At 33.5% G+C, this 72,089-nt stretch overlaps 1 protein-coding gene across 5 annotated transcripts; it reads right to left on the bottom strand.

Annotated features, from left to right (window-relative positions):
- Positions 1-12,398: 12,398 nt before the first annotated feature.
- LOC134852865 (uncharacterized) lies at positions 12,399-56,892 on the bottom strand. Of its 5 annotated transcripts, none has more exons than XM_063868700.1 (7): positions 32,952-33,085; positions 32,015-32,095; positions 27,088-27,559; positions 26,306-26,428; positions 17,857-17,949; positions 14,755-14,820; positions 12,399-12,606 (listed from the first exon to the last, which is right to left on the bottom strand). In XM_063868700.1, the coding sequence occupies exons 3-7, from the start codon at positions 27,461-27,463 to the stop codon at positions 12,524-12,526; spliced, it is 741 nt and encodes a 246-aa protein (XP_063724770.1). In that variant the 5' UTR covers positions 27,464-27,559; positions 32,015-32,095; positions 32,952-33,085; the 3' UTR covers positions 12,399-12,523. The 5 variants fall into 5 exon arrangements, with proteins under 5 accessions (XP_063724770.1, XP_063724772.1, XP_063724773.1 ...); XM_063868702.1 differs by having other exon boundaries at positions 32,015-32,080; XM_063868703.1 differs by having other exon boundaries at positions 32,015-32,065.
- Between the last annotated feature and the right edge of the window lie 15,197 nt (positions 56,893-72,089).

Raw genomic sequence — 72,089 nt, 5'->3', positions numbered from 1 at the left:
CAAAATACGAAAGGACACTCCGGATCAGAAAAAACACATTCAAATTTTACACAAAATTTTTACTTTCCAAACGCTCCAATTGGATAAAAGTATTAAGCAATGATTGTATAATATGTCAACTAAACAAACCTTACCCAAATCAGAAACAAATAGCACATAAACAAGATTTTAAAGGACAAAGTCTATACTTTAATCACAGAATATCATTTGACACAAAAGGACCAATTTCCCCATCCTCAGAAGGAAACTCTTACATTATGGTCATTGTTGACGCATTTACACATTATGTAGCACTCAACCCAGTACCACATTGTAACGCTTATTACGCTTACACAACACTCTACGAACATTGGATAGCAAAATTTGAATTACCAAAAATTTTAGTAACAGACAACGGTACGGAATTCATTAATAATGAAATAATCACACTATGTCACCTGTACAACATAAAACCTAAACCACGTAAATCTCATGCACCTTGGACAAATGGATTAGTCGAAGGTATGAATCGTTCTCTACAAGAATACCTTAGATGTATCATAAATGGAAATGATACAAAATACACAGAATGGTCAACAGATGTAAAATTATTCCCATTAGCATACATATCACAAATAACGACAACCTTAGGAATGTCACCATATGAAATGGTTTTTAACCAAAAACCAAGAAAACCAATAATGTTCACAGCAAATGCACATAAAAATGCACAAGGACATTGCAAACCGACTAAAGATTCAATATGCTATAACCTACCATTACATACACATGATGAAGATCATTTTCATCACCCACAAATTCTCAAATTAGCCTCCGGTACCCACACCGAATGGATTTTAAACAGAGATAAAAAGCATAACGAAATCTACCAAAAAGTAACAAAGAAATTGTTACAACGACAAAATATTAATCACCAAATTAATCAACGATTTACGCCAGCCACCGATTTAAAAATAGGAACATTTGTTTTAATACCAAATTTTCAAAACCAAAAAGGAATCTCTAAAAACTGCAACCACTTAGAAAAGGACCTTACCAAATAATTGATAAACCAACTGAAGTCACATATAAACTTATAGACACAACCAAAAAAGAAATTGTTCAACACAGAAACAATCTATTACCTTATCATCCGAAAGAACACGCTTTACGCGAACTAACTCAACTATATTCTTTCACCGGTTTAAAAGTTATTCAAAATAACACACAAATAGAGCCATTGTTAAACAAAACTAATAAAAATCAACACACACAAATTCAACAACAAGACAGAATTCACAAAGACGTAAACAAATTAGATTCAAATAATGCAGTAAAAGAAAGAAAAAATAGAAAAATGATAGAAAATATCTTGCACAAGAACAGAAAGAAAAATCTACACTTAGAGAATCATCAAGATTTCGAAACCAACCACGTAAAAATTATAAAACATTCATCCCACAATCTAAAATATTAAAGAAAGTTGAATTTCAAAAATGAAATCATTTTTCCTCTTCACACATTTTGACTTTCATTTACATCTCAGAAATTTTAACTTTCATATTTTCCAAATAACATGCTGAAATAAACACAAAGATTCTAGTTCAAAATCAACCAATAAGATTCACTCAAATCCACCAGTTCCCAATCTCTAAATATCAACCTCTTAGCAGATAGACATTAATCTCCAGGCATATCTGTAACTATAACTTTACAACCTCCAGGTCAAAAATAAGCAACTCGATAAATTTTGACAACTAAAATCAATATCACGATAATACTCCAACCTAATAACCCAAAGATCAACAATATTTTCCCAAAATTACCCTCCAAAACCCCCCAACCAAAAATGGCAAATTAGCCTAAAAAAAATGAACCATGATCATTTAGCCTAAAGTACAATTTTCTCAAAAATATCCCAGATTACCCACCAAATAAAAATAAAGTCAATAAGACCTTCCGAGCACCATAAAATAAGCCATCAACAATTTTTCAAGAAACTCAACCCACTTGTCAAAAAACCAATAAATAATCCGACCACACTTGAATATAGCCCCAGCAATTCAAAAAATATTCGACCAAGAAATCATTTTCTCAAATGCTTCTTTTCTCTACAGTTCTCTTCATGAAAAATCTACTCCTAAACCTTTTCTTCAATTTTTGTCTCATTTTTAAATTTTTCATCATACTTTGTATTGACATTTTTGAAGTTTTCATAGTAATCGTAATAATTTTCTTTCACATAGCTTTGATTTTCTACACCCTATACGCCCTATATTCCCATTGTTCCCTACTCATTGACCACATATACAGGTACGATAATTTCAAAACCAATTTAAATGATACGAACAATTTTTAGTAGAACAGATATTTTCCTCCTATTCATAATCTTCCTCACATTTGTAACATCCCTAATTATGACAATATGTAAATGTATAAAAAAGGCAATAGTAACATTCGCATTAGCCACGATTCTTTTGATTCTATTCATCGAAGAATATTATAACAAACATAAATCTTCTCACTAAGTTTTTCAATATTGCAAACACACTTTCAAAATTGCTACTCAAACACCCCCAAATCAGTCTTAACCGACAACTTCCCAAGAAAACCCAACGGTACCAACAACTACCCAAAACCCGCAAACATCCACACGAATTTAATTTCAAGATAACCCATACACTTTTGAACGACACGCTCCCTTATCTGAACCCCTAGAACCAGTTCAAAGACAAGCATCACTAAGCAAACCAACATATAATTTATACCCTACACTTCAACAAGACTTAAATCAAATCCGACACATTAGCCAAAATCAAAACACAATCGAAGTAAATAGACAGATCATTCATCCAAGAAGAAATAGAAACTTTCAAACTCCTAGAATTACCTTTAGCATACCCCAATCTCCAACTCCATCAATTTCAGAAAACTCTAGTATAACGCTCCCAGATACACCAACGCTAACTCCCAACATTCACTCAGAACATTTAAGATCAACACCAATCTCAGCACAAATACGTGAAAACCCTTTTAACCAACCTAACACAAAGGAACGTCTACCCCATTGGGCAACACAATCCTACTCACAAGGAGAACCTAACTTAGTCAACGACCCAATAGATACTTCGTCAGAGACAACATTATCATCTCTACCAGAAACACTATCACTTCCATCAACACCATTCCTAAGTCAAATTTCACCATCAATTTTCCCTTTAAATATCTCACACGATATTGAAACTAGATCTAGTGAACAACCTACAAATAACCCCTCAGATTAGATTGGAATACATTTGTAGCACCACCTCCATTGTTAGGACAACATAACGAAAGCCACCGACTACACAGTTGGGCACTTAACAGATTACAAAACAGACAAGATATCCACGAAGATATCCGAGAACATAACGTACAAATATTAAATCAAAACAGCCTTCAACTAAAGTTTGAAATTACAGTTAAACTCAATAAAATCGTTCAACATCATTATCCACTAAGCCCTTCAAACATTACAGCTCAAACACTACCACCACCCTTTATTACAACAGAAGTAAAATTTAAATACGATAGATATACAAAAACTACAATCGGATATATAACATTTTATAACCCATATTCAGGACTATCATACACATGTATATTTCAAGGATATTAATCTTTCTACAATTCTTTTATCTTATATTTTCCGAACAAAACACAAATCCATCTCCTCGCACAGGACCTCAAAACTTACTAGTAACACACTATGATTGTGAAGAAAACGAACAAAAAACACTACAAAAATACGCAATAAATCAAGTATCACAATGCTAAACAGAACCACAAGCTATAGAAACTGCAAACATAATAGCAACACTATTCTCAAAAGCCCGAGCATCAACAGTCACCGGATATAAATTTACAGCAACATTTTCCGAAAAGAAAGTACATTGCACACAAGTTTCAAACGGAAATAAAAACAGACTTGACGACGAATCATTTACCAAAGTAACATTGAAAGACTTTTACATCTCAATCCCGATGATTGTAAAGTCGAATTACACAGGTTAAATCTCACAATTAACAAGCACTCAGACAGACAAATAGTACACTTCCATGTCTTTAGCGATTCTGTACACCAAGCAGAACTTGAACGCTATCAAGGACATATCAAATTAGACGACAAATACCCATTCAATGGCGCACACGGACGTTCAACTTATTACCCCGACGATAAACATTGGATACCATTCATTGGAATAAACGACCCCTCAAATTGTAAAGCAGATACAAAAAATAGAGGATACCAAAAAATAATGTTTTTTGATTGGAAAATACAACTCGAAAAAATACAACTCACACGAGATTTAGAAGATAACAGAATGATCAATCAAGGAATTCGATTACCTTGCAAAAATGATCAAGGATATTGTGATCCTACAACAAGAACCCAAGCAACAATTGTTTGGTTTCCCGAAGATACATGCACAACATTTCAAGTAGCAAAAATACACGCCAGAAAGATAAAATTTCATGAAAAATACTTCATTGAATCCATCCCATACGAACAAGTAAACACACATCACAAACGATGTAATGATTTCAGAAATCTAAACAATATAGAAAACAAACTAACACGTTTTCAAATCTACCAAGAAACAGAATTTGCATGTAAATACCCAAACCCGCTCTACAAAACACAATACTCCGAAATACTTGTCGAATACGAACAAGGTTTCGACATGACCACTGGAAAAATCATAGTAGATCCACATGCAACAGCAAAATATAAATACGACGGAAAACCCTACAATCCAGTTAATTTCCAAAAATCTACCAGTCAACCAGGTGGAAAATTAACACCAATTGACAGAAAAAGTACACGATTACAAGAACTATCACTAATGAACACAACATACTTTGAAAACATACATTATGACATTCATTTAGATATGAAATTAGACTACACAATTAGTAGAATTTTTCAAGAAATGTCACTTTCTGAATTAGAAACACTACATCAACTATGCGAACTAGAACGAACACAAATATTGCAATCACTCGCATTAGCAGTATTAAAATTACCCTATGCAGGATATTTATTATCAGGAAACAGATCAAATTTTCTTGATTACGAAGGAAACATTTTATGGTTTTATACAAGCACTAAAAAAGTATCACCATTATACGTTTTTGAAGACAAACGTTGCTATAAAAGGATACCCATATTCTATAAAAATAAAGTACATTTTGTCGACACACTCTCAAGAAGAACATATTTTTGGGATACCGCAGTCCCATGTGGATCAGAAAATAGCCACAATGTAGTACAACTAAATCCAGATGAAGATAAATACTACCTATTAACACCATACCCTACATTAATGCAACCACTCAAAAAGTTTTCACCAGAAAGCATTAGAGCCATTGCTCGAAACCCCAATATAGATCTACAATCCATTGGAATTTATTCTAGATCTTATATACAACACCACATTAGATCACAACAATTCCAAGAACTACTCACAAAAATGGACACTATACAAAGACAATCAATTGATCAAAATTTAAGAAAACTTGCAGAAACCGCAGGATTTGCAGACATATACACTCAAGATTACAGTGGATATTTCAAAGATATTGAAGATTATATATATTTAAATGGCGAAAAAGACAGACCACAAGATATTTCACCCATAAGTATTTTCAGTTTTGTAACCCTAAAAAACGAAATACTCGCTTTTCTAGGATGGCCCTACTACATCTTAGAACGATTGACTATCTTATACGCTATGTTTAACTTTATAGGATTTCTTTTCTCACTACTGAAAGGAATCTATAAGACATGCGCTATACACACACAAGTCAACCGCCGAGCAAGTGTAGCACGCATATTATTTGCAGGATTTTTTGGAATATTTTCATCATCCATAAACAAAATACTTCTAGACGCACAAATCAAAGAATATAATACAAAACTAGCCACAAGACCAAATACATATGACGAAAAACACAATAACGTAGATACAACACCTACAGCACCACAAGTTCCAGCCCTACCACAAAATCATCCCTTATCCCTAGTTCCCAGAAATATTCGAAATTTAGCAATCGCAAATAATCCAAATTTTCGACCACATTCAATACACAGCCCTATCCAACATATAACGACAAATCATTTACAAAATGATAGTGCATACGAACAAATTATAGAACAACCCCACACCACCACCTTTCAATCTCAAAATAATCATTTTTTTAGCACACGATGAGCCGACAACTTGGATCCCTCCACCGTTCAAATTCCCACCCAGCAAATCTCCAAAACCCAGTTCCCATTATACCACTTTTCGCTTTTCCCCCACCTGATTTTGTAATTAACATACCATCCAGCACGAGTTCAGACACTAACTCAGACGCTTCAGTTTTTCGCACAATTTCACAATTTAATAATTCAGACCTTGAAACTCCCGACGAATTTGCCAACTCCGAACCCTCTCCTTCCACTTACTCCCAAACCAACCCCTCTACTTTTTCACATTCCCCTTTCCGACCCATCAGCGCCAGTCAACCACTACCATCCCTTTCCACTCCCTCTTATGCATCCCAAGTTACCCCAACGTATAGTTCATCCCTTTCAAACCGTTCAGCTAACAATTCCCCAGATATTCCACAAATTTCCCCAGAACTAGATAATTATATAACACTCCAACAACAAATGATCCATCCACACAACCTTACCATAAATCACCTATCCTCCATGACAACATCATCCGGCCCACCAACACCAACACCACTATCTGAATATACCCAATCTTTAACACAATCACCCACCTCCACAGAATCATCAACTAGCACTAACAGAGCTTATCGCACTTTCAAAGGAAAATTCCCAAATCATCCTTTCACTTCTAAACCAGGCACAGCTAAGGAATATATTGATCACCCAAAACATAAAAATACCAACCAATTTCTACAAACTAACCTACCATCATTCCCTCAGTACACCTTAAATACACCTACCACTAATGACGACATCACGAATTTTGTTGACGAATATGTCTTAATGCCAACACTTCCTTGGACATCATACTATCACTATACTAACCCCCTTTACTTACCACTATATAATACCACAACTAATAACGAACAATGTAAAGATATGCTATACAGTCTAACAACAGCACTAACACTACGACAATTCACATATGTAGGATTCAAAAAGTTATTAAAAGAATACACCGCACCCCGCGCTAACGACTTCACTATTGAATATTACGATCACAACATCATACGACCTAACCAAGACCTATTTTTAGATGATGACCGCTTTGCTAACCCACAACTAACAGAAAAAATCTTCATCTCAACACCATATATATTTACACTTAATATTTTTGATAAAAAACACAATCACATCATTTCAGAAGCCCTCATTAATACACAAGCCTATCAAAGCTTCCAAGATAAATTTGATTTATTCACACTAACCTTTCACTTCCTTAAACCGCAGGAACGAGATCTGCGCTGCTCCCACGATATTATGTTACGCACTAAACAAACACATACTTATACATATTATCGTTTTATTCAAATACAATTCCATCTACACACACCTTCACGACAACCCCACCATCGTTTTCAATTCATTAACTCAAAATACACATCACCGTTTTTCCTTAATTTCACTAATTGTATCAAAAATACTAACCTTCACGGCATCCTCCGTAACTACGACCCCGTCCACCAAATGTATATATTTTGCCCCATCATCAATGCTTTCCAGGACAAAGAATCCCGACCCTTCCTCATCCCGCACGAATTCCTACAACCCATCGAAATCCCAATCCTTGAATTTATACATAACACTAAATATAACCACAAACTTTATAACTTAATTCAAAACACACCTCATGAATTTGCAGTCGGCACCGAAGAACTAAATATCATCAAAGCACTTCAATTGCTTTGGCCACTGCTTGAAACTAAAAATATCATTCGTATATTAGCTAAATTACTTACATCATCAGAACTAATTCAAGACCTCTTTCCCCACGGCTTTTTCCCTGAAGATTAAGATAAGTATATTTAAATTATATTCGCTAATAAATATAAAGTTACCATTCTTGATAATGTTTAATTTCATTTTTCTAGCCCTCTCACCACCATCACCTAAAAAATGAAAAAAGACAAAAAATAGAAAACTTTTAGAAACTAGAATTCATCAAACTTATTTGCTAAAACATTTTTGATAAAATAATTTCCATAATCTAAACTCTTCGCACTATATAATGTCTTAAAATTCATAAAAATGTAATAAATTAATCTATAAATTTTTCCCCACCAAGCAGTAAACTTACATACGATGAAAATTTATAACTTCAAATTCCCCCAAATGTAGTAAAATTCAAAATTCAAGCAGGAAATTTATTAATTGTTAAAGCAGTACTAACCTTTTCTATCATTCGCACAAGAATTCTATCCAAACTCGCACAGCTCGCCCACAAAGAATTGTTTAAAATAATGATTTTATGTTCCAAGCTTTCAATAACAACAACTCTCACTAATGATAACAAGTTTCCAACTTTCCTTTAACCCGGTTGGAATGGAATTATACACTATACTAAACTAACCAACGCAAATGACTAAACACCACAAATCATAAAATAACAGCATGAATAAGAAAAGAACACCAACGGTACCCAAACCGGATTAACCCAGCTTAAAACTGGATAATTTATTCTTTTGAAGACTATTACAAAGTCAACGAAAGAAATAATAAAACACAAAAAAGTCGAAAGACAAACCCATACCAAAAACAATTTGCTTTTTGAAAAAAAGGACACAACCATAAACAACATAAGAAAGCCCAGAAAAACCTCCATATAATGTTAACACAAAACAGAACCCCTCAAAGAAACAGCACGAAATCATACTCCCACTCTTGGCCTAACCCTAACCCTAACCTCATACACCAGAAAGGACGTCCTGAGCATGCTCTATAGCCGGCCTAACCCACCGCGCTACACCACGCTTTGTGACCACACTTTTATTTTTAATAAGAGATACTCAAGGGTGAGTAACTCTTCAAAATAACTGAACTAAAATAAAAAGCTTTTGTGAAAACACTTAACCAAGATCATAACTAAAAAACGATTAACAAAAATTATAAAATGTAAATCATAGTATGCAGTATATAGATCATACACAACAACAAAGACGAACATCCAAAGACTAGACGACCCTATCACAACCTGAATAAGAATGGCTACCAACCACAACCGACATGCCGCACACAATCACAACTCAAAGGATTTAGAGTACGACTTGACTTCGCAGCAAAGGACTTCATTGAATCAGACCAATGACCACCTCGATGTTCAAGTATACGTACAGATCCGAGTAACAAGGCATCCCTTCCAAACACGAACTTCACGCCATTCCCAGACGAGGTTGATCACAAACAACCCCCCCACAAATGCAAGCAGAAATGACATAGCAAAGCATTTTGGATTCTGGAATCTAAAACGATTTCATTCATTGGGGATCAGAGAGATTTGAATTTAACTTAGAAAATAGTTGACTCTCCCGAGTACTGCAGCAGCCGCAACAATACCAGTATACTCTAGATCTATTGAGCCTAGCAGAGACTAGTTAAACACTCTGAGACTAGTAGTAATAAGAGTAAGATTAGGATCGGTATTAGACTAAAAAGTTGCACGAATCTATCCGGCCGAAAATATGATAGCGTGACGAGCAGACGGTGTACCCTATCCGAAATTACTCTATGAGCTAGACATCCATACCTAACTCAAGATGGCAGCCAGAAACAACGGTCCATAATGGGACAAGCCGGGTTCGCTCGTCGGCTAAAGAATACTGAGAAAGTTGCCACAATACAATGGCAATCAAAAACCAAAGTACGGTCACCGGTAGCATAACAACTTTAATTTTTTGCTGGCCGAATCTTATTCTGCAAGAGTCAAAAAACAAAAAAAAACGTTGTATTGGAAAATGATAAAAGTGGATATCGGATGAGACACAAATTCGAAAATTAGCGGTGGTGATGATGCTTTTGGACCAATTTGAAGAAAAAAGAATTTATTTGTGCCGACCGACACAAATGATGCTTGAGTATTGCCTGACAAAAGCTATGAGTTGAACGATCGATTGCAAGTATATTGGAAAATGTCATGCTCAGGGAATTCCCTTATTTAGGGAAAAGACTCGACAAAAAATACGGCTAAAGCGAATTATCGCCCAGCCGACAGGAACTGTGGTAATCTGATCAGTCCGAGTCAGATGAGGCGTAAAAGTAGTTGGGAAAAAGGTACGTTAGAAGGAATAAGGAAAGTCGGAACTTGAAACAAACTTAAATCAATCTAACTTGAACAATCTGATAATTTTAAACGCATAAGGATCTGAAAATAACGCGGAAAATTAGTTGTATACAGAGTTTTCAGTTATATTCAAGCCCTTAATTATTAGCAAAATTTCGAGTAATTTCCAATCATTTTTGAAGCTACAGAAAACTCAAGATAATGTGATAGATGTCTGCATTCAAGTGGTGACCTTAAATATGACGTCATGAGAGTCTAATTTTTATAAGTAGAATAATTAGGACCGTTTTTGAAAAATAGAAAACAGGTACCATAAACCGTGGAAATCATTTCAAACAGCAAAAAGTTATGAAGCGGTTTTTAAAAGCAATTTATATCTAAAATTTTGTCAGCACTAACGGCAAGATTTGAAAAAAAATGCCAAGTGGCATAATTAATCTCGAAGATATTTAAGATAAGAATTGGAAAGTCACAAAAAGTCCTTTTTTCAGTTTTTTTTCTCATAGGTGCTGTAAATGGCAGTATAATATTCAAGTAAAAAGGAAATGATTTACTTTCGTTCAATTTAGCTCTGTCTTTTTGGAGTCTTCAAATTTCATTCTAATTTTAGAGACACAGCCAATAAATAGTTGGAAGTTGGGCATTGAAACAAGAAAAACTGAGTTAATTACTGATTTGTGTTTAGTAAAATTCTGTGAAGATTGAAAATCAATCAATACATTTTCAGAACTATTTTTTGAAGATCAAGTTGGTCAATACTTTGTTGAACTTGAAGAAAATCCTAAAAGTAAGCCGCCTAAGTTAAAGCAAAAGAATGGCTGAAAAAAAGGGAAAAATGCGGTTTAATTATGTGAAAGTTAACCCATTGAAATCTAAAAAAGGTTGCAAGGTTATTAAGATGAAGTACAGAAAAAAAAATTGAATTTTGGAAAACTTTTTGTTGGGTTGTAAATTTTTCCATCTGTTTAACGTTTGAACAAAAAATATTGTTTAAAGTATCGTTTTCTGGATAAAGTAATGATTCTTCGTTCAGCTTATTCGAGTTTGCACTCTGTCAGTCTGGGAAGAAAACATAGCTAACTGACAGTTGGAAAAGAGTAACTAACGCAAGGAAACTGAAAAATACACCGACGCGGCTTTTCAAAATTCTTCAATTTTTCAATTTCGAAGAAAAAATAGATGGCTTTGAAGCTCTTTGAATTTGTACAATAAAGTATATTGGACGCTTTTTTGTTAAAAAACTCGATTTGCGAAGTTTGGATCATTAGGTAAAACTCCTATTTTGCTGGAAAATCTGACAATTAACTTGCATTTTCGAACTTAGAACTCAGCCACGTTTTATGAGACCTTTACAATTATGCTGTTCGATAGTGGATTTTCCTCTTTTTTAAAATAGAAAAGCACTGAATTTAAAAAGAAACCACCAGTCAAATTATTTATTTTGATCATTTTAATTGGTTTTTCAGGCACTTTTTTGAAATTTTTGACCAAACCATACCGTTTTTTTGGCCAGCGCTCACCCCTCAAAATTAGTACATGTTGGCGCCGAAGGCGCCTAAAAAATTGCTAGGGTCCATCAGCCGAAAATGGATATCACAAAGTAGTACAAAGACATCCTTTGCATCGGCAGGGGGTCGAATCCCTGAAAGGGGGAAGAAGCCTACTCCCCCCCCCCCCTAAATCCGCTACTGATTTGAAATTTTTATTAAAATTTCAAACAACTGTGAGCTGAGCAAGAGCAACGTGATTACAGTATTATCAGTTTTTGAATGTTTTTGATTGCTGTTAGAGCATTTTTTGTCGAGAGTTGTTCCTTCTAAGAATCTTATTTTTTGCAATGAAATTTTAGTTGGACTGATTTCCGTCAAGATCTGAGAAAAAATCTTTGGCAACCCAAATACAAAAACATCAATTTATTACAACAAACTTTCAATTATTAAATTAAAAATTTTAAACTTTCGCTATTTCATTGCTGTAAATGATTATTTATCTAAGACAGTTTGTGGTAGGTATTCGTATTATCGAAAAGTTATAGCAGCTCACGCAATTAATCTGATTCAACTGGTTAATTCCTAAATTCTGTTAATTTGGCCTAATTTTTCAAAAATCTGAACTACTACCACATTTCAAGAAAGAAAAATCCCCACTTTCGTTCTATTTTAGTTTTTATTTCAATTCAGAGTTTTTTAAATCATAATTTTTTGTCAGAGTTCAATGAGAAATCACGGCGAGATTTGTTTGCTGATGTGTGGACTCGTTAAACTGCTCGGAGGTTGAGAAATCTTTTTGACCGACAACTTCTTCACTGAAACAGAAACGAGATTTATAGACAGAGGAAATGAAACTGGACCTGATGACACCTGGATGTATTAAAGTGTCCAAAAAAGTGAAATTGTGCAAGTTACAAGAATTTTTTAAGTTTTGTGCTGTCTACGCCTTTAATTACCTCGAACCATCAATTGACTGATTAATTTTTTTTGTCCCTATTTTGCTCAATACTTCTGTCAAAAATCTTTTCTTCTGAACATTATCCCCTCTGCCGCATTATTGCAAAATTGGAGGCCAAGAAGTCTTAAAATATGGAAAATGCATGTAGCTTAACTTCTAATTGATTGTTTTTGTCTCAAAATTTTTAGTATTACGAAGACTACTAAGTAAAATATCCTCGAAGATATTCAAAACAGTACGAGGCCAAATTTTGTACTTTTTGAAATGTAAGCTGATTCCGCAACAAGGACGTTCCCTTTGTTCTTCTTTTTTTCTTTCATTTTCTTTGATCGTTTCGACAAAATTTAAACATTTTAAAAGATTTGTCTCTGAATCCAGGAACACCCAGACACAAAATTGTGCGCCTATCCAGTGCACAGGTTGGCCTCGTAACGAAATCACTGGTATATGTTGTTTTGATTTTTCGCAAAAATGGTTGGCCAATTTTAAGAAGCTTATACGTTTTTGGGCTTCTTCCTAAAGAGAAGTTTGTTAAAGCTTAGAAATTAGGTTTTTGGGAAAGAATTTGTTCTACTTTTAAGAGTTGTTCTAGGAACCATTTGCACGATTTCTCGATCAAACTGGAAGAAGAAGCTTATACGAAATGATGTGACAATAATACTCTGGTTGACCTCCATATACCGAAAATACTTGTCTTACAACTCCATATATCTAAAATGCGTATCATATAATTCCATACATCAAATGTTTGAAAACAGGCTAATCATACAATTGCTAATCCTGGATACACAAAAATTGGAATTTTTGCCGGTTCTCTGGACAACTTTTTTCAAAGAGGCTAAAAACTCCTATTTTTTTGTGTGGCGTGTTTATCTATGCCTTGATCAAAATCTGATCTTTTGAAAATTTCTATTTTTTTTAAAAATAATCATCTTTGAAAGTTTTTGTTAAAATTTAAAAATTTGATGCTTTCAGTATATGATTTGTGAAAAGAGCTCTTATATATTTCAGTTCGTTTTATTGTTATTGTTATGTAAGTGTAAAAAGATCAACCCATTGCTGACACTAGTCTTTTATGTTCGGTTACGAACACATCCCAAAATGTTGAGAAAATTAACAATAAATCACTTTTTGTTTTATGAAAAAAGCTTATAATACAATTTTCCATATATGCAAACATGCTTATCCTAGAGCTTTCTAAACAATTTCTGTATCTATAGAAATGTACGAATTTGTATGACAAGCATTTTTTCATATATGAAATTTGTAGGACAAGCATTTTTGGTCAACTCGGGTAGTTGAAAGGAAGGATAACTTAGTTAATTATTAAATAATTGTTAATTGAATGCAAACTGACTCCTTTAACCTGCCATTGGTTTCGAGTAAAAGTTTTTTGTCAGACTGTTCGATTGCTACTCAAAATGATATTTAGACTGAATAGACTAGGAAAACTTATTTCAACTTCAATTTAAGCATTGTAAAACCCCTTGTTACATCATAAGTCCGAGAAAGATAACAAAGCGGAATAGTCAACTAGTACAGAAAAATTCTTAAACTTTGCATACTGAAAAAAACCAACGCTAAAAACAAATATCTTGAGTTTACTATGATCGCCAGAAAACAGTTGTTTGTGACTGCATAAGAAAAAAAACTTTTTACGTTGAAATTAAATACCAAAGAACTTTTGTATTGTGAACTTCTTGCAAAATTTGCCGGGTCGTCCCCATTTAAGCATCCCACAACTGCCCCCCCCCCCCACACACATTCCAACAGTATTCTCAATACACCGCTCAGTCCAATACGATCAAAATAAAAAAGCACTTTTTTGAATGCACATAAATGAAAAAGAGCATATTTTTAAAATCGATTGAAAGTTAACGAGCAGGGTTGAGGAGTTTCTTTTTAGCTAAATATTAGCTTTCCCAATAAAAATTAGAAGTTTTGCAAGATTTTCATTCCCGTACAAGAGTCTCGAAAAATTTGCATTGCACAAATAATTGTTTACCTGTTTTCACGACAGTCTTTCCTTCGGACCTTTCGTAACCTTGAACATTGTTTCGCACATCATCTGCTGAAAACAAAACATCAACACTTAACTAGTTTTTCCCAAAATGAGGTTTTGTGACAGAATGCGTATGAAATCAGACTTTTTTCAAAAAGAAGTTCATTGAAAGGAATTAGTAGCAATTATAAGAAATTTCTGGCAACAAAAGCGTAACTATAGCAAGACTGACAACATTGAATTTTTCATTTCGGCTAAAAGACTTCTTCGAAAAATGTTGTTGTCTGACCACCAACTTTGAGACAATAGATTGGATATGGCATGTCACTCAATCTCATCTATAATTATAGAGAGTTGCAAAAAGTTCGGACAGACAGTCTTAATTAAAAAGAGCAACTGTCTAGACATCAGCGGAAATAAAAACTGAAATAAACATAAAGTCGAAAGTTCATAAAGCAAAATTTTCGCTCAAAAACTATAACCACGGCGGGCAGTTGCATTCCGAAGCCGAGAAGGCACACTAAGGGCAAGATTTTGCGCATAATCTTCTGGTAAAGTAAACCAAATATCGCGAATTTTTTGGGCAGCATCTTCAGGAGTTGTTGGTGGATCTAAAGCCATTTTTTTCTTTATTCTTTCCCACACATTTTCAATTGGGTTAAGATCAGGGCTATATGGGGGCCATTCGAGCAGGGGAATATTTTTTTCTCGTAAATAGTCTTTCGTCATATTTGCAGTATCTGGTGTGGCATTGTCTCGTGAAAAACAAACGTTCTTCTTGGGGGGTTCAGCATGTCCACACTAGGTAGCAAAAAATTTGGTAAATTTTCTTCTATATAATGCTGGGCGTTCATTGTGGAATAGAAAGTTTCAATAAAGCCGAAACCCAAAAAATGAAAACCAACCCCAGACTGTCACATTTCCACCCCTCTGAATTTGGGTATCGGTTGAATTTCGTGTTTCAAATCGCTCGCTTGACCGTCTTCAAAAATATATCTCCGAGTTTTTTCCTAAGTTTTACAACCATTTCGTCGGAAAACATAACCCGACTCCAATCGAAATTCAAATAACGATTTGCATAAAGTCTTCGTTTTTCTCTTTGTTGTGACGTCAAAAAATTTTGCGATGCTTTTCGGTAACGAAATCCTGCTTTTTGAATACGTCGTCGACTAGTGAACCTTGAGACGGAAAAATTATTGCTCAGGGTGGCTAAATTTTTTCTGCGATCAGTTTCCAAATTTTGAATAATTTCATCATCTTCACCTGCATTTGTTTTATTGGGGCGGCCTAATCTCTTTTTTTGTTGAATAAAACTCCTTGATATTCGACTTTTTAACCAATTTTGCTAACTGTTTTATTGTAAAATCTGGATTTTCATCGCAATATTTAAAAATTAGGCTTGCATAATCATCGGATAATCGCTGACCTCGCATTTTGAATTTGGTCTGACAAAAAGTTCAATGTTGTCCGGCTTCAGATTTTGCATGCAAAAAAGCGTCGAATAGCTTTGATTGCTCATTTTAATTAATTCTGTCTGTCCGAACTTTTTGCTACTAATTATATAATTAGTAGCAAAAAGTTCGGACAGACAGAATTAATTAAAAAGAGCAAATGATCTTTTTCAGACAATTTTTGCATGCAAAAGCTAATTTTTCAGACTGAAAGTTTGTCTCAATGTCACTTAAAAATTCAAATTTGCATGCAAAAATTGCTGCAAATCGGCAGATTGCTCTTTTTAATTATTTCTGTCTGTCCGAACTTTTTGCAACTCTCTATAGTAGCAAAAAGTTCGGACAGACAAAATTAATTAAAAAGAGCAATTTACCTATTTTGGAAAAACGTTGCATGCAAGATCTAATTTTTCAGTCCGATTTTGTGTCTCAAGGTTGTATGAAAAAAACTGCATGCAAAATCTGTCAAAATGGTGACGATTGCTCTTTTTAATTAATTCTGTCGGTCCGAACTTTTTGCAACTCTCTATAACGTTTCTAATTATTGCGAAAAATTCGCTTTAAGCCAAAGATTCTTCCCTTTATTTTCGAGGTGACCAGAACAAAACTTGCATTAATTTCATCAAGGAAAACCACTAAACTTTTTGTCGATTAAGAAACTGCAAACTTTCGAAGAAGTCTTGAAGCGTATGTTAAAAGAACAAAGTTATGTGAATTAAAATAAGACACAATGAAGCAATTCATACCCATTTCCAGAGCTGAAATAATCAAAATAATCTCACAATTTACAACTGCATGCAAGACCCAATTACAAACAATGATGAAATTGAAAATTAATTGTAACTCAATTACAAGAAACTTTCTTCGATGTTCAAAACCGAAACTAAGTTTGACTTCTGGACAAACTTTTGCCACCATCACATCAAATTTTCCCAAAAGTTTACATTGGTCATCATGAAGGCAGCGTTTTAGCTTTTACACGATGATATTCATTTTAGCGACAAGAAGTTAACTTGGTAGGGTGAGCCAGAAAGGGAATCTTTTTCCCCGAGTCCGTTGAGATTGGAAAAAAAAAACAGTTTCTTTGTGAAAAATGAGAACGGTCTAAATTGAAAATGTAAACAGAGGCAAGCAACTCAGCGCGGATAAAAAACTGACAGAAAAAAATTACATACTGGAAAAAATCTATTTATTTCATTCAGTAGCAAATGAACACATATTAGGAGACCATTTTTGGTTCATCATGCAAGGAATCGTCTTAAGTCTTTTTTTTTGTGATAGCTCAGCTATAAAGAAGTAACAAGAAATTCAAATACCACACTTACTAATTTTATTTTTCTATTGATTTGTTGTTCTGGCTTTCGAAGAAATTGACGAATATTTGTGCTCGTGGTGGTTTGCTTGGCTAAGTTTTGACAATTAACTAACGCGTAAGCGGCTATTTAACCAGCTCAAAATTTGTTCCAATTTACATTCAGGCATTATTATGGAGGGGGAGGGGGCATAGGCCCGGAGGTAGTTTAGCTCAGGTTGAACTAGAGCTCACTTAATCATGATGAACCCAATAAGCTATGGATATCTTGTGAGCTCTCACTTCGAAAATTGCAGCGCTTTTCCTAAATTTGTTTTTTTTAGCATTGTGACTTTGACTTACGAGGGGTGAGTGATCTTGATGTTGTTGCCAGTACTACAGTCCTGCTCTCCTTCTCGACAACAAACTCGTCTTTGCCACCCAAGAAAGAATAATCTAAAAACACAAGGAAGTTAAAACTTGCGAGATAACCTAAATTGTGATATAATAACTGGTGATATCTCGAATTGTCACTGTTAGTTTAATATTTAACCCGTTTTTACTAAATATTTCGTTTCAGAACAAACGGTAAGAAATGAATTCAACAGTAACAGTTTAAATTACCGGAATCAAAAACAAACCAGTTAACATACAGATATTAGAACAGTTGTATTATTTTTTAGATAGGCTTAAGGCGTGGAGATGCATAGCTAGCGTTTTCCGTTCAAGCAGGACAACCCGGTTACCTATTTGAATAGCCACTTAGACGTAGCTACAATTTCTACCTACAAAACGATTTAAAAAATTGGCAATTTTTTTAAAACCAGAAATTTATTCAGAACTAAACTGCCAGTCTTGGTATTTTTTCTCTAACTTTTTCATTAACGAATCATGAGATTGAAACAAATAAGCAGTAGAGCTATCATAATTTTGGAATATTGTTTAATATACACAAGTTTGGCTGTTATTTTCTCGTAGAGACGCTTTGTCTGGAAACTAACGAAACATCTGCTATTTAATTTAAATTTAAATTGTAATTTTCAATGGTTGTGATTTGTTTTTAGCTGTTTTAAATGACCTTCGGTATTTAATTAAATACCTTGTTAATTTATTTCAATACGACCACCGGTCGATCGTAGAGTGTTCGTTCAGTTGTTTTCTTAGAACGGTTTAAATTAACACTCTATTTGATTCGTTTTACCTTTTTGAGTAATTGTACAATAGTTGTACATAGCTCGTAGTATTAGAATACTTTATTATGGCGCAGTCTAAGGCTTCGATTGTGCGTGGAATCCCCCCTTATGGCCTAACCACACCTTAGAACCACCGCATGCCTGGACTCAATGGAGCGGCTAACTTCAATTGGCGATTAATGCAAAGAAAAATCTGGACAATGAATGAGAGTCTACATAGACCAGACGCTCCAGAAACGCAAATCTCCAACCTCGAACAAGTCACAGGAAGCGAGTCGGACACGGACAGAGCCATCAGAGAGACGAGGAATAGAAACGCTATGAAACGGTGCGAAGCCGCCGAAGAAAAGCGGATCAACGAGGAGAAAAGGAAGTTTAACGGAATGAGACGGACGGAGGCGGATAAGAAACGGCGCTCAGTTTTGTTCCTACCCCTAGGGAGCGAAGGAAAAAGAGTCTTTACGCAAAAGAACCCGAGGGTCAAGATTTTAGCAATCTCTTTCACAGAGTTCTGGACCCTACTTGATGCAGCATTCAACAAGCCGCCTAACACAACGTTCGAGAGGTATAAATAACTCAACCGCAAACAGAAAGACCGGGAATCATATGAAGAATTCTGGGGAGCGCTAACGGACTTGGCGAGTACGTGTACTATAAAGGAAAACAACGAAGCGTAATGGATAAGGGATGTTTTCATTTGTAACATTAGAAACACAGACACCCAAAGGAAACTGATTTCAGCCACGATAAGTACGACAGAAGCCCTCAACCAAGCCTTGATTGATGAGAAGGCATTTTTTAATCACCGACAATTGACAAATATGGCACCATCATTGACCAATGGGACAATTTTCCCGTTCTAAATCGTTCTAAATCTTTTAAGAATCATAATCAGATTAAGAAGGAACCAAGCCTCAATATAGAAAGTTGCATGAAATTTGGGAATCCTTTTATGAAAGGGCACCTAAACGTATGCTCAGCGAAGGACATAACTTTAAAAAATTGTATTAAAAAAAGGACACTTCGCCAAATTATATAAATCCCGTAACAAACGACCCACTGTAAAAACTGTAAACGATAATTATGTAAATACTGAGAGTTATACATACGTCTCTCCGGAAAGCTCGTGGGGCGAAAACCAAGAACCGTGTGACGTGATAAGCGCCTGGAACGAATACGGGCAGAGCGACTATGACGACTTCTCAGTACTGAGCGTGAGAACAATTTACGATAAAAACAGACTTGAAACTAAGAAACTGCTGAACATAGAAATGGGTTGGGAGATGATTGTAAATATGAACATACCAGTTGACTCAGCAAGCCCTGTAAGTTTTTCAAAACAAAACGTGTTGCTCGAGATCAAACTAATATACCCGAACCTAAAAATTTACCCGGTGGACAAACGAATTAAAGATTTGTATTGTGGCTTTACTGACGATACGATCAGCATAATAGGAAAGATAATCGTGAGGACACAATCTAATGGGTGGATCAGCGAAGAAACACCGTTCTTCATAACAGGTGCTTATGAACGAAACATACTGGGGATTGACATTCCACCCAAGTTAGGCATAGAAGTGACACAGAAGAAAAGCCCCAATCAAACTGCATGGTCAACCAACCACCATTCGAGAGTAAGTGTATAAATCCAATTCTTTTAATGACAAAATCTTTAGCGAGTTCGAAGAATTATTCACCAGAGTGGGGAAAATACCCAATGACCACGAAGTAACCTACTTTCACACACCGCTTAAACTAGTACAAGCAAAAGGGAGAAGAGTTCCCTTCACTTACTCGCTGGGGTAACTGAAGAACTGAAAAGAATGGAGACCGAAGGTCACATAATAAAACAAGAAAAATGCGACGAAGATGTTTATTCAGCCCGATTTGGATTACACGGAAGAGAGACGGTTCAATTAAATTGGCATTAGGTTCTAAATTATTAAATGATCAGATGTTTAAAAATAAGTACCAAATGCCAAATATTCACGAGCTTATAGACAACGTGGCCCTACAAATTTCAGAGAAATCCAATGAAAAAGGTTGGTTCAGCAACTTAGATCTGAAAAACGCTTACAGTCAACTCAAATTGTGCGATCAAACGAGCAAACAGTGTAATTTTAGTATAGTAGTTGGTGAAACAACTGGAACCTATCAATTTTCAACTAGATTTTATGGATTGGGAGACATGCCCAACGAAATCCAACGGGCCATGGAATCACTTTTAAAGAACATACAGTTCACAAACTGTTATATAGACGACTTTCTGGTAGCTTCGAGAGGATCATTGGAAGAACATAAAGCAATAGTCTAAAAAATTTCAGCAATCCTAGTTAAGAACAATATGGCGGTGAAATGGGAAAAGTGTGCGTTTTTGAAATCAAAGAACAATATGGCGGTGAAATGGGGGAAGTGTCCGTTTTCCAAATCAGAAATAGAATGGCTAGGCTTCAAAATCTCCGGCGAGGGAGTACGACCGTTTGTCGGTAAGGCAGACGCCATCAAGAACTTACCAATCCCTAAGAACATTTCGGAACTGCGATCGTTCTTCGGCTCGATAAATCAGTATGTGAAATTCGTCCCGAATTTATTTACCCTAAGCTCTCTATTAAGTCCACTACTGAATAAAAAATCTGTATAAAAATGGGATAATATTCATTCTTCGCCCTTCGAAAAACTGAAATCCGAAACTGTAAATATCACAGAGAACAGCCGCTTCGACATAAAAGATAACGGTAGGTTTAAAATGGACGCTTCGCACAGTGGACGCTTCGCACAGTCAATAGAAATCTGGGATTATTCATACACTCGAACGGAAAATTGTAACTCAAAATGTCTACCTATCGATAATTCGAAATTCAATTTTAAGAGCATCACTTTTCGGACAAGGTCCATTTTACATTTCATTTTTAAAAACAAACAATTTTTAACACTATTTAAAAAGAATTTCGTCTTTAGGAAAACGGAGGAAATTACCGGCCGTTTATTAATAATTCCGGAAGAACATAATTTTGCCCTTAAATTTAAAGACGACCATCCTCCGGACGACCACGCAAATCTACTCAAGGGGTACAAATCAGATTCAAAATTACTAACGTCTCCCATACTTCCCGAAAACCACTGTTCAAAAAAACTTCAACTAATTACTACGGAAGACAAAGTGATATGGGACCTGATCGAGACAATGAAGACGAATCGACCAATGGTCATCCACGGAAGTTACATGAAAAACTTTGCTAAAGATCTCCACGTGAAAGATGACCTACTATTTCTTGACAGCAAACTAGTCGTACCAGCTACCATCAGGGGAATTTCAATACTATGCTACACGAGACCCAGCCAGGCCAGTTAGAGATGAAGTCTCTCTCAGAATATATGTGGTGGCTGCACATCTATCAAGAGATCTACCACCACAGGAACTCCTGTAGCCAATGCTTGAAAGCTGATAAGAGCCTCAAAGTTTTGCTAGGTACCGACAATATTACAAAATTGCCGAGATTGTTCTTTGCTAATGAAGAAATAAATCTGGATTTCGCAGGACCAATGGACGCGTTCTGGGGAAAACAAAAATACATTCTTCTATGCATCGATCGATTCACTAAATTCCCATCGGCCAAGATCGTAAATAACACACCCGCGAACAGTGTGGTTTCTTTCTTAAATGACTACTGCCACCCTCACAGTTTTCCAAGAAAGATTAGAGTCGACCATGCTCTTTATCTCACAATTTTATAAATGTCTGCGAAAAATTCCACATCTAGATCATTAATTGTTTAATCGGCGACCATAGATCCAATGGGCTGGTTGAAAGATAAGTTCATACGATGAAGCCCAAGTTACTGGCAATGTCATTCGAGTTACCGAAGCCCGCTCTAAATTCTTTGATAAAAAAAGTTATCTGGAACTTGAGAATTTCAAAGCAAGCTAAAATTAACAATTTAATAAAACGGCTAACACTGGATGGAAAAACCTGATTTCCTTTGATAACCATTTAGATAAAGGGAAATCAATCCTTTCCAGCAGACGGCCAGCAACTGGGAACTGCACGACGGGACGGAAGACGGGTACCTCTATGAAGAGAAACACAGCCCATCGGACCCGAAAGACAACGTACCGCTAGCGCAACCATTCCGAGCACAACTATACCACCAGAGAGCCACAAACAGTCTAGAGGGTCTGACACAATGAAGAAACTAGTTGCTGGAGGTAAATTATATAGAAGGGCTACCAACAGGAAAAAAGGGGAACTTTATTTTAATTTAGTAAAGAAGGATATCCTTGACTCCCCAGACCATACAATAAGCATCGATAACGGTCATCTTTTACGAAAATCAGATTTGTAAAAAAAATGAAAACTACTACCCGGTCCCTAAATATGGTGAACCAACCAGCCATCGGGGTCAAGTCACACTCACATTTAAGTTTAGCCGGGAAGAGGAATCTTTCTCCCCAATAAAGACTTTAGTGACGGTCACACCTCAGCCAAGGCAGGGCACCTCAGGAGCGGGCGGATCAACGCAGGTGTCGGATTCACCAACAGACGTAGAGACAACCCAAGACCTCATCCAGATCTCTTCAGGTTCTTCGTCATCCTTGAGTTAAACTCTGTGGACGGGATTATAGACGGTTATTTTGACGACGTGACTAATAATCACTTACCCTCGAGCCACCAATACGAGTCTATTCAAGGGTTAAGTGTTACAGGTGATGCCCACTCCCCTCAATTGAGACCAAATCTATTAGTTAATACGGACCAACGGGAGATTATAGAAATACACGACTCTGCCTAGATAGAAGGTACGGAGGGTAACCCAATCATGCTAGATAGTGCCCCAGAAGCTGTGGTCCCATCAAACCCACAATCAAGACACGAAAGACCGCGCAGGAACGTCGGACACCTAAATTTTTAGGAGAACGCCGTTTTTTTGGCGTAGTGCTCGAAAAAGATGACCAGCCGACATTTCCATCACAAATTCACATTAACAACCAACCCAGAGCAACATTCGTGATTACCTCACCGTTGGAATTGTTGACATCGTTAGCGGAGGCTTCACCATTAGGAACCCTGGTCTCAGCAACCACACTTACTTGGTCATCAAAGAAATCGTGCGCATAGGACAGACCAAATTATACGCCAATTGTGTCATTTTTTTAGAAGCACCTCTTCAGGGTCCCACTCTTTATTCCAACCGAACACCAACGACACACTCGACGATGTAGAGAAATCGCGCGATACATCCTCGACCATCGACTCAGAAGTAAAAGCTAAATTAGATGAATTCGACAAACAATTTAACTGATTTTCACTTAACTAAAAAAACAGAACCTTTCTTTAGTTCATCTGATAGTACTCTTAATTGATCATTTTACTGTAGACAACGTTGTACATGTTAAACGTACATCTTGCACACTAGTGTTTTATTTTATTCTTAGAATAGTTAATTTATTTTTATCCCAATTTCTGTATAACTGTAAATTCTGTATGATCACCCTGTACATTTGTACCTTCTTACTTTTTTTGTAGACAAGGTTTTGCTTGCCGTACTGCTTTTTTGGTGGCGCAGTTTGTAAAATTTTGTTCCTAGTTTGAAGGGAAGAAAATGGGTGTATATAGTATAAGTTGGTGAATTTGTTGTTTTTTTTCCGGTGGGAAATGTTGTGATTTGTTTTTAGCTGTTTTGAAATACCTTCGGTTTTTAATTTAAAAACAGTTAACTTAGTTCGATACGACCACCGGTTGATCGTAGAGTGTTCGCTCAGTTGTCCTTTTAGAACGCTTTGAATTAACACACTATTTTATTCGTTTTACCCTTTTAGGTAATTATACACTAGTTGTACATAGCTCGTAGTACTAGAATAGTTTATTACCAATATAAAAGTAGTCAAAAAGTTTTAGTAAAGTTCGAAAAGTGAAGTTAAAATCAATTGGACTAATTTAATTTCAATTTTTTCTAGTTACCCGGGTTGACCTTCATAGAAAAAAGTTGCTTATCATATAATTCCATAAAAAATTGATTATAATACAATTCCATGCGTGGGTTCTAAAAAAAACTTTTATCATAGAATGTTTATCATAGAATTTCGATTTATGAAAAGTGTATGAACAGCATTTTTTTTCATTGAATTTTTTTTTCAGGAAAACCTTTAAAAAGAATTTTTTGTAAGTTCAAGTGATCTTGATTCTTTTTCTGATTAAGTTAGATCAAGTTGGCCCATTTTATTTTTTTACCAAAACTGTTTGTCATACGATTTCCATTCTATGAAAATGGTATGATAAATATTTTTTCGTTAAACAAAATTTTAGCCGTGACAAAAAAATTTTCCAAATAATTTTGAAATTTTGTCTCAATTTTTTCGTTTTTTTGAAAATTCCTATTTCATTTGAATGGCGTGTTTATGTATGCCCTGATCAATGATTGATAAACTGAAAACTCAAAAATTCAAAATAATCATCATTGAAAAATTTTGCCGAAAATTAAAAGTTTGTTACATTTGTTATATCATTTGTGAAACACAACTCGAAGACAAATTAGGTCGTTTTTTTATGCATTGTGAAAGCAAGATTGTTCAACTTTTGGTGCTTTGAGTAACCAAGGTCTTGGTCACTTGGGTTCGGCTGCAAACAGAAGCCAAATTGTTTCAGAAAATGAAAATAGAAACAAAACACAACTTTTAAGGCAAAAACACCTATCATACAGCTCCTTCTAATGATAAATGGCTATCATACTATTCCATTGTATGGAAAAAATGGTTATCATGTGAGTTTCATACCATTTTTTTTTTCTATGGAATTGAATGGAATCGTTTGAGAAGCATTTTTTCCAGTATGGAACTGTGTGATAAGCATTTATGTCAACCCGGGTACCTTGTTTAAGGATTACTTGGTTTTTAAGTAAATTGTATTTGGGTGTAAAAAATTTTTGGCGCAAAAATTTGAATCGGTCAAATAAGCACTAGGTACGATTGGTTGTTTTTTTTTCTACTACACACTTGCAATCCTGATTTCTTTGTTATTCATTGTTAACTAAGGTAAATTTTTCCGGTTTCGGAAAAATTTTTTTTAAAGTTTTCTCTCGGTATACAAATTTTGTGGATAAAAAATACAATTTTTTTTCTGTGATTCCAAAATAGCCAAAATCACCTGCAGATTTAGGTGGGGGTGGGGGGGGGGTGGTGGGTGTGGCGCACGCTTTTTTCAGGGATTTGACGGCCTGTCGACCCACAGGGTCTCCCTTGTACTTGTTTAAGGGTCTTCTTTTGTCTCCATTTTTGGTTGCCGAAATTTTTCCTAAAGGCTCCTTGTTAGGCGCCAATATATACTCAATTTCAGGAGGAAGCGCGCGCCAAAAACGCAAAATTTTAGTCAAAATTTTGCTAAAGGTGCCCAAAACGCCTTTTTTGGCGTTTTTTCAATATTTAGCCTGCGGCGCAGAAAATTTGGTCAAAATATGGTCTTAATATTGATTTTTGAGAGCTCGAAAAATCAAATTAGTTGACATAAAAAAAGTCGAAAATTTTTTAATGAAATTAATTTGAAATTTTTTTTGAAATATATTGTTTGGATTATCAAATGGGTACATGCCTCTCAACTCTTTGAAATTTGATTTTGGAATCGATACCTGAGTTTCGACTTTGATTGCTTCCACAACTAGACAGAGATGAAGTGTCGTATGCATTCCCACTTTCAAAAGTACAGTAGCTAGCTCTTTTCTTATGTCCTCCATTCGAGTTACTCTTGGAGCCTGGAGAAAAATATTAGGTTAACATTTAGATTGCTTGAAAAAAATTTATAATTATGATTTTTATTTGGCCCAAACTTCAAGAAGTTTTTTCTTAACTAATATTGAGTTGAGATTAATACTTTTTAAATCACAATTTTGTCAGCTCTTAACCACTATAATTAGTTTGAAGCAAATTGAAAGAATAACTTTCAGGAATTCAATAGGTCAAAAACGATGCTTCGAGGCTTCTAGTGTTTTGGCATGATATTTTTTTTGAGAAACGTGAAAACGTTTTGGCTAATGGTGTTCTTCGATACGATTCAGATTTGGTTTTGTATCTTTAAATAACTATTCAACTAGATATCATTTGAAAACAATTTGTTATCTATTACTATTATAATTTCAGCCTTAAAAATGAGCAGGTTTAGACTGAAAAAAGTCGTTCAGAATCGTTAACTGAAAAAAAAATTGTTAAAAAGTGGCGTTAACTATATAAAAAGTAGCAAAAAGTTCGCAAACACGAAATTAAATAAAAAATAGCATATGATTTCATTGGGGAAGTTTTTGCATGCAACTCTGACTTTTGAATTGACATTTTTTATCTGAAAAAAACTGTTGTTGCATTTTTTTTCTAAAGCTGATCTTTTGCTTTTTTCAAGTAATTCTGCAACTTTTTGTACCTAATGAAGTTCCAGTGTTGGATCTCGGTCTCCGCATTGTCGGAGGATTCGATGCTGACTTAGGCTGCTCGGCCTGTGAGTTTTCATTGGAGTTCGCAGACTCGGATGTTTTGACGGGACTCCCATGGAATGTCGAGGACCTTCCGGATCTCGTATCGTCGGCAAAATTAAACTCCTCGTCATCATTGAATTCTGGACTTTTGTGGGAGTAAATTTGGGAATTTTGTGTATTTTGAGAGTTGGGAGAGTTGTCATTTGGATGTGAATTGGATTTGTAATCTTGATTTGGGAAATAATCATTGTGATAAATTCCAGTTGATGTTGAAGGTCTTTGGGACGAATCGTAAGAAGTTTTTTCGAGCAGCACGGACGTCATTTTTGCGATTGTTAACTTCTAGAATAGGTCAGTTTTGTTTTGGGAGCTCAAATTGAGAACATCGCAGGATTTCGAGGTTTTTTACTTCAGATTTTGCTAAAATATTGAAATTTGAGAATAAATTTGATCATAAAAACAACCATTCGAACAATATAATTAAATAAATCGGATAAAATTGTACAATTCAAATTTTTTGTAACTCTAATCAAGTGGAAACCTATAAGCCCCGGTTCATTTTTTTTTTCAAAAAAGAACAAGTTTGGTTCACTGCGAAATACCCAAATTCCACCCGAATTGAAACTGATTTAACCAATTAACCCTTAGGCTCTCTTAGATTCACATACAGCCCAAACAATCTAAATAAACCAAGCCAGTTATCTTGTTTAGAGAAACGCCATTCACGCCTTTAAATCTAAACAAACTCGGCGGTAGCCTTTACAATAACTGGAACTATCTGGAATTAAGTCGGAAACAGACGATTTTGAAACTGTTTCTAGCCTGTTTAATTTGGCACATTTGCTGATAGGTTTATGAGAAGAAATCAAAATGGTGAATTTAGGTTGTGATCTTTGGTACTAAATAAAAAGGGCAGTGTTGTGTAGTCTACACCTAAATGGTACTTTTTGCCAATACAAAGCGAACAAAACTTATCAAGTAAAGAACACTCGGTTACTGAGCAAGTATCGCCGAACTTTCCGACCAAATCGGGCAACACTGATCAACAAAATATTAAGGAATCACTCTTTGTCGCTCTGAGATGCAAATGTTTTAAGCTTTTTTCTCGACGCCAAGATAACTTTTTTGATATTTGTTTTTGGATTCCGCATCACGGCGAAATGAAATTCTTGAAAAAGTTGGGTACGCAAAAATGGTAAAGGATAAATAGGACAATGGAACTTGAGATTTTTCTGTTCTGTTATCAAATGGCAGTTAACGACTGAAATCGAAAAAAGTCTTAAACGACTGAAATCGAATCAAAAAATTCTTTTCAGCGACTTAGCTGTCAAAAAAAACGTTGACTCTTGGATGCAAAAAAAACACTTACTCGAATTCGTAACTTGAATTTTCAAAAAAAGCGCTATATGTAAATTGCATAAATAAATAACTGTTTCTGCATTTGCAAAATAATTGAGATAAATTTGAAATATTGTTTGTCAAGTTTAGACTTATTGAGGTTGCTTTTAGAGGAAATTTGGGTGTAATAAGCTATTAAGGAGGATATTTTTGTGAATTTGGGCGGTAATAAAACGGCTTTATTTAGTCTGTGAGCAGCATTTTCTTAAGTAATTTGGTATCATTGCACGTTTTTTTGACAGTTGAGGAGACTGTCTAGACAATGTAATCTCATTTTTTAAGAGCGGGACTTTGACCTTAACCTTCAACTTTGTCTTTTCTAAATCTCAACTTTAAAAGATCTATTTGGTGCATCAAAATACAATTCGAAAATCACTATAATTAGTAGCAAAAAGTTCGGACAGACAAAATTAATTAAAAAGAGCAATTGACCTATTTTGGAAAAACTCTGCATGCAAAATCTAATTTTTCAGTCCGATTTTGTGTCTCAAGGTTGTATGAAAAAAGAAATTGCATGCAAAAATCTGTCAAAATGGTACGATTGCTCTTTTTAATTAATTCTGTCTGTCCTAACTTTTTGCAACTCTCTATAAAATTAGATATTATTAAATTGAAGCGAAAAATGTCATGCTAAAGATTTTAAGTCTGTTTAACAATTTCATTTATGGAAAACAATCAATTTTTAAAGCATAACTTCCTTTATAAAAACTCAGTTTAAGAAATCATCAGCGGAAAAATTTACACAATAACTTAAACCCTACATTTGACAAGAATCGAGGGTCAAAGTTGACGTTTTTCTATCACCAAAACAATTTCAAAACACTATAACTATGAAATTTTTAACAAAAAAAATTAATATCAGTTTCGAGCAGGGGCGGATCTAGGATTTTCTCGAGGGGGGGGGGGGGGGCGGATTTTCAAAAAAGTTTCGAAAATTTTGACGACTTTTATTTTTTTTAGGTCGAGCAAATTGATTTTTCAAGCTCTCTGAAAGCACTGTTTTGCCCTTATTTTGTCAAAATTTTGTGCGCCGCAGGCAAATTGTTGAAAAACAGTCAAAAAAAACCGTTTTTGGGCACTTTTTGAAAAATTTTGACAAAAAAAAATCGCGTTTTTTTTAGCGCGCGCTCCCCCTCAAAGGTAGTATATATTGGAGCCAAAGGCGCCTTTTGAAAAATTTTAGGGTCGGTCGGCCAAAAATGGATTTCTGAAAAAGTATCAAAGGGGGACCCTTTGGGTCGGCAGGGTGTCGAATCCCTGAGGGGGGAAGGGCGTCCGCCCCCCGCCCCCCACCCCTAAATCCGCCCCTGGTTTCAAGTTTTCTTAGCTCAAAATGCTTAGATTAAGTCCAGTATATATAAAATGTTCATTCATATTGTTTGAAAAACGAAAAAAAAAATTAAAATTTTTTTTTTTTGGTAATTAGGGCATAGAAACACCTTTCATTTTTTAAAATATGTTGTTGTTTTTTTTTGAAAAACAATAGCTATTTTCAAATTTTCCTTACGAAAAAGTTATAGAATGACGGAAATTGCCTGTACATCTTTTAGGAAAACATTAGATGGCAAAAGTTTTTTCCTAGGATTATCAATCCGGGTAGTATTCACAAATTAGGTTTCCTTCATGTCAAAAATTGTCATTTAAACGTTTGCCGAACTACAGAACCGAGCGAAACGTACGGGATCAGAATTGGAGCCCATTTTTTTGTCTTTATTTTATTGTGGGCACTAGATGAAAACAATTTTCTAGCCCTGTTTTAAACAAAAGGAGCTGATTGAGCCTAAATTTTAGCAAAAGAAACTGAATCAACCCATTTAAAAAAAAATCAAACTAGGTTCATTGAGCATTTTAATTATTTTTCATTTAGACCCAATTAAACAGTAGTTCTAGGCACTGGTGGAACAGAGACAGCACCGAGGCCTAGAGGAGGTCACAGGTTGCTCTAGGAATCGTTGCGATTCCCTGTAAGAAATTATTTTTAGCCAAAAGGAAATGAATGAGCCCAATTTTCAACCCCTGATTTGCCATGGAAGTATGCGAGGGATCAGAAGTTTGGGATGGTATATATTGGGATCTTGATTGGGCGCCGTAGGGTTAATTTTTTCTGTGATAACCAGGCAATCAATCGAACTAAAATTGGGCTCATTCAGCCTCTTTGTTATGGAAATTTTATGCAAAAGTTTTGACCCGGGTTGCTAGAAAATCGAGTTTTGTGCATTAGTATTGCTCAAGCAAATCAACAAATGCACAGCTGATATCCTCATTGCTTTCAATCAGAACTATTTTAATAAAATTTTAACTCAAATTAGGGCAATCACATATTTAGCATACAAACTAAGTAAAGAAAATAAACTTTGAGCAAAATTAACAAGATCAGTTAACTAAGTTTCAACATTTCTGTCCCCAACTATAAAATTTTAACTCGTTTTAACGAGGTTCTAGGAAATTCTTGCTTTTTGAAATTCAAGTCTTAGAATACTTAGCTGATTTAATTCAACCAGATGCGTTTTCAATGCGGCCCAAAAATAGATTGGAAAGTATGAAGATTCATGCATGCTCATTGGTAATTCATTTTTGTAGATTATTGGAACAATTTCAGGTTTTGACTATCTAAAACGCCTGTTTATAAGAACTTTTTTGCTCATTTTTTAATTAGAGTTTGAACTAAAGTTTTACATCGACTGCCAGCGAATGATCTGAACTACCTTCTCTTAAAGTTTCAATTTGTAATTTTGAAGCACTTATCAGTTTTTTCAGGGTATATAAAAATGCCAGTTTTCATCTTCCGCACAAGTCTTGCGTTGTAGTGAACTCGGTGGAGTAAAAAAATTTTACTAAAAAAACATTGTCAGCGAGAAAAATGAAATAATGAGTGTGACAATTTATATAAACTCACTGTTTCTTACATTTTCACGCGAATTGAAAAACTAAGAGGGGATGATGAAAACTAAGGTTTTAAGAAACGGAAAAATCTGGAAATTTAAAAGAAGGTAGTTCTCGTCATTTGTTGTCAGTCCTTATAGTTTGTCCAAAAAGGCTCTTAAAAACACCCGCATTTAAGAAAAGTGAACACAAGTTGAGGGGGGGGGGGGGGTGGGGGGAGTTTGGTTTGTTCTTAATGGGCAAATACGAGTTGAAATTCGCATCTCTGTAAAATTGAAAAAAAATCGATTATAATTTAGTTTTATTGTTAGTGTTCACAAAAGTGAAAAAAAAACAAATATAATGGATGAGAAAAGGATTTTGTTGCCTCTAAAAATAGTAATATTATAATCCATTGTTTATTGATTAATAATCGATTTGTTTTCACTTTTGTGGACACTGGCAAGGAAACTCAATTATAATCAATTTTTATTCATGGAACTCTAGTGTCCTTCTTATTTCTATAAATTTTTAAATCAAAATTAGCCATCAGTATGATTTAATAAGTAAAATCAGACTCAAAAAGGAAATATTCATTGAGAAGTAGATTCTTACCATTTAATGTTGAATGGCACAGATTTAATAAACCAATCAAACATCGGTGACCTGAATAAAGTACTTCTGAAAAATGGTACGCTTAAAAAATGTTGAATTATGATGTGTTTTGAAATTGCGAAGAGAACCAAAATGTAACAGCTCTTTTTCCTCTTTTTTCCTATCTCTTTTTTTCTCTTTTTCGCTCTATTTGTATGGGAGGAGAAACTGCGTAAGCTCTGTTTGCTTTTAGCAAATGAACATTTTCCTATACAATTTGAACACGCGACTTTTTTGACCTAATTTTAGTTGAAATGTTGAAAAATGAATACAAAAATTGGTTGATATTTTTTGTGTGCTCAAAGAATATGGTAGCTTTTTCGTTTCACATTTCTTTTTCTCGGTTTAGAAAAGTGGAAATAATGTCAAATGATTGATTATTTGAGACGTTTTTATTGTTGACTCCGTTTTTCAAAATCCGTCTAACGTTTTAGTTTTCCATGGAAATAGCCGTTGAATTAATGGTATATCAAAATATTGGACGCAAAAAACATAAGCCGTTTAAAAACGTCAAAAAACTGTCACATAATGGTACACTAAACGGAATCCGTTATGCATTCAGCATATTTCACGCCGAATGCAAAATGGGAATGCGAACAGATTATTATTCAAATTAGAGTAAATATAACAGGGAAAGGAAGTAATTGAGGGATTTAATGGGATTTGAAATAGCTTCAAATTACCCTTGCGGAAGTTCAATGGTGCAGATTTTTTGATAATTAGCCTAAACCACAAGGGAAAAAAAGTAAAAGTGAATTTAATACTTCTTTGTTCTCATTTGAATGTACTATTTTTTGCATACATCAAAAAATCGGAACGTTTTTTGAAGACTTTTTCAAGAAAATACATTCATAAATTTTCATTAGACGAGACAGTTTTTATTATCGCTAAATATTACCATAACAAAATGGAGTTTAAGCTGCAGCTTTGGTATAAAAGTAAACTAGTTTAAACTATAAGTAACAAAATTAAATGAAACTGTACCAAGATTTAAATTGCAGCACAAAAGAACTCTAAGTTGGTAAGTAAACTATTCAAGCGATCATCAGAAATGTCTATCAAATTCGATTCTTATTCATTGACGAGTGAAGAATTGAACACACATGCTGTTTGACATTTGACTTCGAACAGCAAATGACATTTTTTGCATTTGGTGGCTAAATTAGTTTTTTTTGGAGAAAAATGAAAGGATCATATTAACATTCTTCCTACTAAATAGACCAAAATAAGATCCTCCGCCCCAGCGTTGAATATAATTTGTTAATTTGGTCCAAAAGAAGTTTTTACACAGCTACACCAGTTTAAATTTCAAATCAATACAAGAATTAATATCTTTTAAAACCCTTATTTTTCCGTTTTTGTGAGCCTAATTAATCAAGGGATCAATTTTTGCCCCAAAAAACGTAGAGCAGGTTTGCAAAATTTTTTTTTACTGGTCTTATGATTCAGTTTAACAGTTCGGCTTCAAGAATCCAAAGTTGAAATAAGTTTAACTGGCATAAGAACAGTCTGCAAAATTGGTAATCTTTCGATCTTTTTTAACAACTTCAGCATGAAAGACTTTTGCAAATCAGCGATTTAATAACCGATTGTAACGCCATTGATTTATTCCTGGTAATAATTTATAGTAAGAGTGACAGGTTTTGTTATCTAGCTCAGACAATCAGTTCTGACTTTGAAAGGTACTTAAATTTTGCAATTTACTACACCTTTTGCAAACACTCAAGTTTATTCACGGGCAAAATCTTTCCCGCTTAAACTCATATTTGCACTTCAACTTTGAAAAGCTATTTTAACGTTAATTTAAATAAATTTTGCAGTGAACAAATGGACTAACCTGTGAACACATTTTTTAATCAACCCTTTTATATGGCAAAAAATTTTAATCAAACCTTTTATATAGCAAAAAATTTTAATCAAACCTTTTAATTAGCAAAAATTTTTAATCAAACCTTTTATATAGCAAAAAAATGAAGTCTTATGCATAATAGCATAAAAAATTGCAAAAATAGAAAACAGAAATACGGAAAGAGGAGCAGAATAAGAGAAAAGATCTTAACAAAGTGTGCCAGAGAAAAATTCAAAGTGATTTTGTGGAGCACCGTGATATTTCTGGATCAGAACAAAGCAAATTTGACCCCAACAACCCGTACAATTTCAGAAGGATGCATCGAATCAATTGATGCATTGATTTTTAACAAACTTATTCTTTAGGACTTCCTTCAGTTTTCAAAAATGACGACTAGTTCGATGAATTGCATCTGAATAAATAAATAAAAATTTCAAATACCTTCAATTTTCAATCTAAATAGCCCGGTTTGACGAAAAGTAGCTATTTAGAGTTTTTTCGAGAGTGTTACAAAATCTTGCAAATCTGGGCTCTAAGATTTTGACAAGATAGCGAATGTGTTTTTTGAAAAAAATGTAAGTTTTTGACTTTTCTTATAATAAAACTGTTGGTTAAGCTTTTTTCCTTCAAAAATTTTTAAACAATTTTTTTAAATAAATCTTTTGACCTTTTTATATAGTTTATTTAGGAGAGTAATATTATACAGACAGGTAAACAATAAACCGCATGTACAAATCAAACCCACCAAGGATCATGCAAAAAGCTATGCAGCTTATCGAGGCATGACCCTGAAAAAACCTATGACAGAAGTTGCGAGATAGTATCCGACTTGATGATTCAAAAAAATAATTCTAGAAGATCTCCATTATCTTTAGAAAACAAAGAAAACTATTTTTTGAAATGCCCATTTAGTTGAAGCTCTGTTAATTGGTTTAGGTTATCTGGTATCAGCTCGTTTGATTTCAAAAAATTATAACATTTAAGAGACACATTTTTCCATGAACGTTGCATTATTTGTGTTCTAGTTTTCATGCTTGGTAAAGTTTTTGCCACAGAGGCCCTAGTAACCCGACGAGTATTCAGAGATTCCAATATAAAAGTTTCAAGGAAAGTTTTACCACGAAGTTGATTAAAAGTTTCTTTGAATATTTGTCTGAAATATAAGTCAAAAACGGTGTCAATCTCAAACGAACGTAGGATATATGAGGCATGCTCAAATTTTCTCTTGAAACAAATAGTTTTGAAAATACGTTTTTGCATCACAAATGTTTTTTCTAATAGGCTTTTTGATGTTGCACCAAATGCAATTAAACCGTAAGAAATGAGTGGCTTTGCATAGCAGTTATAAAATTTAACCAGCACATTTTTCGAGAAATAGTTTCTACCCTTGAATAGTAGACCGTTAAATTTAGCCAATTTACCACAAACATTATTAATATGACATTCAAATTTGAGTCTGTTGTCCATTTGAATTCCTAAATACCTAAAATCAGAAACCTCGGCGAGTACATTATTACCAAAAGAAGATTTTTCATTCAATTAATCCCGTCCAAACTTCATTATTTTGCATTTCTTTTGACTTATGAGTAGTTTATTTTTATTGCACCAATTACATATTTTATTTTATTCTGTCTGGAACTTCGTTTTGGTTGCAACTTTTTGAGCATCAACTACCGTTGTATCATCTGCAAATAATGTTAGCTTAACGTTGCTGGCCGACGGCATATCATTTATATATAAAAGGAACAGAAATGGCCCCAAAACTGAACCCTGAGGAATACCTTTTGTACATTCTAGCATATTCGAGACGGATTGATTCGAATAAACATATTTTTTTCTTCCTGTAAGATAGTTTGTCATTAACTTGTGAATTTTCCCTCTGAACCCATATTGATAAAGTTTGTCAAGCAAAATTTTCCGATCAACTGTATCAAACGCTTTTTTCAAATCAATAAAGCAGGAGTAACCAAATTTTTTATTATCAATTGATTCACGAAAAAAGTCAGTAATGGACAAAATGGCATGAGTACAGGAATGATTACTTTGAAATCCAAACTGATGTATATCAATCAAGTTGTTTTTAGCGGCAAAATTAGATATGCGCTTGAAAATTAGTTTTTCAAAAAGTTTACTTATACAAGACAACAAATTAATTGGACGGTAGTTATCGGGTTCAGTTTTGTCGCCATTTTTATACAATGGTAAAGTTTTTGCAATTTTGAGAAAATTAGGAAAACACTCATTTTTACGATCAGAAGCAAAGTTATCACTGTTATAAACAAATTTATAAATCTTTCGACCTTTTTACGATCAGAAGCAAAGTTATCCACTGTCTCAGAAAAAAATATGAAAAAACATAAAGGCATTTCTATCAATTTGTCACTTAAACCAATTAAATATATAGCATTTGTACAAGACTAAAGTCTCTTGAAAAAAATGTTAGTTTTTGACTATTCTTATAATAAAACTGTTGGTTAAGCTTTTTTTTTCCTTCAAAAATTTTTAAACAATTTTTTTTTATAAATCTTTTGACCTTTTTACGATCAGAAGCAAAGTTATCCACTGTCTCAGAAAAAAATATGGAAAACTCAAAGGCATTTCTATCAATTCGTCACTTGAACCAATTAAATATATAGCATTTGTACAAGACTAAAGTTTAGTTGAAACTTTCTGAAATACAGAGTTTTTATCAATCAATTTATGAAAGAAAAATAAGAAACATCTCACATCAAAATCACAAGTCACTACAACTTTTGGTAGAAATGAAAAAAAAAATCATTTTGCGCAGCTGAAGAATATGCGGAATCTTAATTGGTTTCATTCTTGTGTTCTTTACCAAACTGAAACTATAAAATATCTCAAAAAGTTTTTCTTCACCTTTCTAGGCAAGAACATCTAATTTGTTGAATATTCTGAAAAATTACAAGCTAACGCGGGTCTAACGGTCTTTCTACAATTGCTTATGCTCGGTGTGGTTGTTTTTATTCAGTCATTTTTTGGCGATCAAAATAACACTTTTAACAAAAATTGATTAAAACCCGTTGAAGTTACCGACTCCCTGAAATCAAATTTACAAGATATTTTACCTCCGATCATTTTTTGCAAAGTTCTAGGAGTTCGAGAAATGCCAGTTTGGTCATGCTCTGGTCTAATTTATGTGCGATTGGAATACTTTCTTAAAAAAGTTGAAAGCGTAGCGCGAGTTATTTATGCATGACGAGTTATCCACCCCAACAAAATCGTCCAAGTTGAATCGCTCGTTTTAATTTCGTACTTCTCAAATTTTCACATTTGATCTTTGATTTACCGCCCAAAATTTATAGATTTTCAGTGTTTTTTTCACAAAAACTATTCCATTAAGAGACATATTCGGAACATTCAGGGCTCTGCCCTGATATATTAGCAGTCTTGTTTGAATAATAACTTTATTTTTCCGATTAAAACAAAAAAAATTCAAAGAAGCATAGAAACACGTATCATCAAGCTATTTATGTCACAATTTAATGGAATAAAATAAATAACCAAAAAAAACTTTCTTAAGTGCTGAAGAAAACTATTTGAAACTCTTGAACAACAATTAAAAACATAGACATTTTGGAGCAATAGGGTTCCAAAAATTTCATTTTTCTAAAACTTTTAGAGGAGAAGACACCCTTATTAGAAATCCTTTTTTTCAATCCCTATTCTTTCTGAAAAGTTGAGCAAGATGAAAAAAAGAAAAAAAATCGATGAAGATGTCAGATAAAATGCAAACTGAGTTTGCAGCTCCTGTAGCTGACTATTTTTACGATTTTTTTAAAAATAATAGATGAGTAGCTTGCTCTAAGTTCATAATGGAGCTTCAGAAAAGCGCTATCATATAGTTACTATACTATAAAAAGAGTTTGACTAACATTTCTAGGTCAGAATCATACAGCGAAACTGCAACCAAAAAAACTCCTTTTGTTTAGTCCAAAATCAAATCTCTGCTTAATCATAAGTTTCCGAAAATGATGGCGCACGAATGAATGAAAGCGGGCTAAAAAGGAACTTAATGAACCAAGTGTACTAAAACTTCAAACGAATCTTGCAAAGGAAAGCAAAGTCTTGCAAGATTCTTGCAAGAATATTGCAAGAGATATATTCTCTGTTGGAAATGCTTCTTGAAAAATTTTTGCATAACTCTTGCAAAGATTTGTATTCTCGTTGAACGCGAAAAAACTTTTAACCTTTTTTTCCCTAATTTTTCTAATTAAGGATACATAGGCGGTAGAATAAACTCCTGTAGATTTAATCTCCGTTGTGAGATTTAGCTGATTATCTCTTGGAGACTATCTCCTGAAAGATTTGTATTTTGAGAACATTGAGGCTACCTTAAACTGAATTCAATCCTCAAAAATTTGGTGACTGTTTTTATTAAAAACCAGACCTACTGTGTTTGGTGACAATTAGGATATTGAGTTGAAACACAATTGTTATTGAAAAATTATGATCAAGTTCTTGTTGTACAACTGCATAGTCATAAAAATTTCTTTCGAGTTAAAATTCTAGACGTATGATGAAGTTTTGCTAGTGGTGGGAATTGTACGACTATTACTCGTACACTTTCCAGTTTTTCTAGTTTTTTTGATCTGGTGAACATTTGAAAACGAACAGATTTTAAAAATTTCAATGCTTCAGAAATCGAAGAGAAGAAAACACTAGAAGAATTTTTTTTACCAGTAGACACTTTAGCAGTAGCAAGTAGAAACATTTAAATACTTGAACAAATCAACAATAAAAAAGTAACATCATAATAGGATGAAAATAATTTTTCACCGCGTTTATATGAACACAACATACTAAAATATCTCAAGCTAATTGACTCTATTCATCAAAAATTTGACAAAAAAAAATAAAAATTGAGATTTATCTAGTTTTGAAATAAAAATTTGCAAAACTAGATCAAAAATTCCAATGCTGTCAGAAAAAAATATTTTTGAGAATTTAATTTGAAATGCATAAGTTAGAACAACAACCTGAAACTACTTATATTACGGGAATGAAAAATCAAAATATATATGAACACTTTTAAATTTTGCTTAACCTAAACTTTTTCCGAGATTTAATTCATAATTCTTTGGGACCATGGTCAAATTGGAGTTCCATAGTTGTTTTGGCGCTCAGAATAAAGTTTCCTGAGAGAATTCATAGATGGTTGTCTTGCAAGATCTTGCAAGAATCTTTCACTTTTCTTGCAAGTTAATCTCCCTCTTGCAACTTGCACACTATGATGCCAAACTGTGCACTGGATAGTCGCACAATTTTGTGTCTGTATGTTCCTGGATTCCAGAGACAAGTTTTCAAACTTGTTCCAAAAAATAAATGAATTCCAATTGCAAACGTTCAGTGAATTCCGCGTACAAATACAAAAAACTGTAACAACGTAAATTTGTTGGCACATTGATTTTTTTTGAGCAAAAATAGGTAGTTGTCCGTATTCCGCAAATGTAAGCGGATTCCGCAAACTGTAAGCAGAATCCGCAAAGTGTAAGCGGAATCCTCATTAAATTGTGGATTCCACTAGAGTTGCGGAGTCAACGACAGCTTAAGTTTACTAAACAAATATATTATTATTTGTTCGTGGATTCCATAAACTGGTTCGAAAGCCACACAATTTGTTGCAGTTTCAGCAAAATTGCCTGTTTTCGGATCAATTTTGAGCAACACAGTTTTTTTTACCTATTTGTCCGTAGAATCCAAAACAGCAAAAACAGCAAAAAGGCAGAGAAGATCAAAAAAATAATAGTAGCTATGTTGCGGATCCCGCGACAAATCTGATTCTTGCCTGTTGTGGAATTCGCTTACTACAATTCACAAAGTGCAAAATTTTGCCTCGTAATGGTAATGCAAGATAACCCTCATTTTTAAGAATCTTGCACAACCTTGCAAGATAACCCTCCTGGATCGTCTGGGGTAATTGGATTTTTTTTTTCATTTTTTTAAGTCTGCTCGGAACATTCTGTGCTACTTGCACAGTAAACGGTTATCTTGTTCATTTGTTCAGTGGGTAGTATCTGTCTTGCCACATCACTCAGTACCGGTTTCGCTATCACACCTAATCTCATCGTCTGCATCATTATTAGGTATGCTTTGGCTATCTTTTCTTCGATAGGTAATTTTTTGACCGTATTGAGAAATCTTACTTTAGAAACTCAGAGAGAAATATATTTTTCTTACTTATCTCGTGCACTCAATTTGTGTTTTCCTTAATTTATTGGTCAATTTCTATTCATCTAATAAAATCAAAAGTCATTAAACTTAACTAATGAATCATGCTGCGTTTTCTACTCCAATTTTTTTTCAGTAGCTTTTAGTCGGTTCCTATTTTGGGTTTTTTTCGAAAAGATCTCAATGACTGATCAAATTTTTTGATTTCCTTCTATCTGTTCGTTAGCTAGTAGACCTGGCTGTTGCCGAGTTTTCCTTTTGCTTTTGAGCAAAACTCAGTTTTGCTGCGGTTGAGCTCTGAGATACCCTAACATCCAGTGATTACCTATCTGTTTGGTGAGCCAGTTTTTACACTGGAAAATTCCTCAAAACACTGTGAACACACCACATTAATTTTTCGGTCGCAATACCCCCAAGACATTGAATCTCACTCTTTCCTGCTTTTTCCCACCGTCCTCTCTTCTCTTTGAAACTGTTTCTTTTTTCTTGTTGTGCCAAATTTTTGCTGTCTTTGTGTATTAAATGGTGTAATAACTGTGTAATAAATCTGGTATTTACTAAGTGTCCTAAAAGAAAAGATACATTTGTGGAAAGTTTTCAATTTAGTCTTGTTGCATAGCTCGATTTTTTACAGTTGTGGCAATTAATGAGAAGCCTCAAAAAAGTTTTTTTTTTCCAAATTTGTTAAATTTATTTTCAAGATACGATTGTGACATTCACCTAGGTGACCCAAAAAAAAGACGTGAAATGTGGCGAATTTGAAGGCCGATCCATAAAAAGGGCCAATTAAAAGAAACTTGAATTGATCAAGTAGATGGAAATTAGTTAATAATGTTGCCATTGGTTGAAACACCAGTAGAATTTTGTAGTTTCATTGCATCATCAAATTAACTTGCGTACAAGTTTGTGTATTAAAATTAGGTTCCTGTGCTCGCTCCAAACTCAGTATCTATAAAAACATAAAGTAATCCTACGAAACACCTGAGTTAACGACAATTAAATCTCGGCAATTAACTCTGTTTAGAGAATAATTTGTAAAATTTTTGATTTTTTCATAACATGGTTTTTTACCCACCCGCATTGGAGTTCTATGAGTGAAATTCGATTATAATTGAGTTTCCTTGTCAGTGAAAACAAATCGACTAAAATCAATTAAAATGGCTTATAAAATTACTATTTTTCGAGGCAACAAAATCCTTTTTTATCCGTTATAATCAATTTTCGTCACTATTGTGGACACTGACAATGAAACTAAATTTTAATCGATTTTTTTCCACTTTACTGAGATGCGAATTTCAACACACATGAAGTCATTTCCACCTTTTAAGTTAAATTTGGTTACGTTGGTTACTTGTTAATCAATTCAATTTAATGCTGCCTAGCTTTGTTATTTTTATTACTTTTTATGTTACTCAAAAACTGAATTTTGTTCCTTTCAAAAACTTTGTTAAACTATTGGAAACTTTTTAAGGGGGGGGGGTAAAGTTGGAGATGGACTAATCCCCTTTCCATTACCCCCCCTAGCGTTTGCCCATTTAACAACAACCTCACCTCAACGAAACGTTTGATTCGCAGTTTTGGTGGAGGTGCTCAGGTCGAGCGGGTGTTCAGGGGGGTTCAAGGGGGGGGGGGGGTGGTTTGGGTTCAGGTGGGGAGGGGAAGGGGAGGTTTCGGGGGGGACGGGGTTCGTCAGGTGAGGAGGGGGGTTGTTGTTCAGGTGGGAGTGGGTTGTTCAGGTGGTGGAGGGGGGTTCAGTGAGGGGGGATTGAAGGGGAGCAAAGGGCCAAACGTTAGGGGGGAGAGCTTAACAGAATCGTTTCGCAATTTGAGTTTGGGTTTAGAAATGGATTAGGCCGTACACTCGCTTCGCGAAATTTCCGCATAACTCACTTGATAAATAAAGAAATTCTTGCAAAATTTTGCACGACGTGCAAAACAAAAATAAAGTGGAAAAAATGTGATTTCCGACTTTTTATAAAATCCATTATAATGAAATCCAAATGAGTTAAAATGCTTTTTGTTTTGGCGAGACAAAATGGATTTAAATCCATTTTTGTACAATTTTGTTGTCTGAACGTGACATGGGAATCAATTTTATTTACATAACACTTTAGACCACGGAAATCCGTTATAATTGATTCGCTTTCATTTTTCTTAAATGCGGACAGTTTTAAAAAAAATTGCAATGAGGAATATTATTATTTTTGAAAACAGATATTAATGATTGTTTAATTAGACCAACAATAATCATTTTGAAAAGTTACAGGGCATTAGAGGTTTCTTAAATTCGAAATTGTAGAATAAAAAATGCAAAAAATGCAAGAAGGATAAAAAACAGAAAAGAGACAGAAGGAAACAGTTATATAGAATCAAATATAGGCGCTAGTTATTTCCCGCTCCTCCGCGTGTTTAACGAACTCAAATCATTGTGTTTTGTTCCTGAAACTTTTTTCTGTTTATGTAAGAGGTAGCGCTTCTTTTTTTCACCAGACAATTCAAGGCTTTGAGTTTGTAGGACACAGAAGGAACGCATCCCAAAATCTATAAAACTATCAAAAAAGACCAGGAAATTATTTCAAAATAAATACAGAAAACTCAACAGAAAATAAGTATTAGTATCCTAAGTGAACTAAATTAAAATCTTTTTCTCCATCTGGATGTCCGTTCTTTGGAAGAATGCACATACAGTACTCCGTATAACGTAAACGTATCAACTTGAATTCACAACGTAAAGCGCTCGATAATAATAATTCATATACCGCTCGTAACCAATATAATCGTACACATAATCGTAACCAACATGATCGTAAACAATATAAGAATTCATAACCTTCGATCGAATACGTAGGTTCGGAGACCAAAAAATCATTGCTCACGCTACTGAGCGGTAACCTGTTATAATAGTTCTGTTTGGTGATACAAATTACAATGAGCAGTCTTTGCTTTCTTCTGGGATTCCGTAGTTTTATCATCGCAGGGGCTTTCAGTATATTCAAGAATCTCTGAAAAAGGGACCTTCTTTTTTTGACTGGTTGGAGAGACAAGTTAGAGTTGGTCAACGATTCCGGAAACAGATCCGTTTGCAAGAAATAATCAGTGTCTTGATAGATGTTTTCACTCTCAAAATCTACCGAGATGTGATTGACTTTTCGACTCGAGGATGGTATCAATTCTCCTGCGACATTTTCCCCAAGAACATCGTTGTTGTGATCTTCAGTGGTTGTTGCTTCCACTAACGCACGGTTTTGACTCGTGTTTATTGAAGAGTCCTCAGTGTCGCTTACAAAGAAGCTATAGTGGTCCATTCCGCTCTCGCTCACACGTCCAGATCTTTGGTTTTCTTCAGCATGATTTGACAGATTTTGGTTTTCTTGATTATACTGAGAACCGGTAATCGGTACCGAATTTAACAAAGTTTCCACTTCATGAATCAATTGCCTTTCTTCTATACTTGCACCATCAGATCTTGTTTCCAGGAAGCGTCTGAGATCCAAAATAAAAGTGCCGGCATCTCGGTTTTGATCATTCGCCGTTGAAAAGGAAGATTCTTGTTGTGTGGAATAAACTGATTCTCCGAAAGCAAAATCTCCTATTGGATTGTGTAAATTTTGGATAGTTTCTAATAAACCAGGAGCTGAGGTTGAGTGCTGTCCTGATAGAATAGAAATTTCGTGCAAGCTCGCTTCACTTCTTTCACTGAGGTGTAACGAATCTGCCGGTAGAACACTATTATTGCTGGCGTTTGTGTGTAATATATGTGAGGAAAAAGCTGTCGATTCGATGCCACTAGAAATTCCCGAAGAACTCGCGGTTCGTTCCAAAGAATCATCAGAAGACATCACTAACAATTTCTCGAGCATTCAAAAAGTATAAGCATTTTTGTTACATAAAAGTTTTGCTCATTTTTGGATAGCAACAAAGCAACTGTTTAAGAACAGTTTGTTTTGTATAATACAGAACCTACAACGAAGTCATTTGGTCAATTTTGATTTTTCATAACACAAGGTATTTTCGATTCTTTGCTTGTAACCAACCAAACGATCAAAATGAAAACCATGTGATTTGGTAAAGTCTCTTTTAACGAGAGAATGTAATTTTTTGTTTCTTTAAAACAAATGCACCAAACAAACTGATTAGCTGCTAAAACAGGCGATTTGACCAGTTGAGTTGTGTAAGATATTCTGTCGCCAGAACAAAACCAGAAAAGACTTTTACTTAATACGTTATTGAAAAAGCCTCAGCAATATAATCTATATCAAACTAAAGTTGAAAATATAGAAGAAAAGCTAGAGGTAAATAAAAGCGTATTCATCATAGTCATGTGAGGACCGCGTCTAAAACGCCTACGCAAACAGCAACCAAGCGCAGAAACCAGCAACTACCAAATGAGGATAAATTTTATGATATAGATAGTTTTAACAAAAATTAAAAGTACCTGGGTTGACAAAAAATGTCTATCATACAATTTTATATGAAAAAATGTTCATCCTACAGTTTCATACATTTTGGACTGAAAAAATTGTATGAAAAAGCAAAATAAGCATTTTTTCTCTACTAGGAAAAATTAGAAGAAGAATTTTTGCCAAAATTTGGAACTAAATAACGACCTCAAGCTTTTCGCCATACTTTTTTTTATACAAAATTTTATGAAAACAGAAAAAGATTTTTTTTTGTAAACTGAAACTGTATGACTTTAATTATTATGAAGTAGTATGATGAGCATTTTTTCCATAAGAATACAAACAAAATTGTGTTACGAATTTTTGTGCTTAATCCTAAACACACTAACCAAGGATTTTTGTCATCACAAAACCCAATGTTTAACTGGAAGTTATCATCCAGGAACACTGAATTTGGTAATACTTGCAATCAAAATTAAATTTCACACAGAAATAAATACCAAAAACCTAACTTTTTGTAAATGCTTAAGAAAATTTTTACGTTGAATATGACGGCTTTTGAGAAAAAAAGCACGTTTTAAAAAAAATAAGTTTACTTTAACATATGAAAACAAAAAAAAGTTTTGCTTACAAAAAAACTTGTGTGCTTTTTGAATTTTTTGAATTAAAAACTCAACCTGGAATATGTTATAGACACTTACAGTCGAATTTTGCATGAAATAATTTTTGTAAAGAGTAAATTTGAGAACAAAAGTGAGTTTAAGTCTGGGTGGCTTTTCATAGAGTAATTTCGAAGAGGATGAGCCATTGGTTTGTCACGCTATTTTTTTGGCAGGAGGATAGATTCGTACAACTTCGTAGTTTAATACCGCTTCTATTCTTCCTGTAATTTTTCCTAGTCTCAATAAATCTAGTTAAATGTTGGTAATCTTTCGAAGTTAGAAGAGAGGAAGAACCATTTCTTTCTCAGTTAAATTTAGTCTTCTCTGGCTGAAAATTTAAATGGTTTCAGCTTTACAAACTATCTTAAGTTTTAAACATGGATCTTGACTGGTTAGGACTTAGTATAATTATAGTATAACAGTATAATTAAGTATAACAGTGATAATTATCAGGAATCTGATTGCATATAAAAACACTTGTTTTGAACTAGTTCCACAGATCCGAGGTTTAGGAAGTTTTTCAAATCAAAATTTTCTTGTGAAGGGTGGAGGAAGTGTATTATGGTTTGTTTGACTCAATTCCTTGAGAAGAGTAGCAGTTGCTTGTGTCAGTGAAATATTTGTTGTCGAGAGAGCGAGCGAGAGAGAGAGAGAGAGAGAGAGATAGAGATAGACAAATTATAGCGAGTTAAAAGATCGTATCGAGGCTGCAGTTTTCTGTAATGATGTGTCGGTTTCGATAAATATATCGAGATTATGTGCATTCTCAACTGTTTTTGACATAGCGAGATAAAGTTTTATTTCTCTGATTGAAGCGCCAAGTGACTAGGATCCGTAGTTTTCAGTTCATTATCGAGTGGGTCATTGTTCTTGTTCAGGGGATAATTTTTTTTCAGGGGATATTCCCTCTATACTTTTTATCTGCGACGGTTGTGTCTGCGGCAAGCAAAACGGATAGATTTGCCACTCCAGAGTCGGAATGACGTCGTCTTTCATCTCCTTTTGCCCTTCGTTTCTTTTGCTCTGTGAAATCTTTTATCTTATTTATATCTCCTATCTATAGAAAATTCAGGTTCAGTCATGATCTTTTTTTATTTTTGCAAAAGCTTTTTAGTTTTTACAGTTTTCTTTTGTTTGAGTTTTAATTTAAGTTAAGATAACTTCCGGAAAAAAAAATTTCGATTCAATGTTTTGTGTGTCATAAGATTTTGTTTCTATGAGAATTGCCTAATACGTTTTTTTTATAGATTCGATTAGCAAATTGTATGATGTTCGTTTTTCGCATGGGCCATCCAAAAGGATTAAATACATGTTTTCTTTTTTCCCCTTCAGTTATGAAAAAATCGTTCGTTTTCTTTTCAGTCGTTTTAAGTGAGGTTTTGTTGGAATAGATTACTTAGTATTTCAACAAATGTTTCATATGTAAGTTTTTTTTGAACGGATCAAAAAATTCCACTATAAAAAACTATTGAAGAAGTAACTAGAATAAAAAAAACGGGTTGACCAAAAATGCTAATCGAACACTTTTTTTATATGTAAAAGTGCTATTCATACACTTTTGATGCAATTCTTTAAGTACACAAAATTGCTAAAAAAAGGTCTATGATTAGTGATAAAGAAAAAATTGCTAGAAGAAAGCTCTATGATTAGTGATTTTTCATGTATGAAAATTGGATAATTAGCATTAGCAAAATAATGGACTCGGCCTGAAAAGTCCTAACTGTGTCTTACAAAATAATATAACAAAAATATAAAACTTCAGCGAAGCTTTTTTGAGAATTTGTAATTTTTTATTATCAGACATTGATCAAGACATACAAAACTATGCCATACAAAAGAAATAGGTGTTTTTTCAGCGTTTTTTTTTTTAAAAAAGTCCAATAATTTTGAACCAGGACTAAGTTACGCACACAAAAATTTAACTTTTGCATGCAAACAACTTTTTTTTTGATAAACGTTTGTTTGAGTCAGAAAAATTTACTTTTAACTTAGAAAGCAGTTGCTCTTCGTCTCCGTAAACCTCGAGAGGATACCCGTATACAAGTCTATCCATTGAGACTAGGAAAAAGAAAATGTTTGAGTACAAAACTCGACAACACTAAGCTGCTTTGATGGAGTCATACGTTTAAAAAGATGGAGCCATCTCGCGCCGTTGGAGCGTCAATTCAATGGTGATTTTCATGTCAGTGACTAATTTTGACGGTGCTCTCTCCTTTGAGATTTCTAAAAACTCTGAAATAGTGTAAATTACCGAATCTGTGTGTACCTGAATTAATCTTCCGCTTAAGTAATCTAACGCTTAAATTTAAGTGGCAGACCGACCTACAGGTTCATCCTACAGTTTCATACATTTTGGACTGAAAAATTTGTATGAAAAAGCAAAATGAGCATTTTTTCTCTACTAGAATAAGAATTTTTGCCAAAATTTGGAACTTAATAACGACCTCAAGCTTTTCGCCATACTTTTTTTTTACAAAACTTTATGAAAACAGAAAAGGATTTTTTTTTGTAAACGAAACTGTATGACTTTAATTATTATGAAGTAGTATGATGAGCATTTTTTCCATAAGAATACAAACAAAATTGTGTTACGAATTTTTGTGCTTAATCCTAAACACACTAACCAAGAATTTTTATCATCACAAAACCCAATGTTTAACTGGAAGTTATCATCCAGGAACACTGAATTTGGTAATACTTGCAATCAAAATTAAATTTCACACAGAAATAAATACCAAAAACCTAACTTTTTGTAAATGCTTAAGAAAATTTTTACGTTGAATATGACGGCGTTTGAAAAAAAAGCACGTTTTAAAAAAAATAAGTTTACTTTAACATATGAAAACAAAAAAAAGTTTTGCTTACAAAAAAACTTGTTTGTGCTTTTTGAAATTTTTGAATTAAAAACTCAACCTGGAATATGTTATAGACACTTACAGTCGAATTTTGCATGAATTAATTTTTGTAAAGAGTAAATTTGAGAACAAAAGTGAGTTTAAGTCTGGGTGGCTTTTCATAGAGTAATTTCGAAGAGGATGAGCCATTGGTTTGTCACGCTATTTTTTTTGGCAGGAGGATAGATTCGTACAACTTCGTAGTTTAATACCGCTTCTATTCTTCCTGTAACTTTTCCTAGTCTCAATAAATCTAGTTAAATGTTGGTAATCTTTCGAAGTTAGAAGAGAGGAAGAACCATTTCTTTCTCAGTTAAATTTAGTCTTCTCTGGCTGAAAATTTAAATGGTTTCAGCTTTACAAACTATCTTAAGTTTTAAACATGGATCTTGACTGGTTAGGACTAAGTATAATTATAGTATAACAGTATAATTAAGTATAACAGTGATAATTATCAGGAATCTGATTGCATATAAAAATACTTGTTTTGAACTAGTTCCACAGATCCGAGGTTTAGGAAGTTTTTCAAATCAAAAATTTCTTGTGAAGGGTGGAGGGAGTGTATTATGGTTTGTTTGACTCAATTCCTTGAGAAGAGTAGCAGTTGCTTGTGTCAGTGAAATATTTGTTGTCGAGAGAGCGCGAGAGAGAGAGAGAGAGAGAGAGAGAGAGATAGAGATAGACAAATTATAGCGAGTTAAAAGGTCGTATCGAGGCTGCAGTTTTCTGTAATGATGTGTCGGTTTCGATAAATATATCGAGATTATGTGCGTTCTCAACTGTTTTTGACATAACGAGATAAAGGTTTATTTCTCTGATTGAAGCGCCAAGTGACTAGGATCCGTAGTTTTCAGTTCATTATCGAGTGGGTCATTGTTCTTGTTCAGGGGATAATTTTTTTTCAGGGGATATTCCCTCTATACTTATTATCCTGCGACGGTTGTGTCTGCGGCAAGCAAAACGGATAGATTTGCCACTCCAGAGTCGGAATGACGTCGTCTTTCATCTCCTTTTTGCCCTTCGTTTCTTTTGCTCTGTGAAATCTTTTATCTTATTTATATCTCCTATCTATAGAAAATTCAGGTTCAGTCATGATATTTTTTTATTTTTGCAAAAGCTTTTTAGTTTTTACAGTTTTCTTTTGTTTGAGTTTTAATTTAAGTTAAGGTAACTACCGGAAAAAAAAAATTTCGATTCAATGTTTTGTGTGTCATAAGATTTTGTTTCTATGAGAATTGCCTAATACGTTTTTTTTATAGATTCGATTAGCAAATTGTATGATATTCGTTTTTCGCATGGGCCATCCAAAGGGATTAAATACATGTTTTCTTTTTTCCCCTTCAGTTATGAAAAAATCGTTCGTTTTCTTTTCAGTCGTTTTAAGTGAGGTTATCATCCAGGAACACTGAATTTGGTAATACTTGCAATCAAAATTAAATTTCACACAGAAATAAATACCAAAAACCTAACTTTTTGTAAATGCTTAAGAAAATTTTTACGTTGAATATGACGGCGTTTGAGAAAAAAAGCACGTTTTAAAAAAAAATAAGTTTACTTTAACATATGAAAACAAAAAAAAGTTTTGCTTACAAAAAAACTTGTTTGTGCTTTTTGAAATTTTTGAATTAAAAACTCAACCTGGAATATGTTATAGACACTTACAGTCGAATTTTGCATGAAATAATTTTTGTAAAGAGTAAATTTGAGAACAAAAGTGAGTTTAAGTCTGGGTGGCTTTTCATAGAGTAATTTCGAAGAGGATGAGCCATTGGTTTGTCACGCTATTTTTTTGGCCGGAGGATAGATTCGTACAACTTCGTAGTTTAATACCGCTTCTATTCTTCCTGTATCTTTCCTAGTCTCAATAAATCTAGTTAAATGTTGGTAATCTTTCGAAGTTAGAATAGAGGAAGAACCATTTCTTTCTCAGTTAAATTTAGTCTTCTCTGGCTGAAAATTTAAATGGTTTCAGCTCTACAAACTATCTTAAGTTTTAAACATGGATCTTGACTGGTTAGGACTAAGTATAATTATAGTATAACAGTATAATTAAGTATAACAGTGATAATTATCAGGAATCTGATTGCATATAAAAATACTTGTTTTGAACTAGTTCCACAGATCCGAGGTTTAGGAAGTTTTTCAAATCAAAAATTTCTTGTGAAGGGTGGAGGGAGTGTATTATGGTTTGTTTGACTCAATTCCTTGAGAAGAGTAGCAGTTGCTTGTGTCAGTGAAATATTTGTTGTCGAGAGAGCGAGCGAGAGAGAGAGAGAGAGAGAGATAGAGATAGACAAATATAGCGAGTTAAAAGATCGTATCGAGGCTGCAGTTTTCTGTAATGATGTGTCGGTTTCGATAAATATATCGAGATTATGTGCATTCTCAACTGTTTTTGACATAACGAGATAAAGGTTTATTTCTCTGATTGAAGCGCCAAGTGACTAGGATCCGTAGTTTTCAGTTCATTATCGAGTGGGTCATTGTTCTTGTTCAGGGGATAATTTTTTTTCAGGGGATATTCCCTCTATACTTATTATCCTGCGACGGTTGTGTCTGCGGCAAGCAAAACGGATAGATTTGCCACTCCAGAGTCGGAATGACGTCGTCTTTCATCTCCTTTTTGCCCTTCGTTTCTTTTGCTCTGTGAAATCTTTTATCTTATTTATATCTCCTATCTATAGAAAATTCAGGTTCAGTCATGATATTTTTTTATTTTTGCAAAAGCTTTTTAGTTTTTACAGTTTTCTTTTGTTTGAGTTTTAATTTAAGTTAAGATAACTTCCGGAAAAAAAAATTTCGATTCAATGTTTTGTGTGTCATAAGATTTTGTTTCTATGAGAATTGCCTAATACGTTTTTTTTATAGATTCGATTAGCAAATTGTATGATATTCGTTTTTCGCATGGGCCATCCAAAGGGATTAAATACATGTTTTCTTTTTTCCCCTTCAGTTATGAAAAAATCGTTCGTTTTCTTTTCAGTCGTTTTAAGTGAGGTTTTGTTGGAATAGATTACTTAGTATTTCAACAAATGTTTCATATGTAAGTTTTTTTTGAACGGATCAAAAAATTCCACTATAAAAAACTATTGAAGAAGTAACTAGAATAAAAAAAACGGGTTGACCAAAAATGCTAATCGAACAACTTTTTTATATGTAAAAGTGCTATTCATACACTTTTGATGCAATTCTTTAAGTACACAAAATTGCTAAAAAAAGGTCTATGATTAGTGATAAAGAAAAAATTGCTAGAAGAAAGCTCTATGATTAGTGATTTTTCATGTATGAAAATTGGATAATTAGCATTAGCAAAATAATGGACTCGGCCTGAAAAGTCCTAACTGTGTCTTACAAAATAATATAACAAAAATATAAAACTTCAGCGAAGCTTTTTTGAGAATTTGTAATTTTTTATTATCAGACATTGATCAAGACATACAAAACTATGCCATACAAAAGAAATAGGTGTTTTTTCAGCGTTTTTTTTAAAAAAAAAGTCCAATATTTTTGAACCAGGACTAAGTTACGCACACAAAAATTTAACTTTTGCATGCAAACAACTTTTTTTTGATAAACGTTTGCTTGAGTCAGAAAAATTTACTTTTAACTTAGAAAGCAGTTGCTCTTCGTCTCCGTAAACCTCGAGAGAATACCCGTATACAAGTTTATCCATTGATACTAGGAAAAAGAAAATGTTTGAGTACAAAACTCGACAACACTAAGCTGCTTTGATGGAGTCATACGTTTAAAAAGATGGAGCCATCTCGCGCCGTTGGAGCGTCAATTCAATGGTGATTTTCATGTCAGTGACTAATTTTGACGGTGCTCTCTCCTTTGAGATTTCTAAAAACTCTGAAAAAGTGTAAATTACCGAATCTGTGTGTACCTGAACTAATCTTCCGCTTAAGTAATCTAACGCTTAAATTTAAGTGGCAGACCGACCTACAGGTTTGGATGATGTTGATTTGATGTAATTTCGGCCTTGCTTTTTTTTTTATCGGAGATGGTTGTGTGGTTGGCGCTTTACATAACATTTTTGACCCGCTGTTTTGTCCCGATTGAAAGTTTTTAATTTACAGTTATCCGGAGATTTGCGGTTGATCCGAAGCAATAACTATATTCCTCTTAAAAAGTTGAAAGCGTGTGGTTTGTAGCTTCAATCAACATAGCTCTAAAAATCATCTCCTGTTGTGAAAATTAGGAAAAACAGCACCTGTTCCCTTGTCCGCGCTAAGAAATGGATCACACATATATCCTCGATCTTTTGGTTATAGAAGCCAAAATGACGTAAGTGATAACTATAACCAGAAGAAAGTCTCCTTATAGCCGAGAAACTTTTCATCCGTTCGAGCGTTTAAAGTTTTCCAAATTTTTTTTGCTTCAATTTTTGAGTAAGTTTATAATATAAATTACAAAACAAAAATATTTATATATGTTTTTTGAACTTAACTTTTTTGAGTTTCTGATCAAGTTCAATTGATTCTAAATTCGTTTTTTAGTATCAGCACAACTTCAACTGAAGATAAGTACATATCTTTACTTACATGCAGTGCTTTTGCAATTATCATTTTTAGGCTAAATGGTGTGACAATTGAACCTCGATTTGGTTGCTGACGAATTGACTACCTGCAAAAGAAATTGTATCAATCGAATCGACAATCAAGCTGGCTCAAGTTTGGCCCAACAAAAAAGCAAACTTAGAAGTAAATTGAGTTGTGTATTGAGAGGCTCTGGGAGATTATTGGCCGACAATTGTAGTTATGGAAAGACAGGTTAATAAAAACAGTACTGTTTATCACCAGTATCCTGTAAATGTTCTATTTCAGAAGTGAAATAATCTATTTCAAATCTCATTTCAGATCAAGAATTTTAATTTTCTTGTTTATTTCAGATTTGAATTTATGGTGATTCAGACAGACTCAGGGCTATTTTGTTGCTCATTATAGCTTCTCCTAAATGCTAGTAGATACTCAGCAAAGCCTCCAATCGAAAATTGGAACCAAAAAATGGGATACTGGTGTTTCGCAAAGCATGAGGTAAACATCAGAAATGCCTAAGTAACCTATGAAACTCAAAAAATTGATAGTTTTTTAAAATACTTTTTGAAAACTTTAGAAAACAGATGAATAAAAAAATCAGTTTCAAAAAACAAACAGTTTGCGTAATTATTGGGAAACTTTTTTTACAGTTAATTAACCTAAATATAGTTATGTAATGCAGAAACAGCAAAAATTGACAACTCATAAATTATAATTTAACGAAGAGTTTCTCAGATTTAAGATCAGATCTGAAATTTTGTTTTTCAAGGTTTTTTTGGATCTGAACATTCTCTTTCAGATCCGAATTTCAGATCTAAAGTTTTCAATTTCTTATCATGATCTGAAATAACGAGTTTCAGATCTGAAAGTCAACCTTTGCAAGAACTGAAGATTGCATACAGTTACGAACAGAACACAGACACTCCATGAAGAAAAAATGTTTCTATTTGTGAAACACAGACTAATTTTATGGGATTGTATATCACTTTTTACCCGCAGTCGATGACAACAAAGCGAGTCTATCAAAAACCCAGTTTTTGCATGTGCAATAGTTACAAGCGAGCTATGTAATTTTGATGTTATCGGCGAATTTAGGCATTTTTATTCTCTGCTAAGAAGAAAGTTCTCTTTTGTGGTATTTCTTATGGATATGTGTCCTAATTATTATTAAAAAACAAGTTGCACGCATTTGTTTTGCTGAAATTCATATGAAAAACAATAAAGCTTCTGATCACTCATAGATCTTACTTTTTTGATCAGAACAATTAAAATTAACTTGAGCCAGCTTAACTTTTGCAGTTTTGAGTTACCAGACTATAACCTTATAAAATGAGAACAGTTTTTTTTTATTTATTAACCTGTAGTGACAAATTTTTTACAACTAGAATGTGGCTATCGCGTTTGTTTTAAAAAATTTGGATCCCTGTTTAGAATTTTTTCTGAATTTTTTAAATCAGTTGCCGATTTTGAAACGTGCAAAGATCATCATTTTTAGGCTAAATGGTGTGACAATTGAACCTCGATTTGGTTGCTGACGAATTGACTACCTGTGAAAGAAATTGTTTCAATCGAATCGAAGTAAGAAGTAAAAGAAGTAAATTGAGTTGTGTATTGAGAGGCTCTGGGAGATTATTGGCCGACAATTGTAGTTATGGAAAGACAGTTTAATAAAAACAGTACGGTTTATCACCAGTATCCAGTAAAAGTTTTGTTTCAGAAGTGAAATAATCTATTTCAGATCTCATTTCAGATCAAGAATTTTAATTTTCTTGTTTATTTCCGATTTGAATTTATGATGATTCAGACAGACTCAGGGCTATTTTGTTGCTCATTATAGCTTCTCCTAAATGCTAGTAGATACTCAGCAAAGCCTCCAATCGAAAATTGGAACCAAAACATGGGATACTGGTGTTTCGCAAAGCATGAGGTAAACATCAAAAATGCCTAAGTAACGTATGAAACTCAAAAATTTGATAGTTTTTTAAAATGATTTTTGAAAACTTTAGAAAACAGTTGAATAAAAAAATCAGTTTAAAAAAACAAACAGTTTGCGTAATTATTGGGAAATTTTTTTTACAGCTAATTAATCTAAATATAGTTATGTATTGCAGAAACAGCAAAAATTGACAACTCATAAATTATAATTTAACGAAGAGTTTCTCAGATCTAAGATCAGATCTGAAATTTTGTTTTTCAAGGTTTTTTGGATCTGAAAATTGTCTTTCGAATCCGAATTTCAGATCTAAAGTTTTCAATTTCTTATCATGATCTGAAATAACGAGTTTCAGATCTGAAAGTCAACCTTTGCAAGAAATGAAGATTGCATACAGTTACGAACAGAACACAGACACTCCATGAAGAAAAAATGTTTCTATTTGTGAAACACAGACTAATTTTATGGGATTGTATATCAATTTTTACCCGCAGTCGATGACAACAAAGCGAGTCTATCAAAAACCCAGTTTTTGCATGTGCAATAGTTACAAGCGAGCTATGTAATTTTGATGTTATCGGCGAATTTATTCTCTGCTTAGAAGAAAGTTCTCTTTTGTGGTATTTCTTATGGATATGTGTCCTAATTATTTTTAAAAAACAAGTTGCACGCATTTGTTTTGCTGAAATTCATATGAAAAACAATAAAGCTTCTGATCACTCATAGATCTTACTTTTTTGATCAGAACATTTAAAATTAACTTGAGCCAGCTTAACTTTTGCAGTTTTGAGTTACCAGACTATAACCTTATAAAATGAGAACAGTTTTTTTTATTTATTAACCTGTAGTGATAAATTTTTTAAAACTAGAATGTGGCTATCGCGTTTGTTTTAAAAAATTTGGATCTCTGGTTAGAATTTTTTTCTGAAATTTTTAAATCAGTTGCCGATTTTGAAACGTGCAAAGTTTTTGCAAGACTTCTTCATTTGTTCATATGATGCAGTTCCAATAATGACTTTTAGAAAATACGTTTATTTTATGACATGAAAAAACAAACGATAGCGTGGAAAATATGGCTTTAGATTGAAATACTTAAAAATGATTTTTAAAAAAATCTGATCTATTTTGAAAACAAAATTCTGATGACTTTTCTGAATAACCACTAAAACTTTGATTAGAATTGTCTGTTTTCCACAAAGAAAACTTCAGAGTTTGAAATAATATTATTAATGCACGAGGTGCAACTTGTTTGTGTTTTTTTTGTATCTTTCGAGGTAGGCCGAACGCAATCATTTTGATGAAATTTATTCTAAAAAGGATACTTATCTTGGAAACTTTTTTGAAACCTAAATTTCCTTTAAACTGTAATTGCTTTTGAACAGTTAGTTCCTTTTTCAAACATTTTTGTAGAAAGAAATCTGCTGTAGGTCGAAAAATTTGCTCATTGGTGATCATTCGAAGCGGTTTTTTGATAGCATCTACGTTCATTGCGTGTGAGTTCGTTTTGTATTATCAACTTTGTTACACTTTTTTTCAAACCAGCAAAAAACGAGAAAAGTGACGGGTTCCTTTTTTAGTCTCGCTTCAACGTTGAAAATCAGGTTATCATAAAAATAGTTTTCAATGCAATTCAAGTGCAATAAAATTCTCAGAGCAGATTGAAAAACTACGAATCAAGTCCCTTTTGACTTTTTTATATAACCACCTACTCTCATTATAAAGAATCTGACTTACATAATCAGCAAATTGCTAATTGCCTCAGTTTAATGAACTGTGATAATTAAAAATCAGTTTAATGAATTGTTTCAAAGAGAAAACAGTTCAATGAATTGTTTTAATGAAAAAAGAGTTTAATGAATTGTTTTTTTTTGTGGCTGAAAATTTTAACCACGTATTTAAAACCTCAAAACTTAAAGCCTGTCTTTAAAACAGATGAAATCTTTCAAAACAGATTTAAGGGTCTAACTTAGCACGGAGATTTACTAAAAATACGACTTACCATATTTGGTGTTGCATATACGCGCCAAGATGAAAAATTTATTTTAATTCAGAGAAGATAAAAAGGAAGAATTCTTTCTTACCAGACGCAGGCAGCAAGTGGAATAACATCCAACACCTAATTTGTATCTCAGACAGAAAGTCCCAACTAGAACTGAATTTCTCCTTTGAACTCACGAATATTTGATGGAATTGGAGTTACCTGGATGCAAAAAAGGGCCCCAGATTTCCGATTTTCTTCTCTCGCCTGACAAACACGGATTGCACATTGACATAAACTGAGAATTGGTAATTGGTTTTATTCAGAAGAAAAATCAATTGCAACCTCGATAGAAAAAACCAAAGTAGAATTTTAACCCTAAGCGCATACCCGTATATCAAATAAAGATCGTACAGGTCTGCAAAAAATAAAAGGCTCTTCTCTGATTAAATATTGGGTAGAAGACTAGTGTAACATAGTTATAAGTGAATTCCAATCCCCCTTTATGTTCAATTAACCGAATCAAGAAAGTCCTTTTTAACTTAAAATCCGAATCAACCCAAAAAAAAACGGGAAATGATGACAAAAGAAATTGTTTATAACCAATACAAAAAACTGAAAGTTTTCATTTATCAAAACTTACTTTTCCTTTTTTTTACAATTTTGGTTTGATTTTAGCCGAGATTAGTGAAACGCTTTCATATCCCTTGTTTTGTTTCTGCCAATTGAACTGTTTGCTCTATTTGGATTATTATTCAAACAGGGAACGAGACCAAAATTGCGTTGGAGTAAAAAATCAACAAAGGGTAAAAATTGGGTGCATTTAGAGGAAAAGCGATAAAAAAAGGGAAGGTCGCACTGAAAACATTTTACCGGGAAGGGTTTTTTCCCGGATTATTCACACCAGCTCCCCTGAATTTATGTTCATTCACGTGTGAACATTACCATTTTATTTTTCTGTGTCGACATAAACCTAAGGCTCAATTCCATTAGCCGATAAACTTTGAATTTCTCTAAAAACCTATTTTTTATTGATTTTTAAAAAAAGTTCGACCGAGAATAATTGTTGTAGTCAATATGGTTGCAATTTATAGACACTAAATATTTGGAACTGCAGGGAACCATTGGGCGTGTTTTTCGATTTATTGAGCTCTAAATTTTCCGGCTCTTTCAATTTTTTGTTGTATTTTTTTTTGTTTACATGTAGTACATGTAATTGGTGGCATGTGAAAATATATGGGAGAAGCAGCAGAATGTCAGCCGCAAAAAGTGAGAAACAGAAGTTGCAAAATGAAAAAAGATGTTGAAATCGTAGGTGAATATATTTTTGAACATATGTGAACAAAATCTACACCATTATGTAAAATCAATCAGTATGTTCAGACAGTTCAGGTGGTTCGTGATATAATTCGCTGTAAGGAAAAAACGCTGTCGAACTTTTATTGGGAGAAAAATATCATTGGTCGGGGTTTCAGCAATTACAGTCAAAGTTTTTTTCAACGGTTGAGCACATTCTTATTGTTCTTCTTCAATTAAACCAGTTCAAAATAATTTGTCATGGTTGTAGATAGTCGAAAAAATTTTGGCACGGGTTAAAAAGGTTGAAAATTGCCTGAATTTTTAATTCGGACAAAACATAAATTGCAAACCCCAAAGGTTTATGTAAGTCATGATCAATGTCTGGTAATTTAAAAATTCAAATTTTACGAATAATTACCCGCACTCAGTAAAAACAGAAAAAAATAGTTTACACAGGATTTTTTTTGTCAGTTTCCATAAATTTCATTAAAAAAATTACAATTCCAATTAAAAATATATTATAATGTTACTATTTATCGAACCAATAAAAATCATTATAATCGTTTATAGTCGATTATAATCGAATATTTTTTTCTCAATTTTTATTGAATTATAATCCATTATAATGGATTATAATCCAATATTATTCAACAACTGTGTCATTGCTTCATTTCGTTTTATTCTTGTTTTGTTATTGTAATTGATTTTTTGTGAGATAATATTTTGATAGAAAAAGAGTTTATAATCTATTATAAAAAATTATGAGATATTTTTGGAAAAATTATTATCAAATATAATTGATTATAATTTATAAAAATGTCACCAAAATTGTTATAATTATAATGAGATATAATTCGGTTAGACATTTAAACTTTGCGCTGATAAAGGATTAGAATTTTGCTAAAAGTACGATTATAATTATGATATAATCGATAATTTTCTCTTTTTACTGAGTGCGGGCATCTTTGAGAACTTTTGCCAAAACTTTAAAAATTTGATGCTTTCAGTATATGATTTGTGTTATAAAACACTTTTACCTTTCAGGTCGTTTCCAAAGGTGAGGTGGATTTTTACAAAACAAGCCAAATTTGTTGTGAAATTGTATATCCTGAAAGGAGAAACTAAATTTTTGGAAAGTCATGGTGTCAAATTAATGAAACGTCAGGATGTCAGCAAACTTTTGGGGGATTTCCAAAATTAGTTTGCAATATCGGGGTTTGCAAATTACGGTTTCAAAAAAGAAAAATTTTATCATTATACTAAAACAATATAGGAAGCCCTTGCTTGCCAATTTCATTGCATATAAGGTAAATAATCATCGCGAGTCAGGTTTTTCAGGCGATAAATAAATGCCAGTCTAGAAATCATAATACATTTCCAAAATGGTATCACCATTTGGTAGTTTCAACGACGGCAAAAACTCGGAAGTGGTGAGCTATTGCGTTTCATTTTGACTGGAAGTGAGTTACAAGCTTAAAAAGGCTCAACAAAGACGAGTTTAACAATCAGATACCACACTTGAAAAAAGATAATCAGCAAAAACTAATTCAAGTGAACACTCTTATACATAATTTTGAGGGAAATCAAACAGCAAACCTACTGTGACAAAAATTTTTGAATAGTTCAGCTCAACTCAAACAATAAATCAATTGTTAGCCTGAAAATTGTTGACGCTTCGTTGCTTATCAGCATGTGAACCTAATCATCCAAACTTTCAATGAAAACCTGAAAAATATAAAATGCTCCTTAAAACTACATGGAAATCCTAACAAATTTTTGTAATTCAATCTCCTCAAAACCTGTTTATTCAGACTTTTTTTTCAATAAAGCACGAATAAGAAAGATAGCAGTTGCAATGAATGAACTTTCAGGTCTAGCAGTGTCTTTTTACGAAAATCCTTTCAACTACCAACAGCTTCATTCGAGAGAACTTAGTAGTTGTTTCATTGGATATAAAGAATCATTGTCGCCCCTGTGTTACATAAATGAAAGCAATACATTTTAACAAAACATTTTCAGCTCTCTTTATGGAACATTAGTTTTTTTACTTAACTTCACTACAGGATGCAGCTGAGCAGTTGCATCAGCCAGAATTTAACGGAGAAAGGTTCAGACTAGTAATTTTTTTTCCATTCTTCTCGGAGCAAGTAACGGAAGAGATTGTCTTGGGAGAAAGATTATCAAAAATTAAAACTGATAAACTCAAAACAGTCGCTAAAATGCTTAATCGCTCAGAAATTTTTAGACAATTTGCAAACTTTTTCTGATCCTTTCAGCTGTTGTGTTGACATTAACCACTTTTTTCAGATCTATACCTCAAGATAAAACAGAAAAAAATGCTACTTTGTTGAAAAAAAGAAAACTTGCCAACCTAAGTTTTACAGCAGTGTTCGAAACAATTTTTAAGACATGTGTATGGGTTTTTGACAATTCAATAACTGAATGCACGTAAGCCATTAACTTAATTTTTGTGTTTCTTAATTGAACTCTCGTATGATCAATGTCGTTTGTTTTTGGTTGTAAATCAACTAACAGCTAAAAAAAGATAAGTTTTTATTGGAGCAGTTTTTTGAAAGAACTCCCGTTCTTTGGATCTTATTCATTGGATCTTATTCAGCTGACAAAGTCCCTCAATTATCAGAAAAAATTTGCAATTATTTACTCAGCTCCAAGCAAGGATATATGAAATAATTAAGTAATGGTTGCTCGATTAGAAAAAAAACATAAAACTTTGCTGATTCTTTGTGTAAAAAAGGGTTTACTTGCTCTATTTTAATGAAAAACTCTTGATAAAAAAATGTAGTTTGTGTGGATTTTAATTAACTTATTCAGCGTTTCTTCATTTTATGTTCTATCAGAGAAATTTTAATAAAATTCGTGATATGCCTATATTGAGTTCAAAAATAGTTTTACTAGAATGTGCAGTTTTCTATTTGTAATGTACATTTTGCATAGAATAAAAATACGATGTAGTAAAGTCTTCCTTTATCTTTTGTAATTTAACTCTCTCAAATCCTTATTTAATTACCAAAAAACCTTAGGAACTGGCCATCTGGTGGAACAAGATGAAAATTCTGATAGATTATGAATTATGTATTCCTTCATTTAGATGAATAGATGATAGAAAAGATAAATTTATGAGAATTATAAATTTACTTTGTAATTTGCATAAATTTTTTAAGTTTTACACTGAGCAAGATAAAAAACTGACATAAAAATTACGAGGCACAAAAGTATTTATGATAATATATCCTGGTCAGTGTAAACTTGCACCTGGATAAAGTAAATGCAACAAAACTGCATTGATTTTCAAGGATTTGTGAAAGATTACAGTTAAAGAGATAAGGAAGAGTTGAAATTAATCGTAGCAAATTTCCACAAAACTGAGAATTTGATAAAAAAAATTTGTTAGGCGGATTTTTATATAGTTTTTTGCTTATTTTTATCTCAGTTTCTAATTGAAAACTTGTGGAATTTTGAGTGGAAGTTTTAAAAATTTTATTATAATTTGAAATTTTATACTCGCAAGAATGTATTTTTACTCTTCATTAACTCCGTGGGGAAAGGCTGATACGCATCTGTCATTTAATGGTGAGATGATGATAGGGAAAAAGTAAAGTAAGTCCTAAAAGTAGTTAGTAGCAGCTGTTTATTTTCCCAGAAACACTGGGGCTTACGAGATGAAGTGGAAAACAAAATCAATCAAAAGTAAGGAACTGTTAAATTTTTCAGGATAATCAGCGGAAAGCAATAATTATTCTGAGAAACTATTCTCTTTCCCAGCCAACCTGACGTCAACCTTTTTAAGTAGAATGGACGATTAGTTATGGATGATTGGTCAGGACGAAGGTTGTCAAAACTTGTCATCTAAAATTTATCATGAAACGTCGTAGCCTAATAGAAAAAGGTTCTAAATACATTTGGGAATTTTTCACCATACCTTTATAATTGGCATCCTAAAAGATGGTAAAATCTGGCGCTGAAAATCTCACGAAATGACATTTACCAACTTACTATCCTAAATTTCCTATCTTATGACTTGACAAAACAAATAGCCTATGTTTTTACCTGAACTGCTTTTCGCTAATTTGATACATAGTCTAATGACTTGATGTCTATAAAGTATCTTAAGACATGGGGTCATGAGGCAACCCTCCTGATCAGACCCAACATTTACTACTTTCATCGGCGATTTAAACATGCCAGGCTACGGATAGTTTATTTTGATAGTGTTAAGACCGTTGATGCATGGAAAAATTCTGTTCTTTTAAACCTTAAAAATGTTTGTTTTTTAGAAAAAGGAAAGTAAAATAAAAGCTCGGTTCTTGTAGACAAAAACTATTAATGATGTGCACGAAAATGTGTCGTAGGTGCTTAGAACAAAAGTTTTCGCGGTAAAATTTTTCACACTTAGACATCTTCAAATCGTTTGTTTGTCTTCTCATTAGTGTTTCACAGGTGTTTTAACCATTTTTTGCAAAATTATTGTCAAAAATTATCTCTGGGAATCGAATTTCAATCGAGACTCAGCACACAGCTTTGATGATGGCTCTGAAACTCATTGTAGGAATATAAAAGATGAAGGTTTTGCGAGACCGAAGGATGTTGTCCACAATTCTTTAGTTTTCGACACCTTTGGGCCTTGGAAAATATTTTTGCGACATTCGGCTGCAATTAGTGCTAATTTGTAAGAAAAGGAACCCTTTTAATATCAATTTTGATTATTGCAAAAAACTTTTCCTGACTGTGATAAGGAAGTATTACTAGGAAACAAAAATAATTAACCAAATATATTTTTTGAGGTTTCGAGAAAATTTGCACATGTAAAGCAGAAAAAAGGCTGCAATTTGAACCCTAGTATATACATGGTTCGATTAATTTTTAAAACCGAATCATTTTTTTTGTGTCGATTATTTATACTTTGATTCATTTAATCAGTATCTATTTTGAAAATAGCTTTGTAAGAGATATAAAAAGGAGTCGAGATGTTTTTGTGCACTTTTTGAAAGAATGGTCAATAACCCTTGGTATCAAAGGCTTCTTATCCAATCACTGTTTTTATAAGATACTCAGTTGCCTCAGAATGAAGAAAAGATCTGGTTGTACGAAGTTCAAACCACATGATTAAAAAGAGGGTTTTTTGAAAAGTTAGCTCTGTTAGAGATCTGAAGGTATGTCACAGATGCTGTGTGCCTACATTCTCTGTAAGTGTGAACAATAATCCGGGTCCAGGTCCCAGACTCATTTCCAGAACTTCGCGACAAAATTTTGGCATGTACAGACTTCCAGACCAAAGTTAGACCTGTCCTGACTTTGGCAACCAAAACCAAGCATTTCCAGACTTGCGCGACCATGATGATTTATCACGACTTTCGCGACCGAGACGGAGCTGGCACGAACAAAATATCGAGGCTCATATTTGGTATGTCCAGACTGTCGCGACCAAAAGATGTAATTTCCAGACTTTCGCGACCAAAAAACTCAGGCGAAGCTTTCGCGACCGATGCGGATACGATGCGACCCTGCGTCTCAGGAAACGGCCTGACCGGCGCGACCAAACTTAGCCATTTTCAGACTTTCCAGATCGAGATGGAGACGGCGCGACTTTCCAGACCAACTTGGAGACAGGAACTTTCCAGACTAAGGCGGAGACGGCACGACTTTTCAGAACTGGGCTAGACTGCGCGACATTAGCCATCAGTGTGGAGACGGCCCAGACCAAGGTGGACACGGCGCAAATTTCCAGACCAAGGCGGAGACGGCACGACTTTCTAGATCGAGGCGGAGATGGCGCGACCAAGAATCAGTTCATCGCGACGAAGGCGAAGACGGCGCGACTTTCCGGAACAAGGCGGAGACGGCGCGATTTTTCAGACCAAGGCAGAGAGGGCACAACTTTCCAGATCATCGCAGAGACAGCGCGAGCAAGAATCAATTCCCCGTGACATAGGCGGAGACGACGTGATTGATTGTATCAAAGGCCTATTATCTATCCGATGACTGATTAATTTAAGATAGTCAGCTATCACAATCAGCGCACAAAGACGAATTTTGTTGGTTGTAAGGAACTCAAAAACACATGATTTAGAAAATGCCTTATTTTGCAAAAAGAAACACGGGGTCATTCAATTGGGGCACGAAAATGTTGCTTCACCTGTTATCTTGAGCACGGACTTTTATGCTGCGTGATGTACACTTGCTAATGAAGAAGACACGTATTTTTTAGTCTTTAAATCAGATCCGCTCATAGCCAAACAAACAAAAACCATCTCATTAAAACTCTTTATGGTAGAAGTTTCTGTCCCTGTGAATTTCTTTCTCTGGCTGAAAACTTGATGAACCAGTATGTATTTATGATAAATGTCTGAGAAGGAAAGTTTTAGAAAGTTTTATAAAATTTTAACTTTTAAATTGTCTAAAAACGTGTTTTAATGGTCGATTTAAAATCGCTACTCAAAAATTTTCGTTCATTTAGAAGTTTTCCAAAATCTTTATATTAGAGAGTCAAATAAAAAGTTAAAAACATTGATGTTTTGTGGGCAAGAAACAAAACAAAAACACCTACGATTAAAACCTGCTAAGCTACAGGTACTTTATTTTGGAGTTTTCAAGGACAGTTGATGAACGCAAAGTTTCCATTTTCACAAACATCAAATGTTTTTTTTTTCAAATAAAAAGGTCAAAATAACAATTTGGTTCTTGTAGACAAAAAAAACGGTTTTGCGCATGAAATTTTGTCGTAAAGTTTCACAAAAAAAAAACGTTTTCACAGTCTATATATTGTTTTATTTTTAATATTTTCAGAGCGTTTGTTTTCTTCGTCTGTTCAGTGTCTCATGTTTGCTACGTTTGCATTTCACACAGAAATTATACTTCAAATTTCAAAAAGTGATGTCGTGAATATCATGAAAAATTAAAATAGGCAACCTAGCACAAAAAACCGCAAAAGTATTATCAAAATCAGTTCTGATAATTGAATTTTAAACATCCTATGGTCACTTTTGAACTTCTTCTGGGTACTGCTTAGTTAGTTTACGCTGCGGCGAGTTTTTCTGAAGCTTTTATATTAGCCAAGAACAAGTGCTGCCACCAGGACTGGTAATTTTTTTTGGTATTTTTGTCCAAACATTCAGATGGCTAGGGGCTGAAGTCCTCACTTAACCATGCGAGGTCTGTTTTTTTGATACGTTCCTCTGGCTGGAAAAATTTCGTTCGTCTGATTGCGTCGAATCACACCCTTTTAGCAAGCGGCGCCAGAGTTTGTTAATTTTTATATATTATAAAATTTTGGCTTCTAAGTTTTGTTTATATGTATTCTGTTTAAACTTTGAGTAATAATCAAATATTTTGTGGTTTGGCTTAATTTTGTGCGGTTCTGGTAAAGTAAGTTAATTAGGTATAATAGGCAATTCTGACTTCTATATTTTCAGATCTTTAAAACGTCAGTTTTGGCAAAAATCCTTATTTTTTGTCAATAGTGAAAAGTTGTTACCAAATTGTTTAATATGATATATTGTTAAAACCAATTCCTGTTTGATTAAAATCTTCTCGCAATATGGATAAAAAAGAAGTCTTGTGATAAAAAAGATTAATAAAAAAGAAAACTTGCTTATGTTTTTTTTCGATTTTGATTAAATTTATCATATTAATTGCTTCACCATTACTTATTGACCCAATTTTATCTTGTAACTCAATTTCACTTGGACTCAAAACAGCCAAAAAGCGAAATTTTCTGCTTTAACTTTTTAAGGAAGTAGGGAAGCAAAATGGCTCTATATGGATTTTCTTCAATGCAATGTTATTCAATTGGGAACTGGTTTGCAAAAAAAAATATTTACGGAATTATACTCATAGATAAAAGTTCATTCGCGACATTGATTCCTTTTTCAAATGCTGCATGTTTCCACTGTCCTTTCTAATATCTCAAAAACTTTGATGAACAAATGGCAAGCTTTGATGAGCAAATGACAAATTTTTTTCAAAAATTTCTATCGTTTCTGTATATCTTATTCCCAGATGCCTCAGCAAATATTAGTGATCTTTATCTCATCCAATTACTCGTTGTTTAAAATTAATGCTGAGCCAACACTAGTTTGAATTTATTGACAATTACTCTACTCTTCAAAAGAAAATTGGTAAATAGCGCACAAAGTGGCACTCCATTAAAATGAACACTAGTCGTCAAATTAATTTTCAATTTTGAGCTAAGGCATCAATATAACTCCTCTGAGGCAAAAAATGCTTGTCTAAGTGGATGCATGAAAAACCGAAACAGTTCTTGAGAAATATTTAAACCGAGCAGAACTTTTCCGGCAGCTTCGAAAGTCGAAACAAAATCAAATCAACAAAATTTTACATTATCTTTAAACTCGTAGAAAAATGATAGATTTGATCATATGAATTAACTCAAAACCAAACCGCTCTGAAGTAGAAGAATAGCAGAACCCATTTGTCTGTCCATTGAGGAACTTTGTATTTGGATTTCATCGTTTTACAAGTTGTTTCCCGTTGTTCTTTTTGTTTTCCACGCAAAATCTGATTACACAAACAATTGTTGCAAGATTTCAAGTGACCTATCAAACTAATGCCGTTGTAGTCCTGATAACAACCCTCAGTGTAGAAAAAATGGTTTAAAGTCTTTGGTTTTTGTCATAATTTCGAGTGAATAAAGTGAGCGAGTTTGATTTTTATGCTGAATTAAGAGCTAAAAACATAGTTTAACTCCATGAAAATAAATTGCGTTCGAAACTTTTTTACGCGTCCTTTCGAAAACAACAAAAATGCCCAAAAGACAAAATTTGGGAAATTTATGTGGACTAGCGTTTAACGCACCTTCGGTGTTCCGAAAATTTTTTACAACTCATGAAAAATCGCATATATTGAAAACAACATCTGCAAACTTTTAGTGTACTCTGACTGCACCCAATTACATTGTTGGTACTTTCGAACTTTTTAATTTTTTTATTACCATTTTAAAAGCGTCATTTCGAAAACTTAATGGGCCTCTAGAGAAATTTGCAGGCCAGATTTGCAACCACTGATAGTCTCTGAGACCACCCTACTATAGGATAAGGAATCAAAAATTTTTTATTTTTCTAAACCTAATTTACCGAAAAAAAATTGAAAAATAATGTCTTATCTCGGAAACTAAAAAGATTTGAGATTTCAAATTAAGAGGCAAGATTTGAGAAGCCTGGGTGTTTGCTGACAATAAGGTTGTATCTTCATCAAGTTAGAAAGCCAACCTTTGCAAGGAATTAACAATGCATTCAGGTGTGATCAGAAAATAGACACTCCATGAAGAAAATTGTTTCTATTTGTGAAACACGGGCTAATTTTAAAGGATTGTATGACATTTTTTTACTCGCAGTCGATGACAACAAAACAAGTCCATCGATAACCCAGTTTTTGCATGTGCAAAAGTTACAAGCGAGCTTTGTGATTTCGATATTATCGGCGAGTTAACGCACTTTTAGTCTCTGCTTAGAAGAAAGTTCTCTTTTATGGTATTTTTTATGGATATGTGTCTTAATTGTTTCTTAAAAACAAATTGCACGCATTTGATTTGCTGAACCTTATAGGAAAAACAATAAAGCATTTGATCACTCATAGATCTTACCTTTATGATCAGAACAACGAAAATTACCTTGAGCCACTCTACTTTTTGCAGTTTTCAGTTACCGACTATAACATGAGATTAGCTTTTGTTTATTTGGTAACCTGCCGTAATAGTTTCTTAAAACTACAATGTGGCTATAGCGTTTATTTTGAAAAATTTGGATCCCTGCTTAGAATGATTTTTCTGAATTTTTGTAATTCAGTCGCCGAGTTTGAAACGTGCAAAGTTTTCGCAAGATTTCGTTTTTTATTCAAATGATGCAGTTCCAATAAAAACTTTTAGAAAATACGTTTCAAGGAAGCAAACATTACTTAAACCTTGTATTTTTTGACTTTCTCGTTCATATTTTACGACATGAAAAAACAAATGATCGCGTAGAAAATATGGCCTTAGATTGAAATACTTAAAAATGATTTTTGAAAAATCTGATTGATTTTGAAAAAAAAAATTTGATGACTTTTCTGAATAACCACTAGAATTTTGATTAGAAAGGTCTGTTTTTCACAAAGAAAACTTCAAAACTAGAAACAATTTTATTAATGCATGAGGCGCAACTTGTTTGTGTTTTTTGTGTATCTTTTGAGGTAGGCCGAACTCAATCATTTTGATGAAATTGATTCTAAAAATGATGCTTATCTTGGAAGTTTTTTTGGAGCCTAGTTTTCCTTAAAAATGTAACTGCTTATGAACAATTTAAATTATTTCTCGAAGTTTTTTTGTAAAAAACTGCTGTAGGTCAAAAACTTTGCTCATTGATGATCATTCGAAGCGGTTTTTTGATAAAATCTATGTTCATCGCGTGTGAATTCGTTTTTATTATCAACTTTATTACAATTTTTTTCAAACCAGCAACAAACGAGAAAAGTGACAGGTTCTTTTTTAAGTCTCGCTTCAACGTTGAAAATCAGGTTCTCATAAATATCTTTTTAAATGCAATTCAAGTGCAATAAAATTCTCAGAGCAGATTGAAAAACTACGAATCAAGTCCCTTTTGACATTTTTTTATATAACCACCTACTCTCATTATAAAGAATCTGACCTACATAATCAGCAAATTGCTAATTGCCTTAGTTTAATGAACTGTGAGAATTAAAAAACAATTTAACGAATTGTTTCAAAGAGAAAACAGTTCAATGAATTGTTTTAATGGAAAAAAGTGTTTAATGAATTGTTTTTTTTTGTGGCTGAAAATTTTAACCACGTATTTAAAACCTCAAAACTTAAAGCCTGTCTTTAGAACAGATGAAATCTTTCAAAACAGATTTTAGGGTCAAACTTAGCTTGGAGATTTACTAAAAATACGACTTACCATATTTGGTGTTGCATATACGCGCCAAGATGAAAAATTTATTTTAATTCAGAGAAGATAAAAAGGAAAAATTCTTTCTTACCAGACGCAGGCAGCAAGTGGAATAACATCCAACACCTAATTTGTATCTCAGACAGAATGTCCCAACTAGAACTGAATTTCTCCTTTGAACACACGACTATTTGATGGAATTGGAGTTACCTGGATGCGAAAAAAGTGCCCCAGATTTCCGATTTTCTTCTCTCGCCTGACAAACACGGATTGCACATTGACATAAACTGAGAATTGGTAATTGGTTTTTTTCAGAAGAAAAATCAATTGCAACCTCGATAGAAAAAACCAAAGTAGAACTTTAACCCTAAGCGTATATCCGTATATCAAATAAAGATCGTACAGGTCTGCAAAAAATAAAAGGCTTTTCTCTGATTAAATATTGAGTAGAAGAGTAGTCTAACATAGTTGTAAGTGAATTCCATTCCCAATTTATGTTCAATTAACCGAATCAAGAAAGTCTTTTTTAACATAAAATCCGAATCAAAACAAAAAAAAACGGGAAATGATGACAAAAGAAATTGTTTATAACCAATACAAAAAACTGAAAATTTTCATTTATCAAAATTTACTTTTCCTTTTTTTTTTTCAATTTTGGTTTGATTTTAGCCTAGTTTAGTGAAACTCACAAAGATCCCTTGTTTTATTTCTGCTAATTGAACTGTTTTCTCTATTTGGGTTATTATTCAAACAGGGAACGAGACCAAAATTGCGTCGGAGTAAAAAATCAACAAAGGGTAAAAATTGGGTGCATTTAGAGGAAAAGCGATAAAAAAAGGGAAGGTCGCACTGAAAACATTTTCCCGGTAAGGGTTTTTTCCCGGATTATTCACACCAGCTCCCCTGAATTTATGTTCATTCACGTGTGAACATTACCATTTTATTTTTCTGTGTCGACATAAACCTAAGGCTCAATTCCATTAGCCGATAAACTTTGAATTTCTCTAAAAACCTATTTTTTATTGATTTTTAAAAAAAGTTCGACCGAGAATATTTGTTGTAGTCAATATAATTGAAAGAAAAAAGTTCCAGTAAAATTTATAGACATCCCATAAAATTTATAGACATTAAATATTTGAAATTGCAGGGAACCATTGGACGTGTTTTTCGGTTTATTGAGCTCTAAATTTTCCGGCTCTTTCAATTTTTGTTTCGTTTTTTTTTGTTTACATGTATTACATGTAATTCGTGGCATTGGAAAATAAATGGGTGAAAGCAGCAGAATGTCAGCAGCAAAAAGAAGTATAAGTGAGAAACAGAAGTTGGAATATGAAAAAAGATGTTGAAATCGTAGGTGAATATATTTTTGATCACATGTGAACAAAATCTACACCCCTATGAAAATCAATCAGTATGTCCAGACAGTTCAGGTGGTTCGTGATTTAATTCGCTGTAAGGAAAAAACGCTGTCGAACTTTTATTGGGAGAAAAATATCATTGGTCGGGGTTTCAGCAATTACAGTCAAAAATGTTTTTTCAACGGTTGAACACATTCCTATTGTTCTTCTTCAATTAAACCAGTTCAAAATAATTTGTCTTGGTTGTAGATAGTCGAAAAATTTTTGGCACGGGTTAAAAAGGATGAAAACTGCCTGAATTTTTAATTCGGACAAAACATAAATTGCAAACCCCAAAGGTTTATGTAAGTCATGATCAATGTCTGGTAATTTAAAAATTCAAATTTTACGAATAATTACCCGCACTTAGTAAAAACAGAAAAAAATAGTTTACACAGGATTTTTTTGTCAGTTTCCATAAATTTCATTAGAAAAAATTACAATTCCAATTAAAAATATATTATAATGTTACTATTTTTCGAACCAATAAAAATCATTATAATCGTTTATAGTCGATTATAATCGAATGTTTTTTGTCAATTTTTATTGAATTATAATCCATTATAATGGATTTTAATCCAATATTATTCAACAACTATGTCATTGCTTCATTTCGTTTTATTCTTGTTTTGTTATTGTAATTGATTTTTTGCGAGATAATATTTTGATAGAAAAAAGGATTATAATCTATTATAAAAGATTATGAGATATTTTTGGAAAAATTATAATCAAATATAATTGATTATAATTTATAAAAATGTCACCAAAATTGTTATAATTATAAGAAGATATAATTCGGTTAGACATTTAAACTTTGCGCTGATAAAGGATTAGAATTTTGCTAAAAGTACGATTATAATTATGATATAATCGATTATTTTCTCTTTTTACTGAGTGCGGGCATCTTTGAGAACTTTTGCCAAAACTTTAAAAGTTTGATGCTTTCAGTATATGATTTGTGTTATAAAACACTTTTACCTTTCAGGTCGTTTCCAAAGGTGAGGTGGATTTTTACAAAACAAGCCAAATTTGTTGTGAAATTGTATATCGTGAAAGGAGAAACTAAATTTTTGGAAAGTCATGGTGTCAAATTATTGAAATGTCAGGATGTCAGAAAACTTTTGGGGGATTTCCAAAATTAGTTTGCAATATCGGGGTTTGCAAATTACGGTTTCAAAAAAACTTTTTTTATCATTATACTAAAACAATATAAGAAGCCCTTGCTTGCCAATTTCATTGCATATAAGGTAAATAATCATCGCGAGTCAGGTTTTTCAGGCGATAAATAAATGCCAGTCTAGAAATCATAATACATTTCCAAAATGGTATCACCATTTGGTAGTTTCAACGACGGCAAAAACTCGGAAGTGGTGAGCTTTTGCGTTTCATTTTGACTGGAAGTGAGTTACAAGCTTAAAAAGGCTCAACAAAGACGAGTTTAACAATCAGATACCACACTTGAAAAAAGATAATCAGCAAAAACTAATTCAAGTGAACACTCTTATACATAATTTTGAGGGAAATCAGACAGCAAACCTACTGTGACAAAAATTTTTGAATAGTTCAGCTCAACTCAAACAATAAACCAATTGTTAGCCTGAAAATTGTTGACGCTTCGTTGCTTATCAGCATGTGAACCTAATCATCCAAACTTTCAATGAAAACCTGAAAAAAATAAAATGCTCCTTAAAACTACATGGAAATCCTAACAAATTTTTGTAATTCAATCTCCTCAAAACCTGTTTATTCAGACTTTTTTTTTCAATAAAGCACGAATAAGAAAGATAGCAGTTGCAATGAATGAACTTTCAGGTCTAGCAGTGTCTTTTTACGAAAATCCTTTCAACTACCAACAGCTTCATTCGAGAGAACTTAGTAGTTGTTTCATTGGATATAAAGAATCATTGTCGCCCCTGTGTTACATAAATGAAAGCAATACATTTTAACAAAAAATTTTCAGCTCTCTTTATGGAACATT

Source organism: Symsagittifera roscoffensis, chromosome 8 (genome assembly GCF_963678635.1).
Source record: "Symsagittifera roscoffensis chromosome 8, txSymRosc1.1, whole genome shotgun sequence".
Lineage (NCBI taxonomy): Eukaryota > Metazoa > Xenacoelomorpha > Acoela > Convolutidae > Symsagittifera > Symsagittifera roscoffensis.
This window is presented reverse-complemented; position numbering and strand designations above follow the sequence as displayed.

What these genes read in the sequence shown, in the direction of transcription:
- LOC134852865 (XM_063868705.1), bottom strand. Translation starts at nt 27,463, where the DNA reads ATGACGTCCGTGCTGCTCGAAAAAACTTCTTACGATTCGTCCCAAAGA. An exon ending in CAATCAAAGTCGAAACTCAG is followed by an intron (nt 17,950 to 26,305) that starts GTATCGATTCCA and finishes TTGTGTTTTTAG; the next exon opens with ATTATTCTTTCTTGGGTGGC. An exon ending in AAAGACTGTCGTGAAAACAG is followed by an intron (nt 12,607 to 14,754) that starts GTAAACAATTAT and finishes TTTCTGTTTCAG; the next exon opens with TGAAGAAGTTGTCGGTCAAA.